Genomic DNA, 72,089 nt, shown 5'->3' with positions numbered 1-72,089 from the left:
CGGAGTCTGAGTTAGAGTGAAGGAAACAACTAACTCAAGACATTTGATTTAAATAGATCGCATACAACCCCGATAAAATCGACAAGTCTATGGCTTTTATCTGACTGAAAGGGAAACCATTCCGGGATCTGATGTGGAAGAACTGAACAGTGTCGTCGTGTCCAAAGAAAGCAACGTTTCCATCCAGAGCGACCCTCTGATGACGATGCCAGCATCAAGTTGTGGTAACTCACTGTCCTCCCGACACGTTACCCTCTGGGACGCCATGTAGCGTCTGTGTTTTCACCACGGCGACTCTGTTGTCGGCGTGTAGAGGACGAAACGAAGCTTCGAGGCCTCGGAATGAAATGTTAACAAACTTGAAGCAGCATTTCCAAGCAGAGAAAGAGAGAGAGAAAAAAGAGCTCACCACGTCTTTGTTCATATTTTATTGTTTTTCTGAGCAGGAGGGCGACTCTTTCATGTCGAAGCCGTTGCAAAAGCGGAACGGTGCGAGCCAGTCGGTCTGTGCGCATTGGGGGTGGGGGGCCCCTAAACAGGGCCCTTCTCTGAACGGATGCCCGCCGCCCTGCCTGTGGGCGGTAATGAAATGAACCTCAGTTCTCTCTCCTGCAGGTTAATTGTGCCGATTTGGATGAACACTGGAGGATTCTTTTTTTTTATTCCTTAAAAATTTTTTTTACAGCACCCTGAGAACTCGCAGCATTTATGACTATATTTTCCAGGACGATGACAGTGTGGATTTTCTTTTCTGCGGTATAACACGAGAGCGGGGAGGCTATGGCGTACAGGGCCGTGTGAAAGTCATTTGCTAATGAGAGCTCGTAAATAAAAAGCTGCTTTGTGAGGGACGCGGTTACGTTTACGTGCGCCGCTCTTTGTCCTGCCAGGGTTTCCTCCACACCCCTTCGATTTCGTTTAGACGCTTCCAGCTCCATGTGCGTTCCTATTATTTTTAATATTATTATTATTTCTGGAGGTTCGATTTCATCGTGTTCTGTGGCGGTAACCTTCCAGCGTTTTCCCCAGCGCGCCCAGCTACTCCTTGGGCAAACGTATTTACAGTATGAACGTGTGATTTATTTCCACACAGATAATAACGTGTGTAACATGGTGCGAATTAAACTGCAGAGGAGTTGTGTTCCTCTTGTTTCCAGGGGACGCCTGTGAAGGGCAGACCAGACTCTCTCCAGTATCTGTCATGTTGAATTTATGCGCCGCTGCAATGAAAAGAAGCTGTGAAAACATTTACTATCCAACAGCATGTGACTTCTTTAGGCCTTTTAAAAACCACTTCACAAATCTTCCCAAATCCACTTTCAGACGGGTTCTCGTCTCCGTTAATGTTCTACAGCGCGACTCAGATTCTGTGCTGCGGTATTTCTCATCTTAGAGGTTTCTATATTATTCTTAAATAATACAAAATAATGTTATCAAATTGTGGTTTTCTATATATAAAAGGAATAAATTATCCAAAATAATGTGCGTGAAAAAGTGACCCTATAACCTTTTTTGTTTTAATCGATTTGATTAGCCACTCTAAGTATTGACTCCTGCCAGGAATCACTGAAGTAGAACCTGAAGTAGGCTGAAAGATCTAAAACAGCAACATGCTTGAGCTGTTGCTGGACTGTCTCGGTTCTGTCTCTGTACTCGGTTTTGAGTGGACACCAAAATTGCAACAATTGCTACATTTTCAGCTGATGCGCTTCGTTTTCACGCTGCTCTGTGTCAAACCAACCAAACCCTTTGAAAAAGCTGTTCCCCTCCTTGCCTGTGGTGGCGCTGCACCAAGAACTGATAAAGAAAACAACATAAAAACCTCTGAAGAAGACATTGAGCGCAACAAAAATCGAGTGGCGTCAGATTTTAATGGTCGTATGATTTTCTCTTTTGTCGTTGGTGAAAGATAAGGAGTCATTTCTCCCGCTAGCGCTAGACCTGTGTGTTTGTTTTATTACATTTACCCAGAATGCCACGCGCTTTCATTCACTTCCTGCTTTTAGAGTGGTGTTGGGTCCATTTGGCATTCACATATGCACTCCAAGAGAGTAAAGATGAGTCATCCCAGACCAACACGTTGAGCTCTGCAGGCTTCACTTGCTTCAGTAAAGGTCAGTGTTCAAGAAGCAACAATAAGAAAGAAACTGAGCAACAGAAGACTACATGAAAAGTTAAAACCACTAAAATGGACACAAAGGCATGTCTCAGATATGCCAAATATTATTTTTCGTGGCTTCATAGAGTTATTGGGAATATAAGAAGGAAAAAAATGTTTAGCTTTTTGTAAGGTTTGTGTTCTGTTCAGCATTTCTGAAAACTAACACTGAACTGACAGTAAAACATGGTAACGACAGTTTGACCTACACTTCATATCAGAATGAATGATAAATTCATGATTTGCAATATTAAAGATCTATTGCCAATGTTTGTAAACACTTCATAGCAAATGTCGCCACTTAGGTTGAGAGAACCATTTATTTGGGTTAAGTAAGAAATTACTTGTGTTCTTTTGAGTATCTTTTTCTCTAGACAAGTGAAAAAACTACTTTTTCTATTTACTTGGGTTATATTTCTCTGAAATGTGGCATTTGTTTAAAAATGTGTTGATTGATGTGAAGCTTGCAAGTACGACAAAGAAATCTTCGAGGGCCAAGTACTTTTCCCACATCGCTGCCTTCGAGATGCGCCGATGTCTTTAGTATTCACGAGGAAACTTTTCTTGATGCATAATTGCTGTGCACCTTGAGAGCTGGCCTGTTGGGAGATGCGGGGCCCCACCTGCATGGGTCGTGTTGCATTTGGCATGCAGGCAGGCTTTCAAAGTGGCAATAGCTGCATGGGTAAAATCCCGCAGGAGGTAATTAACACACATATAGTACTGGAAACTTTTATTGGCAACCCTGGTTAAGATCTGTAGAAAGCTTTAAAATAAATGTGCTTTTTTATTGCAGCACCATATATTCTCACATTGAAACTGCAAGTAAAACAGAATGCTTAATTTGAGTACATTTACTCATGGGAGGAAAAATAATCCACTTTAAGGAATGCCTGTTTTTGCACAGTTGTTGGTAGTGCTGATCTGAATACGCCCTCCTTTGGTAATATAACAGCACTTAGTCTCTTTCTACACAATATCACAAGGTTGGAGCATGCAGTGGAAAATACTGTATTTTCTTTACACACTCTCTCTAGAGTCCTGGGTCTTCTCTTATGAGCTTTTCTCTTCAGCTCACCACATAGTTTTTCTATATGATTTATGTCTGGGGCCCTGGAAGGTTATTTTTGTATCTTGTGTGTCTGTGTTTTTTTCCAATGTCTTGGTATTTCACAGGGTTCATGATGCCATGCACCCTAATAGGGTTCCCAGGGCCTTTTGGAGAAGAAACAGGCCTGCAGCGTTACGGATTCTCCACCGTTCACAACAACAGGCATGAAGTGCTTTTCCACAGATTAATCCTCCGTTTCATGCTAAATCTGCCAAATGCGTCAATGGGCTGAAACTTGGATAAATTTCACTGCAACAGGATTCAATGAACTGTGTGCCAAACATTCCTCGAGTCAAGCCACTCGTGAGCCAGAGACAACGTCCGATGCGTCTTACCTGAACTCAGTAGAGAAAAAGAACGGGACGTTTGCTCAGTGGTTTAAAAGTAAAGTTTCAGGAAGGAAGAGGAGAAAGAGTGGAAGCCATGATGCTTGAAGTCTGAGATGAGTTTCCACAATCCGTGATGGAGCCATGTTATCTGCCGGTGTTGGTCTTCGGGATTTTCTGCAGTCCACAGTCCACGGAGTCGTCTACCAGGACATTTGAGAGAGCTTCATGCTTTGGTTTGCTGACCAGCTTTAAGGAGACGTTTTCATTTTCCAACAGGTCGTGGCACCTGGCCTCACTTACAAGGTACCAAAAGCTGGCCATGGTGTTCCTGTGTGAAGTTGACCCGCAAACTAGTCTGACCTTTCACCCCAGAGAGACTCCATGGACTGTCAAGAGGAAGATGAGAGACACCAGATGCAATAATGAAGACATCTTGAAAGCTGCAACCAATGCAACGTGGGCTTCCTGAACACCTCAATGCCACATTGCCAGTACTTTATGCAAATTTATTCATCAACTTTATGTAATATTTAAATTTTTAGAGACATTAACTTTTGCATTTTCATTATTCATAAGTCACAATTATCCAAATTACAGAAATATGTGTTATAAATCCATGCAATCCATGGCAAAAATATTGAACTTTTTCCACAATATTCTAATTTTTAGATGTACCTATACAATAGCACAGGAAGATAGATGGGTAAAAAGTCTATCAAACCTGTCTAAAGAAGGTCATGGAGTCACTGACTTTGCCAGTAATCCTTTATCATGAATGATCAAGTGACGACGACGCTGCATTGATTCAGTCTAAGTCAACTGAAACAACCTTTACTCCTGGTTTCTTGTCTGGAATAATTACAATTTAGATCCTTTTGGAAACCACCATCCTCTTGGGATTGGTGATCAGGTTTAACCTCTTTGTAAACTCCTGAGCTTCTCATGAACAGACAGCTTTTTCAATCTCAGCACAATGCCTACAAAGGAATACACAGACTAGGTTTGTGAATGTCTTCTCCGTTGTTTAACCAATCATATCCACATAGGATTGGAACTGCTCCTATCTCTATGTGAAAGGAGAGAGACTATTGAACCTCAACTGTTGTAAGAAAATGATTAATGTCATTGTTGAAAATGCAACTGCGCCCTTTCTTGTTTGACCCGCTTTGTGTCAGGGTCAAGACTTGAGATAGGCCGAACAATGCGTGAGGAAATACATCATGTCTCGCTCATAGATAACGTTGATCTGATGAAGGCGCATAACCTTGTAAAGGTGACGTTTTGTACATCCGGCCAGGAAAATATTAGCGGCACGCGTGAACTTCACATTTACAGCTGACTGTCGGACTCTTATCTGTCCCTTCTATGAGGCTGTAACCCAGTTCTCCCTGAGACGTGTTTAAAATTCAGCGAAAAGTCAAAGCCATAAAATTCCAAATTACCAGGACACGTACCTGGCCGAGTCACGTGTTGGACACCGATGGGTCGGTTCTGCCTTTAAGTGACAGAGGATTTGGGTTTCCGGGGGCGGCGGTGGTGGGGGGTGGATCTGCCATTGGTCGTGGTGCAATAACCAGGCGAGGCGGTAGCTTATTATCTACACCCAGACAGTGTTTCTCCCTGCTGGTTGCCCCCATTGACCACGGCTGTTTGTGTGTCACCCATGCTGGCCGCCTCATATCTCGTCTGCTCAGCCGCCTCGATGAAATGAACCCCTCCACCCTCCACCCAAAAACAGCCCCCACCACCACCTCTCTCTACCTCGTCTGGTTGCTTCGCTGAGCGCCTTCGGGGAGAGGTCAGCGAGGAAAGCTCGCCGTCCCAGCGAGCCGTATCACACTTTAAGTGGCATTTCGGCGCGATACTCGATCAGCTAAATATCATTATGAGCTTTTCATCTCATCCATAATTCACCTGCGGCTAAGAATAGTCTGCTTTCAGCGCTAATGGCAGCAGAGAGGAGAGAGGGATGACACGACGAGGATGTGTGCCGCATGGGCGCTGTGGTGCCTCGCATTGTTGCCGCATGCCGGTCCGATTTCCCCTCCCGCTTTTTAAATAGCAAGTCGATGCGTGCTGATTTGAACTCTCTTTTCCTACCTCATTGTGTCATCCCTCGGCTGAATCACTCAGGAAACAAACGATTAGACAGACGTGGACGGTCGAAAGCGCGGTGTGTGTCTCCGCATTGTTCTGCCTTTCCCCTCGCGTCGCTCGGCGTCGCTCGGCCCCCCTCAGCCCCCTCAGCCCAACTCCTATCTCGGCCTCACATGTGTCTGGAGGATGTGACTTTCCTGAACTCTGGACTACTCTGAGGGAATGTTTGTCTACCTAAAAGACTTCATCAGCAGCCAAGTCTGGACACAAGAGGGGACACGTGCTGGAAGGACGAGACTGAGACAGACAGCTCCATCCCCGAAGGGTTGTTTCTGCTTTTGTCCACTTTGCAGAGTGACCATAGGGACGTACTTCACCATTAATATGTTTGGACAACATGTCAGTCTTAGCATGACAAAGCGCTTCACTTCAGGTCTGCTTGGAGCTCTTAGACTTGCCGGTGGGAGACCACGGAAGCGTATTCCCAGAAGTCTTTGGCTGTTTTTTTCCCCGTTGCTTTCAAAGCAACAACAGCTCTCTCTTTTTTCCACTTTGAGTTGCATGCTCTACTCCGAGAACGAACAAAAAGCTGACATTTGACCTGAGTGGAAAAAAAGAAATGCATATCTGCAGAGTCGGCTGAAGAGTCACTCTGACTACGAAATCAACCCCCACCCCTCAACTCGCAATGCTTGAATCAGCAGCGAAAGGCCATGGACTAACCGCACTCGTCTCCCAGAGCAATTCTCACATTCCAGAAGCAGCTCGGAGAAAGTGTCAGATTGTTCCCCATGCAAATAGGACAGGAAGAGGAGCAGAAAGTCAGTGAATGGGGCCCGTCTCTCCCTCCTGGTGGAAAATAAATAATAAAAAGAAAGGAGAAGGATTTTTTGGGGGGGATGGAGGGGGAGTCAGACAGGAAGGGTTGAGAGTCATCCAGCCACTGCTTAATTCATGCATACTGGGGACATAATGTGACAGTAATGCAATTTGTTCTGGGCCAAAAGCCCAGTCGCACTTATCTAGCGGTTACAGGCTTGATTTGTCTCCTTAGCCCTCCTCCCAGGCCACTGTGGATTAAAGGGGTCGGGTTTTTTTTTTCCTTTCTTGTTCCTCACCAGGTTGGAGGATGGTCACCCTTATTAGATGTGACTGCATGATAATGAAACTGCATAGTGCAATGTCAAAGCAGTTGACACAACACAAAAGGCTAAGGCTGGTGAAATTCCTAATCAGCTCAAAATGTCACGAGGTTCACCTTGGGTTTAAATCACAGCCTGTGGACAGATTAGTCCTCTATCTTGATGTCAGCCTCAGCGTGTCTGTCCAACTCTTGTCTTGTTCTCCACTCTCCTGTCTTTTTATATTTTATATTAAATTCACATAGAGTTCGTTGTAGTTCAGAATAGACTTAAAAATGCTTTTATCAGCTTTAGGGACTATATTGAGAACAAATCTTGGTGAACCATAAATTGTCCGAGAAATTATTGCGATAAATGATAATATTGTTGTTTTGAGACCATCTTTAACCAATACAATGACTGAGACATTACAGAGCAAGTACACCCTTAACAGTACTCTACTTAACACTGGAACTGGAAGACATTTTAGATCCAAAATGATTAAACAAAACACACAAAACAATAAATAAAATGTACTGTGCAGTCTCAACTAAACTGCTGAAATGTGCTATACTAATGAACTTGACTTGATCATATGAGCTGGTAATAAAATGTTGGGGTCACAAAAGGAACGTTTTTAATCCTGTTGAGATGTGAACATTTTAACAGCAAACTCCACTTTGTTTAATAAATGGTGCTGCGGGGCAGATATCAGTCAAGATGATGTTGCTGGTTTGGACATTAGAGCACCAGGTTTTTTTATGATATACTTTGAAATAACTGTCTAGTTGCTGAATGTGTGCAATTTAAGAAAAACCCTTCCACGAATAAATGCTACTGTAGATATGCAAGCTAATATTTACATCTTATTGCTTCCAAAGCTGGAAACATCGAGACTAAAGTCAGTATTCTTGAAGTTCTGAAAGAGCTTTTTATCTATTGTGAGGTTGGGTATTTCCCAGAGGAAACATTTTTTTGTGAAAGATGTAAGCACTTTCTAATAACTCAATATCACCTCAGGTTTTCTACACTTATATCTCTTTTTGTCAAACAGCGTTTGCCTTGGAGATTTAACTCACTTACCCCAAGGTCCTAACTTTAGAGCAGCCGAAGATAAAAAAATATATATATTTTAATTTCATTTCACACCTTTGACACCAACAGGCTAAAAGTAATAACCAATAGAAGAAGCCATTCAACTCTTCACAGCCTCAAGGTAACAGGAGTGAAGCTTGGCTGGTTCCTTTCAGCTCACCAGCAGACCCAGTTCATGTCCAGCACTGAGCTGCATCACAGCTCATTAGTCACCGACTCTGGATCTGCTGGTTTGTTTGGCTGCAGTCAGCCTGGACCCAACAGAGCCTGAAGCAATCCCCCCGAGAGTCTTAAAGTCCTGCAAGACAAAAGCCGTCTTAGTGGCGAACAAAGGAATTAAATATCCATTTAATACGGGATGTGGAGTCGGACGGTTTGATTTCCTTTATTAGCGTGATCAGTGCTGTCGTAAAAATACAGTAATATGAAACAATTAGGACACTTTGATCAATATAGAGTTCTTTATTGTGTTCAAATATATGCATGTAAAAGCTCAAGAGATTTAAATGTACTTAAAATAACGCAATGGTTTATCTGTTCAATGGAATATCTGAATAAAAAGTGTTTTTAGCTTAAAGTTAAATCATTTCTTGCAGACATCTACCAGTCTGTGACATTGGAAACAGACGGGTACTACGTTTTACTTTTAACTGGGATGGTTTTGAAAGGTTTCCTGTAGGTACATTCTGTTCTAAGCCACCGCAGTGAGATCAAGGGCTGACCTTTGACCTGGCCCAGGACTTGATTTCTTTACTGGCATGTTTTGTAACTGTGTCTTTAAAGAATGTTACTGTTTTCCTTTGATTCACAGTAAAACTCATGGTGGTTTCTGTGATGCTCCACCCAAACCGTGTACTCTATGTAAGGGTGAAAGGATTTGAGGTTTCAGACAAATCAGAAATTAAATGTAAAAAAAAAAAAAAAGATTAAGGAAAAATTCTCATCTTCTCTGAATTAATGCAGCCCTTGTATTAAAGGTTGAATAGATTGCCTTTACTTTTTTGGTATTGTGACTCCCAGACTGATCTTTAATTGTTTTAAAATCGACTTGTAATTTCTGTGATTCTTGTTTCAAAGAAGAATGTAATGTATATCCCGAAAAAATAACCAAACCGAGCGAATATTGACAAGAGTTGGTTATAAATTACTATGAATTAGTACAGCTGTTATGTGTATTGTTTTGTTTTTTTTGGGGTTTTTTTTAGGGAGAGCATTCTTGAGTTCTGGTCACCATTATGGGGTCGCGGTATCCGTGACTTTTGAACTCCACGAACCAAATTTTCACTGTTTATCCTCGAAGGGAACATTTAAAGGTGGAAATGTTCTGAGTTACAACATGAGAGACAGAAAGAGAGAAAGAGAGAGAGCTGGTGAACTGCAAGCGCGAGGCCACTGAGCATGGCAGATGGCAGCAAGAAGCATAAATATTTTCAACAGCTTTGGACGTGGACGACTTTTAACCCTTGAGGAGAAGACGCGACCCCAGGGGCTCTGGTTTTCCCCTAAGAACTGAGGCGATGTTTACAGGCCTCTCCTGTTTGCAGTGGCACCACGTTGTGAATGATGTCACGTGACCGAAACAGTCTCTTCATAAAATGGTCAAGAAAAAGCAGAACAAGGTGATATATTGTGGGTTTTTCTTGGTTATTTAGCATTTGTAATCTTCCATAAACGTAAATGGAAGATTTATTTGAGAGAGAAGAAGAAAACAAGTACACCTACTCGGATGTGAACAGCATGACATGCAAGCCAAAGGTCAGAGATGGAGAAAGACCTTAGATGGTCTTAAAGAGATATACGCACGTGTTCCAGTGCCAGGAAAGGAACAATAAAACCTGCACAGGATGCGATACAACTACTGTAGGTCAGACCCAGTTATGGTTCGGCTGAAACCTTTCGCCTGATACAAGTTTCTATTGACATGCGATAAATTAAAAAGCCGCGGCAACCTACGGTTAAATAGGCCGCAAATAAGAATGTAATTACAGCGCTCTTGTTTCGCTGATTAACAATACTGTGGCACAGTTTTCATGTGACCTCTTTGTGCTTACAGAAAATGGAAACTGTTTTGAAGTCTTAGGAGATTTTTTGGCATTTAAGCAGACATAAACATTGAAAATACCTAGAGAATTTACATGCAAGGCGACTCAGTCATGACCTAAAGGGCCCCTCGTTACAGGCTTTTCATAATGCGAACATTTTTAAGATGTGACACTAAAGATAAATGTGCTACAAATTGGTTGAAGTGACCTCAAGACAACAGGAAGAAAAAAAAAACAGGAGAGTTTTTAATAAAACACAACTTTCGCAGTAACTCTAGTAACCTCTAGTACAAACGTGCTAAAAGCTGAAAATAAATTTGTTTAAATTTTTAAAATTTCACCCATTAATCCAAATGCACAGAATGTCACATGTTGGATGTTTATATTTATTTTCAGAAATTATGGTTATGCTTTTTTTTTTTTTAAATGATCTAATAATAAACTACTGTATGTTACCCCAAAACATTTCAATCATCAGTACAACGGAGCTCCGTCTATTTATGGTTCAGTGTTAGTAAAACATAACTCCAACATTGTTTATGGCAAGCTTTGGGAAGTTGAAATGCTAACAGAGTGCTACCTGACATTGTATTAGCTGGCGTTTACAAAGCAGCCAATCCAGCAGTGGCATTCATTTTACTTTGTCCTGATTGGCTGTACTCTAAAGAGCAGAAATAGGGAAGACAGTGGCTGCCTAAACTGTAATGCAGAGGGTGACACTAAAAGCACAGATGTTAAAATTATATTTAATAGAGACATGTTAAATGAAATGGCACAAAATTTCACATCTAAACTACAAAGAAAAATGATAAGAAATCAACTTGAAAGTATGGCAAAAAGAAACATCCTATTTTTTGGGGGACAAATCACAACACAATATGGGGAAAATGCAAAATAGCACCAAAAAGAAATGCAAAATAGCCGCAGATATGATCAGCCACAAAGAAATTAAACTAAACGAGATGAAACAACTACAAAGAGCTTCAAGAGTTTGTAAAAACTACAAAGAGATGACTTCAAAGGAATTTGACATTTACAAAGCAATAAGAAAGCACAATAACAAAAAGGAAAATGACAGAACTACAAAGAAATGAGAAGAAAAGCAAGCAAAGATTTGAAATCAACTACAAATAATCAAAAGGACAGAACTACAAGGACATACATTTTAAGAAAGCAACGAGAGATTTGACTTCAAACGGCAAAATATCTTAACATACATGTGAAATAAAAACATATTTTATTAGTATTAGTACTTTTACTAATACAAAATAACAGCCAAAAGAAAATGCAAAAACAACTACATGTGTCAGCTAATGACTTTAATGGCGCATTAGGAGAGTTAAGACCACAGCACAAAGGATCAAGGAGGGAAAAAAACAGAGATTTAAAATGAAAAAAGGTGTGATGTACGCAGAGTAAAATTAAACAAATGAACTTCAAAAGTCACAGCTGAAAGCTAAGAGACGATGGGAACCGCGGAGCGCGCATTCCTCCAGCTTAACCTGCTCATTACTTAAAACTTTAATGGCAAAACAAATTTTTCAACACATCTGTTATGTAGTTTCGCAGAAAACAGGAAACCCTCCATCTCGCTCCGGCTCACCTCAGTCCTGTAGCAGTCCTGCTGCCAAAAGCTGATTATTTATGTCCAAGTCCTCCTTGTCAGCATGGCAAGAAGCCATCGCTTTTACAGCTTAATGAAGCAAATGTATTCCAAGTCTAAAATATAATAAAAACAAAGAAAGAGACGACCTTTAACGCAGCTCTGCAATCCCACCTGAACAGAACGGTGACGATCACAGGCCTGCAAACCTGCACACAAAACAGAAAAAGTCTCCTTTGTGCTAAAGAGTAAAACTGTGAGGCACATTTTCAGCAGCACTAAAATAGTTTCTAAAAATGCACTTTTTTTTTTCTTTTTTCTGGCAAACATTGTGTGGAAATCTTTCTGCAAAAACATGGCAGAGACACGGCCAGCAGAAGGGCTGGGACGTAATTGCTGCTCTGCAGCAGGGAAGCAGTGCAGGCGCCGCTGGCCTCGCAGCATTCAGCCTCCTCCTCTCCTCCTGATTGATGCTGCTATTGGAGCGGCCTGGTTAGCCTGTGGAAACCGCCATAAATTCCACTCCGCTCCTTATCGTTAAGCTTAGCAGCCTGGGAAATAAAACGGGCCGAGTCCAATTTTGGAAAGGGACGCATGACGCCGTATTTAACAATTTACAGGGTGCAGTAAATGAACAAAAGCGGAATTAGGAGGAGAGATACAACGCAACATATTTTATGTGAGCGAGTTGTTAGTGTAATTTTGTGTAGTTACTCTCTGACGTCACAGTTAAAGTCCCATCGAGGACATTTGCTTTTTGTTTTCAGTGCATGAAGCTGGAGGTTAACTGATTCATAAAGCTGCGCATTACTGGTGTAAAAGAAAATGTGACTTTGTTCAACTGTTTTAGACACAAAGGTCACGCAGGGGGTTGATTACATATTGAACACATCACATTTTTTATTAGTTTGGATATTTTTTACCAGGCTATTCACCTATAAATCCCACCACAATAACACAAGGTATACAAAGGAAACAATAATCTAAGCCTCCAAGTGACTTTTTTGGCAAAGTACTGGAATCAGTCAAGGACTAACTATTTACCACAGTTACAGACATTTACCACTCTTGGATTCCTGTGTAGAGAAACTCATCATGCATAGTGCCGGAGACATTTATGACCAAATATTCCACACAAACAGTCTCTAAATCTTCAAAAAGTCATTGTGTCTTTTCTTTGAACTCTAATCTTTAGTTCTTCCAGTAGATTATTAATTTTAGTTTCATACCAATCAATCACAGTTATGTGATTGATTTCCTTCACTGTACTATTTGGGACCATTGTACCCAAATTCACTCTGATTTCATCTTCACATTCTGGTACATTTCTCCTTCTACCATATGAAGTCGACCAGAACCATATGAGGTAGGAACAGCCATGTTCCCACTTGTAAACGTCACTGTTTGGCATGGTGATTTTAATGAACATAACCGTTTTTGTTTTTTTTCCTTCCAAACATCATTTATGCTAAGAGTTTAGCTTTAGCCTCTTGTTTACTGACATAGTATTTAACTGGCCTGTTCAAATCTTCTGAAGTAAACTTTAAACGAGCTTCAGCAGACCTCTTCAGCGGTGGAGCATAGAAGCCATCATGGTTGAGTTGTTTAAGCTGATGTTTTAATCAGCTTAAACATTAAAGTTTTAATGGGGAAACGTCTTTCCGTGAACGCTGTTTGGCTCTTTGAGAAATCTTTTGATTTCTATCAGAAACGTTACGAGAGCCACCTGACTCCAATAGTCCCAACCATTTCCATTGGTATGATATGCAAAAGTGGGACGTTTTTGTAAATGTTTCTTTGTTTTAACCTCTCTTATCACTCTGTTAAAAGTGTTAACAGAGGTGGTTAGCAAAGGTTTCTTTTTGGTAATGAGAATCCATCCATTAATACCAAACCATCTAATGTGGAGTTGAACATAGCAGCAGGAATGCTTTCTAAATATGGAGATATTTTTGCTGGTTCTTGGCTTTCACATCCTTTTCTTTGTGTGTCTAATTCTGTTCCCTGGTGCAATCCCAGTTTTCTACCTATACCTAAATCTGTACTTAATTTTAATTTGCTGTGGATTCTTTGTGTGTGTGGAATATTTGGGCTGTTACTGACACATGGTATGGACTTTTTTCCTCAATGGCCACATTAGAAATATTGAAAATGAAAAAAAAAAGTATATCCTGTACAATTCAAGTGCAGAACTTCTGGAAAGTTGAGGGCAAATGTTGCCAAGTCAGAACGTTGGGTTGCTGAATCCCTCCTACCAAAGAAGACTCAATGCTAAATCTAAACCCAAAAGACCTTCAACAAAGTACGAGTTTAAGAATGCGCACAGATATGCAACCAGATTATGACAGCATTTTTGTTTTCCACTTGAACTGTGCATGACATTTCTCACTTTATTTCGGGACTACAGATGCAAGTCACCCTCTGTGGGTAAACCTGACACGTGTGTATGATGGAGCGAAACACTCGTGATTGATTATGGCGCATCAGCCCAACGTCTAGACTTCTCAGAGCCACTGTACACAGCTGAGGCTCGCGGTCTGACGAGGGCAAAAATGGCTGCAGCTGCGGTACGGTGAGGAAGAAACTTTTTCTTAACGTCAAGCAAACATGCGACCATACTTTATCATCTCTGACTGATCCCTGTTGCGAAATCTCAAGCTGGGAGTCTCTGCTCCCTGATCTTCCTTTTGGTTTGAACTTGAATCCCGCTGAGCCGGGAGTAAAGCTCGGGCTAAAAACCAAAAAAAAAAAAAAAAAAACTGAAAAGAAAAAAGTGACATGCCTTACATCTCCCTGTTTAGGTATGTTTTCACAGAGCGTTCTCAGTATCCAAGCCAGTTTGTGTCCAAGTGTTGAGCTATGTCTGTCTCTTGGTAACGTCCTTCCACTCGGCAGCATATGTTTATGATCACAATCCTGCATTCCTCCTCCTCCTCCTCTCCCTCGCCCCAGTGCGGCTGTGGCTGCTGCTGCTGCTGCTGCAGCGTCGCATCCCATGCGCAGCTCCCAGCCACAGGGCGGTATGCCGAAGAACCGCAACACATGAGTGACCGACGGAGCCTCCCCTCGCCCTCGCTTTGTATGTCTATTTGTCTGTTGGAGGAAGCTCCATTGTTAACAGATGGCAATGTAATAACTTGACCTCCTGACCCCTGTGTATGGCGCGCAACCTCCACTTAATGCTGCGCGATATGTTAAGTGTATCCTAGACGGCTTGTCAACAAACACGCAGGGGAAGGCGGTAAACGACGCGTTGCGGTTGTTTTAACCCCGCCAGGGCAGAGCGCATTAATCACAGCACGAGGCGGAGATGATGATGAGGTGTTTGGTGGTCGGCTGGAAATAGCTGGTAATGGAGCTGCAGCGAGTCGAGGCGTCCTACGCCGGGCTTCGTTTAGGATGCCAGAACCGGTTCAACAACGGACGACTCGCTGACACTCCTTGACCTTTTCCACAAGTTAGTGCGTCCTCCTTGCATGAACTTGTGTTAGTGATACTTGGTTCTCAATTTACCCAATCATTTGTTGTTTCTGACCTGTTATTTTTGTGGAGTCGTGTGGTTGGTGCTGATGTCCAGCGGTAATCGAGCAAGAGACAAGAGACACATCCAGGGCAGATCACCAGTCTAACAGTGAAACTCACAGCACAAGCAACAGTAGCTGCGTTTTATCGACCATATAGCTGCACAATTTGACATTTCAAAAATAAATTCGCTCAATGGAAATACACCAATTCTGAAAAACATAAGTTTTGGCACAATTAGAGGACATGCCTTGGGTGTAACGTGCCTTCCTGTTTTTTTTTTTCAATCTTTTCTAGCCATTGTTTTTGTCCACACCAATTAATTTAGTTTGGCTTTTAAAACTGATCATGTTCAAAAGCAACGTCTGATTTCCATTTGGTAATTTTCAGTAAATTTTTTTGTGTCGTTACTTTTGTCAGTTACCTTCTTCTGAGTACCTGATACATTTGGAGATTGGATCGCGTTTTGGGAACATAATAAAAGAGTTTTGCTTGACTTTTGTCTTCAGCTTGTTCTGTGACCTTCTGTTTGCTGCTGTGTTTGACGTCTGAGGAATGAGCGCTGTGATTAGCTGGATGTGACTGCGCGACGCTGGGCTCTCATAAATGTCCCGAGATAAATGATTGTTATTTTTGCGACTTCCACAGACGAATGGACTTCTGTGGAACCAGCCGAGGCAAAAAAAAGTAAAATAAAATAAAAAAAATAACACAAAGGCAACTCTTCGGGTTTTCCTTTTTTTTTTTTTTTTTTGCAGACTTGCCTCTGAATGGGTTTAAATTTTTGCTTTCTTAAGTTATACTTTCAAATAAATATCAGAAAACCAGATTTTTGATAAAAATCTGAAGTCTGTGGCATGGGTTAGTATTATATTAATTTTGTAAAATGTAAATAAAACATATTTTTTCTCTTCTTATACTCCTATTACACTGTTTCACTATATAAAAAAAGAGATTCTTGTCTCATTTTCTGTGAAAACTTCTTGTTTGAATAAAATAATTTAAAATCCGAATCCGCCATTGGTATGAATTACTGCAAGTCTAATTCTACCCCCTAAACTGCAGCAGACAAACAGAGGTTGCACAAAACATTAATTCATGAGGGCTGAACGCAAATAATTTGCCTCATTTTGCAGAATTTTACTCGTAAAAAAGTGAGAAAAATGCCAATCTTTCACTTTCTACATCACAGCTACACATTACTCCGTGTTGATCTGACAAAATTCAAATAAAGCAAACAGGTTTCTGTTTGAAATGCAACAAAATGTGAACATTTCAAGGAGTGACATTTAGATAATCTATGCTCTATTTTGGCTGACTTTTTAACACCATTACTACATAGATGAATGTAAGTTATAAGGGATGAGCACAATCCAGGCATCAACTTTTTTTCTTAATTCATCTGGTTCAAAAATTGACTGACAAAAAAATCTGAAAATTTCAAATCTAGATAAGTCTGGAATTTTGGCATCAATGTCAAATGTATCTGTCACATCAGTTGACCGAAGAGCCGCACAATTACACCAACCATCATAACATAAAACAAAGATAAAAACAACAGGAATAGAGATGAGTAGAATAAAAGTGTAAAGAAACCCCAGATATCGGTGCCTCACCAACGATAATTTTGCCAGTTCTTTTTATCTGAACTGCTGCTACGTTGATGATGCTGTGCTTTTATAGATCTGTTGGATTTCTCTCAAAAGATCCAAGTTTGAAAATGAAGCAGTGTGTGTTTCACTACAATCCACACACAGACAGAGAGATGTTGTACATGTTGTATCTCCCAACCCGCCTGGTTTCTCTGTCTGTATTTATTCCTGTCTGAAAAGAAGAAAAAAAAAAAACTTCAAGTGTTATTGTTCCATTTCATCACTCGGCATAAATACTCTCGTGTTTTTTTTTTCTTTGCTCTGGCAGAATAGAAGAATACTTATACTTGACAGAAGAGCAGCTCTTACAGTTCATTCAGTTCAATTGGTCTTTCAGGAGAACAATCATTTTGAGATCAGCTGTTACCGCGGCGACCGCAGCTGTGATGCAAATGAGCTGATTGAGATCCAGGGACTGTCACCATATTTAATATTTACCCGGTACCAAATTGATAAACTGTGGCACAGAGTTCAACGGCAGGGATGACGGGAGGGACCAACAAAAAAAAAAAAAATAAAATGAAAGACTGCAGTATTTTTCTTTTCTTTTCTTCTTCTTCTTCTTCTTCTTCTTCTTCTACCCCACACCGGCTGCTTCATTTGGCATTCCAGTCGCGGGTCAGGATGCCTTACAGAGGCAGAGCGGGTCCTCCGCAAGGTCGGCACACATGGACGATCGGTTTCACGGTGAATACCAAATGTAACGGCGCATCCGAAGCCTGGAGAGGCGAGACAGGACATTAAAAGTGGAGTCCCCCTCCCTCAGCGCCCCCCCTGGGCCCCCAGAGAGCAGAGGAAGGGCCAGACTGCAGGGAGGACAGAAAACAGGTGGCAGGCCTTCACAGAGGAAGGCTTTATAAATTATAGGAGGTTGCTGACTTCTACTGGGGGTCCCAGCAGTGTTCTGTATCACTCTTTTGTTTTTTTAAACACCGTAATAAATAACACGGATTTCCATGCTACCTGAAGAGCTACGGCCCCGTCTTCTTCCTGGAATGTATTTATTTGTTTATTTTTTATTTTTTCCTGCAATGATCTCAGTTCATGTGCCATCATTTCTCAGATAATGAAATCATTTCCTCTTTTCGGCAGACGGAATGAAGTGACCGGCAGCCAAAGCAAATTAAGCGACTCATCTCTCACAAAAGAAATATAATGCTGTCCTTGCCCACGTAATTCAATTGCAATATCTATCCATTAAAGCCACTCGGAGGCATAATCATTTTTCCTGGATAGTCTATTATTATCGTTATTATCATTGCGGATGATTCTGGAGGACGTTTTTTTTTTTTTTTTTTTTTTTTTTTTAAAGGTTTAAAGAGAACGAAGCTCAGAATGCCAGAAAGATGACAAAGGGTTAGACTATATTACATGAAGAGAGGGTAATACATATATAAAAAAATAAAATCAATAATCTTTCATGTATTACTGACACATGACACAGTCTGAGGCTGTGATTGGTCGCGTCCAGCGTCTCATTTGTCAGGGGAGCCTTCGAACGGAGACCCTGCAGTAAAAGGGGAGGAAAAATGATTCTGTCCACTGCTGCACGTTGGGGAAACAAATCAGGAAGAATGTTGAATGATTCATTTGGCCTGTTACTTAATGAGGTAATTTATGGTTAATTTGTACCTTAATTGGTTTGGATTAATTTGCTTTAATTGAGTGTTATCACCTTTGACTCTGCTCATTGGGGGCATGGCGCTACATGAATACTTACTGGAACATTAATAAACGGAGATCGCCCTTCATCGTCCCGGTAAAGTTTCACTTTTTATTTGACTCATTTTAAGACTACGCTTTCACTTGTCACGCATCATCACCAATGTATTTGCTTGATGTAATACACAATTATGAAGCCTAGGCATTGTGAAAACATCACATTACATTAGCTGTATTTCCACTGACTGTACAATTTCGCAATTTGACATTTTGAAAATAATTCTGCTCAGTGGAAACGCTGCAATGTTGAAAAAAGCTTGTTTTCTTTATCAAAGTTTGTGATGTTAGGATCGGTTTATTTCACAAAGACATGCAAACGCAGCTTATGTCAGGTTGAGTTTGTTGGTTTGAACCTACAACGATCAGCACTTGCATCACATGATCCACAGAAAGTAGCATTTGGCTAATATTTTTTTGTCCTTAATGCAGATGAACCCTAAAAACCTTAACTAGCATATGAAATTCATACAACAGGAAGAATCAAGCCGGAACTCTATTATAAAGTTCTTCTGGTTTCAAAGATGTCCGACTTGGTTGAGACAGGACTATGTACAGTAACACACTACTTCATTGCATTAGCTTGACTGGTGCTACCTCTGAAGGGGATTTTTAGTCAGTTTGAAAACTTTGAAACGACTGCTATATCAATCACTTCACTGATATATGATTTTTACCCAGAGAGATCAAAATTTTCCCTAAAGTAATAATAATCTCTTATGTTAAATGATTTTATTGTACTCTTCTTTCTCATATATCATTGGTGTTCTCAGTATTTACTTTCAGACATAAAGATCGGAGCCAAGTTTGAACATTTTCCAAGACTTCTTCACGTGTCAATTATACAACTGTGTCATCTGCAAACGGCGTAATTTCAGAATCCTATTATAAAATCTTACACATACATCCTGAAAAGCAGTGGTCCTGGAAATGATCGTTGTGTCTTACTCATAATGCAGGCTCCATCTGAATACATTTCACTATTTACTTTAGGCCACCAAATAAAATTTTACAAGCAGCTTTGCAGCCATTGTAATACCCCGTGTCTTAGATTAAACTTTAAAGGCTTTGTAAATGTAACTGGCTGCATCAAAGGTCTCTGAACAAAATGTAACGTTAAGACAGAACAAGTTTATCTAGAGAGAATCTCTATAAACCAAGCTGCACAGAGTGCAATCATGTTTCTTTTTTAGAAAATAATTCTCTCCAGAAGTTGCGTCAACTGCTTGCTCATCAATTCTTGTGCAACTTTTATACAACAGGAAGAATACGTGGTTGTTTGCTTCCTTTGTGTACTGAAAGCAGCTGTTTCAGGATTTATGGAAGTAAACTCCATATTGATTTATTTACATGTAACAGAAAGAGCCAAGTTGCTCTAATATATGTTGCTGAGCGAAATCCTATTTACCTCAAACCATCGATTTGTTTAAAGTCTACCACTCTGTAGTTATTAGATATTTTTCTTACATTGCCCTTTTCACCATATTATAACTCCCATCATGCTCATTCTGTAATTTATTAAAGTACAAGCTTTAACTTTACCTTCATGAATGAGCCATGCTTTATATTTACAGTTCCACGCTCATTTCTGATGCCCTACCATGAGGTTACAACAAATAACAGCCATTAAATATTTATAGAGGTTAGCGAGCTATTACTTCCAATTAGGCTGAAGACAAAACTGATGGTCTTTTGCTTTTATTTCTTACGGGCTTGCATAATTTGCTTCCACCTCTGCTCACAGCCCGGTGATTGCTAATGATAATGAGAATCAAGCATGATTAATGATAATAAGAAGCAATGTTGCATATTTTCAGCTTGGTATTTTTCCTCCTGGATAATCTGGTGCTGCATCCCTTCAGTGACTGCATGCGAGCGCCGCCGTGTTCTCGTCATGTATTGGGTTTATAATGACTGCGTGCACCGCCAGCTCCAACATAAACCTCCTTTCTTCTTCTGTCTGATCCGAGGAGACGCGTCTTTTATCCTCCGCCGCTTCGCCATTGCTTCCAGGAATAACGATCAAAATAGCAATAAGGAAACGCCGGTGTAAATAACGTCGCCTTTTATTTCAGTTTCTTCGTTGTTCTTGAGGACTTCGTGGTTGTTATTTGGGCAAGTTTTATTTTAGTTCACTCAATTAAGATTTACCTGAAATGTTTTGGACGTTTGTCAATGGCAATTTTCTACATGCAGACACATAACTTTATTTTTTTTCTTCTTTTTATTAAACTTGCCCCACCTTTTCACCCAACTAATACTTTCTCTGATTGGATTTCATGCAGTTTCTAACATGGTAAATGGACTGAACCTGTACAGTATTTCACATTTCTTACTAATGGAGGCATCACGATTGTGTTCTTTCACCATTAGCAGATTAGCAACAAAGCTTATTGGAAAGGCAGCTACAGAGACCAATCAGAGAGCTCCTATGCCGCAGTACTACGGCCACATTGACCGGGTCACACCAGTAAACATGCATACATTCATAAGCAGGCTGGCAGGCCACTCAGACAAAGCGCCCTGCCCAAAGGCACATTAATATGTGCCAGGAGAGGAAGCTGGGATTTAACTTTACCACTGAGAACCAGTCATCGTTTTCTCTACAATAACGTAGCAATTTTTTAAATCGTAGTACTATATGTTTCTTAGGAAAAAATGAAAAAGGGTTCCTGACAAAATCCTGACTGAAACATTTTTTGTTGACAAAAGTGCCACAAATTGTCTGTCTGGTTTGAGACCTGAGGAGATCCATGGCAAAGTCAACACAATGAGACCATTTCTGAATCGCTGCTGACTTCTGGCAGGTTGCATTAAGTTGCAGAAAAAAGGCCAGAGCCACAAGAGAAAACTGTTTTTATCAACGGGTGACCACAGTGTGGAACAACGCTCAGGTTGGTGACATGTGTCTGGATATACTAGATGGCTGGACCAGAGTATTTCCAGCAGAAAATAACCCCGACCATCACACTGTCACTGTCAGCTTTTTCTTCTTCCCATAAAGTGTTCTGGTGCTAGAAATCCGACCACCCATGTCCTGTAAAAGAAAATCCAGTACCTGTGATCCCCTTTGTCCACATGATTATTGTTGCTCAGACACAAGCATCTGGGCAACCTGGCATCCAACCAACCACAGAGTTCCTTTAAATCAAGGCTAAAAACCCATTTGTTTACAGCATCATTCAATGAATAACAACTGAACCATCATAAGGCGTAGTCTGTGTCGTTTTCCCTCACTTTACCTCTGCAATGTAATATTTTTTACAAGTTTGTTGCTTTATTTAACTTCTAATCATAAAAGCACTTTGAATTACAGCTGGTTCTTCTTTCCTTTTGGGTCAATAGTTGTTGTATGTATTGAAGTTCAGGCTTGTAGCCGTTCAGGTTCCACACTGTGGAAACTGAAACTGCCACCAAGTCTTGATGCAGTGGACTTTTAACTATCTGCTGCTTTCCACTTTCTGCCACCAGATGGCGTAACCAACGTTGATTTAAGGTTGAACTTGTAAACTTTACTTCCGGCTCTATCTTCAGGAACTTTCAGTTGTTTGGTCTCCTTTTCTGCTTACTTCTGCAAGGCAGTTACCTCGTCTCTTAAATTTCTGAACATATTTGTAAAATACAATGAAACCTTATTAGGAACATTTCTGGTATCTGAGGTTTTCCATGTCAAGCACACAGTGTGACTAATGAAAACCTCCACCCCTTGCAGCAAATGTGCCAGAGTCAACAACTAATTTGCAAATACTTGCCCTTATGAAGAGCTCTACTTAGGAAGTTGAATAATGAGAGATGCAGTTAGTGGAAGTGGATTTAGTGTTGAATATGAAAGTACACCAAGTTTGCAGTGGATGGGTCAACATTGTAGGTGCAACTGTGTATATCTATTCAACAGATGTCAGGACAAATCACTATAAAGCTCAAATGTTGATCCACTGGTGGTGTGAGACGAAGAGTCATGAGGTCAAACAAGTCATTGGGTTACATTCACTTGGAACCAGGAGCTCAATTCATCAAACCTTTGTATAGACATACCACAAAGAACAAAAAAAAAAAAAAAAGTTTTGGAGACCTGAAACGTCATGCTGAATTTCCCACCAGTCAAATCAGTACGATGTTGGTCAGATGGCCAGTGCCAAAGAAAATGTGTCACTAAGTTTCCTATTCCAAGAACCGTGGATGTCAAAGTCAACTCTAATGGACGTATCAAGTAGCTGCCAAGACATTTTGCTTGAATACTGGAGTGAAGTCAACCTCTTGATGGCTCAACGGGAAAAAGTAAACTGGGCTCAGGAGAGGAAAGTGGCTTCAATCTGGGATGTACTTAAACATTCACATTACAATTCAAACCAGTCTGTCCAACATTTGCGTGCAGACACCCGAGCCGCCCAGTAAAACGCCAACTGTGGTAGAAAGTTTTCTGTTTTTTACTTGACACGGTAGAAGAATAATCAAGATTTTGGATTTTTTCTCAGTTTTTTTTGTTGTTGTTCTTGTTGGAAGAAAGTTGGAACTCGGTTACATCCTAAACTTTCTTTATGCCAGATACTCAGTGAAATTCAATGGTGTCCTGTTCTGGGCTTTGACAACATGTTGGCTGTCGTTCTCTGAACCCCTTCCAGAGCTCATTTGGCAATCTGAAAATGTGTGGCTGTCTGTGATATTTGCAATTTTGTTGAAGGGAAAAAAAAAAACTGTTCATTTGCTTCCAATTATAATTCCCAACCTCTTTACATGTCTTCCGGTCCCTTCTGTTGAAAAAGCCCCCTCACAGCATGACACTGCCACCTCTGTGCTTCTCTGCGGGGGGGGGGCAATTAGTGGAGTAATGAGCTGTGCTCATTTTCCGCCTGACACAGAGAGAATTGTTTTATGGCTTGGAGTTTAGATTTTCATATCAGCATAACAGACTCTACTACTCAGCTGCTGTTTTGCATCTGAGTCGGGGGAAGGTTTCACTCCAAAGATTTAGACTCTTTTTCAGTTTTCCAAAACCATCTTCACTGGCAGCCTTGAAACTCCACATTTGCAGACAGTTTTAGGAATATTTAGGCTACATATTGTCAGTTTTCAAACGGGTTCAGAATCTATGTAGCTGTGTTGTTTTGGTTTTTCCAACATTTTTTCCTTTTCTTTTAATATTGACAGGTTGTTATGTCAACTTAACTTTTTCCCTTGTATATTTTGGGTATTTCAAGTGGCACACCAATACAAAGTTGTCCATAATTGTGAAATGAATGGAAAAGCTCAAGTCAAAATAGATAGAGAGCATCTGTGGGCATCAGTTTCATCATGTCACAAAACCTCAGTTTGAATTTTGGCTGGTTGATTCTAACATATAAATATTTTGCACTTTGTTATAACTCTTACAAAACGTTCTGAGCTGTACAGGGCATAGCAACAACATGTCCTGTCCACAGTCTCTTTTCAGTATGCTAATCTTAGCTTTTAAGTCCAAGTTAGCTAAAAAGCTAATGTTAGCTTAAATTTTATTATCATGATGACTTATTCTGGCATGATAGCTAACAATGATTTCATCCACTCAGAAGGCTGATTATAGCTTTTAAATCCAAGTTAGTGAAAAAGCTAATGTTAGCTTAAATTTATCATCCTGTTGGCTAACAATGACGTAATCGTAAATGATTTTAGTTTTACTGCCAAAATAACCTAAAAAGCTAATGATAGCTTAAATTTTGGCTGACTCTGGTGGAATGGCTGACGATGACTTGTTAGCCATCATGTCAGAAAACTGACTTTGGTTTTCAAGTCAGAATAATCTAAAAGACTGATGTTAGCTAAAACTTTAATGATCATCATGTTTGTGCTTAGCCTATCACGATAGCCATCAATGACTTAATCCATTCATAAAACTGATTTTGGTTTTCAAGTCAACATAAGCTAGGAAGAAAAAGCTAATGCTAGCTTAAATGTTACAATTTCTGTTTGGCTAATTCTGTGAAAAGCCTTTTTTTTTATATAGTTTTTAAATCCTAATAAAACCTGGGGAAAAAATAAAAATGATCAATGAGTAAAAATACTCTGCAAGCACTCTGCACGCCTTGAGCTCAGTCACTTTTGTCATTTACTGGTCTTATAATTTCTTAGGGTTTCATCATGGAATTATATCTTAATATTGTTTATGTGGTCATAAAGGAAGAGGTTTGTCATACAACTTTGGCATACTGCTGCTTTAATTTCCGGCCTCAAGCCACAAAACGGTTTTAAAAAGGATGTTGTGTTTTTATTGGCAGGCTCTAGATCACCACACCTCTGAGCAAGAAGTCAGAACCGGCTTATTTCTAGCTATTCTGGGCCATCAGTTAAACCCTGTGCTCCCATTTAAAACACAAAAGTCACAAGTGAAGGATTCATCCTGCATAAATACTAGTGAGGACTAAACTCCCAGGAAAGATGCTGATCTAAAGTCTTCACAGATGATAATGGCGATGCAGTTAAAACTAAGTCAATTTGAATTTTAAATACTAGTTTTAGGGACTGGCTGTAGTTTCGCTGCAGAAATGGGAAAACTGTATGAAAAGCCTTACGTGTGCTTTTCTCACAGTTGTTTCTTTCCTTTTTCACCTCAGTTGAGTGACCTGAAGCGTGCACTTCCTTTCAGGCCCCAGGACTGAAGAGAATTTAAATTAATTACAAAACCCAGAAGACCAGAACACTGTGAAGACCACCAGTAGACAAGTGCATACGGTGCCTAATGTGTCTGCATGCGTGTGCGTGTGTGAGGGAGAGAGGCGGGGGACATTTTCAAAGCAGCCTTTGACTACTCAAGTATACTTTTTAGCTGTATGAGAAAGTGTGTATGTGTGTGCTTGTAATGCTCTGACCGTCAAGCGAGCCCTGCCAGGTGTGATTTCATTCTCCCAGCAGTCACAGGTCTGCCAGATCGTTTTAGACTCTGTTTTTACCACCCGCTGGCAGACATTGGTGCTCTATTTCCTCCCAAGCTGGATCTGGTGTCAATGTAGTCCGTAGCATCTGTGTGGACTAGTTTGTTGTATTTTGCTTTCTTATTTGTGTTTTCCGTTCTGTTCGTTCTGCAGGTAGGAGCTTAAGAGTGGCTCTCAAAAGTCTAACCACCACTGGTAAAGTGCAAGGTTGTTGTTTAAAACAAATACAGTCAGAGAGGAAGAGATCTAAGAAACGACTGAGGAGTTTGATGTTGACTTACAAATCTTGTTGACTACATTTGAATAGTAAGGATATAAGCTGAACTCTGGTTCATTTCCCTGGAAAGTCGGGTCCATTTGGGGACCGAAGACGATTCCAAAAGCAGGAAGCAGACTATGGCGCAGGGCAAACACGTGTGTAGCGCTACCAGGAGAAATTGCTTGTGGTCTTTTACCAATGACAAAAGAGAAATCCTACAACCATAACAATCTCGTGCCCTCCATTTTTGTTTGCATTTTATAAAGAAGAACGTTGCACTCAGTGTCTTTGTGTCCGTTCCTTCAGTGGTTCTTGGTGCAGCGCCACCACGGGAGAGGAGGGGAACAGGTTTTCTAAAGGCTTTGGTTTATTTGGTTCAGTGCCGTGTTAAAGTGAACAACACCAGCTGAAAATGTAACAAATGTTTCCATTTTGTTCCCCAATCAAACCAAGTCTATCAGACTATCAGGTGTGAAACAACAGTCTTAGTCTCCATTGGTACTCAGCAAATGTCAGCTATTGTGAATCAGAATAACTAGAATAAAGTTCAGCATTTCTTGACATTTCTTCAGCTGCATCATTTCGCAAAAGCCAATATTTGTAGATAGTTTATAAAAGATCAAAATGTCCTCATTGTACAAGTATGTCCGTCAGGAGAAAGGTACCAAAAAAAAAAGTCCACATTACTATATGATTCATGTAGGCATAGATGGTACACACACACATAACCCATAGTATAATAAGTGTGTCCGCATAAACACAGCCGTTAATAGTTGGAGTCGGCCTGGCTGTATGTTTCGGGTTATGGTCATGCTGAATGACCTGTCCACGACAAAAGACGTGGTTGCCCAAAACCTGACGATACATGGCCCCATCCATCCATCCAGGGTTGAAAGACCGAAGCCTGTTTGCCAAGTAAAACATCTAATTCTGACCAAACTTAAACTTTTGCCCTCAAGTCCAATTTTGTGAATAGGGGAAGAAATGATGAATGTTTCAGTCACGACTTCCAAACAGCAGTCAGTTTTGACCCAAAAACGCCAGGTGTCTGCGCGAAAGCCCAAGGCAGACATGGACTTTATTTTTCATGGTCCAGCCGTACATCGGCCAACAGAATCACTTCACCAGAACAAAATCTGAGTTTTGGAAGGGAATAGTCCAGAACCTTATCCAACAAATAAGAACACAGCTCAGTGAATTAGAGAGTATAAGGTCTGATGAGGCTTGTTTGACAGATTAAGTGTACTTTCTGAAAGTAACAACCAAGGTATTAAACATTTTTCATGAAGCCCAAAAATGTATTGATTTCCATTGGTCTGATGTAATATTCTAATCTTAAATGTGCTCCATTTGTTGCACGCTCAAAATCCTCATAATTAACAGAAGAGAAGGATTTAAGACATCAGTCTTTCTGTCATTTACATAATTAGTTTCACGTTGTGATGGACTTACTGAAATAAATGAACTTTTAGAAAATATTAAGATTTATTTAGTTGCACCTGTACTTTAGATATACCTTTACACACACATGAATTTCAAAGATATCCCCCTTAAAGTATGAAGGCTTTAACATGCTGCTGACCCACACTTTGCAACTATAACAGGTTCAATTCCTCTGTAAATGCTTTTTATGAAGCTTATGAGAGTATTTATGGATTTTTTTTTGTCAAGAACGTAATTTGTGAGGTCAGACATTGATGTTGGACGAGATGGCTCACTGTCTTCTCTCTGTATTTCATTCCCAAGGGTGTTCTACAGATTAAGGTAAATGATACGTATAACTTTATGTAACTTATGACAAGTTATTGAAACATTAATGATTTGGAGGGTTGAGCCAGTGATTTTACAAATATAGTCTATCCATAGAGCTTTTACCAGGCAGCGCTCAGTATGTGTGGTACTAGTAGATTCCTGTCAAAGACAGTGTTAAAATTGAATCAAACGGTGGTTCAACAAGTGTGCACACTTCTGCAACCAGGTTTGTTTGTTTTTTTTTGCTTTATCCAACAGTTTTGTTGTTTAGTTGAATTCTACACGATTCATGCCACACTAAAGGTGGAAACTGTTTTGACATGTTTTACTCACGTCCCATATTGCCATGTCACGAAATCCTGGCATTTTAACAGGGATTTGCAGACCTTTATGAGCCACTGAACGTGTGATATGTGGCCAAAGACTGCATACCGGCGGCCATATACAAGGATGAAAGGGTTTCTGAACGTGCGTGACTGTCTATCAGAAGGGCCCAGAGGGTTATAAGGAGGGAGGCCCTGAGGGTTTTATGAGGTCAGCTTCCTGCCACGCAGAACGCTTCGAAGGAGATAGTAACAGTCGGGTCAAGATTCAATTATTTGCCTAAGGATTAACCTTGCGGGGTATTTTAGGAGGGTCAGAAGGCAGTGAGGGGGCTTCAGGCTCCTGAAACAGAAGCGACTTACAAAGCGCCTGTATTATCGTTAAGTCTGTCTGATCGTAAAGATCTGGTAGCTGAGACAGGCAGAGTCGGAGGGCTGGCGGCTAAACGTCAAAGTTTGTTTGTTACTTTTGAGCTGTGAAGCAACACAGGTTGTTGTAAAACCCGTGTTTTTGTGTGGGACTTCTCATCGTTTCTGTCTCAAATAGCCCTTTATGGGTTATTTGCATGACAGCTAAATGTGAAAACATGAACGCTTGAAACATGAGACGTCAACAAAGGTCAGCTCCGACCGTACACCGACCCAGCGTGTAGCAGGAAAGGAAAACAACCGGTGACGATTAACTTTATGATCATGTACTGAGATAAACTTTCATGCTGTAAATTCTGGTAAATATTGTTGGTATAGAGACTAAAAATGATCTATCTTGACCAAAAGTCTGATAACAAAAGCTTGACTTTTGTTTTCAGAAGACTGCATGTTGATACCGCAACTAAATAAAGAACCTTGTTCTTTTCCCCACTGTTGGCAGTGATGGGTGGCCTCCATTCAGCCATCCGTTTTCTGGGTTCAATCTGTACTCAGGCTGGGGCAGCAGGCTAACCAATGTTGGTTTTGAAAAGTTTCCAGCAACCCCTAAAGAGATCTCAGAAAGAAATGTCTTCCTAAACCCAGTGCATAAGAAAATGCAACAAAACACACTTTAGAGCAGGGGTCCCCAAGCTACGGCCCGCGGGCCGGATCTGGCCCGCCTCCTCATTTGGTCCGGTCCCCTGAACAATACCAGAGAGCATTCAGTGTTTTTTTTCATATACATGTGGATTTTTCTTCAACCACCAGGGGGGCTCTTGAACAGATATGAAACTTAGTTTCCCTCAATGAAATATATACTAGTCAGTACCAGTCACCGTTTCGCTCACGGTTTTTTTCCATTTGCATTCTGGGTAAAAATCTATCTACAAACGCGAATATGTCGTCGGCAGTAATCCAGCCCCCCCCGGTCCACAGTTTCACTCCCCCCCCCCTCAACAAAAGTTTTCTAAGGTTTCTTTCTCGAAAAACTAAGACCGGCCCCCGACCAGAAAAGGGAACAGTTATGTGGCCCTCGCAGGAAAAAGTTTGGGGACCCCTGCTTTAAAGGAATAATCATAACACCGTGAAGCAGTAACATTTTCACCAAAGGCTATACAGTCATGACTTCATACGGGTCCAGACAGAGCTGGGGTTCGAACCGGCAACCTACCGGTTACAGGTAGCCGCACTCCAACGCCTCCGCTTCATTTAACGAATAATGTTCAGACTGTAAGCACGAGTTAGGCAGATACGTAACGTGGATTTGCCAGCTGAGGCACCGCCGACAGCACAGGCGAACACACACATTATCACACACACCTTTAGAGCTCAGGGCTTCTGTGATGAAAGATGAGACGGAAATCTGAACTTCGCGAAAGACCCTCTGACCATCTGATGAGAGTGAGTGAATCATCTGCGAGCCGCGAACCGAACAGCTCGTGCGATCGCGCCGGCGTGTGTGAAGCGAGGGCGTGTGTGTGTGTCCCAGATATTTACAGGGTAAAATCCAGCACCGCAGGCACTTCCCCTACCTGCCCGTCAGCCCTGCAGTCATCGTCTCTCTTTTTCTCTCTCTCTGTTTCTGCCTCCCTCTTGTCTGTCTCGGCCTCCTTGGCTTTCTTGCTCAGTCAATACGGTCTTGGCTGAGAGCGCGCGAGAGATGAAAAGAAAACAAAATGCCTTTTGATCCAGCGGCCTTATGTCAGAGAGCATTACTCTGATAACCCCACCGAAAACACCCACCGCGGGTTGGCCGTGCCAAGGTCTCCCACCTTTTAACGCAGCGCTGTTAATGCACTCTCGTGAAATGTGTGGATATTTGGTGAACAGGATATAGCATTTCTTTAAATTGCCTATTTCATTTCACGTCCACGCCGCCATTCTTTTCATGTTTCCTGCAGCCGGCGCTACGAGAGTTCAGCCAGCTGCATTTTCAGGCACTTTTCAGTCTGATCGAATAACTGTGAACTGCATGCAATGTTGCTTTTTTTTCTTTTTTTCTTTTTGGGAAGAGCAGTGTTTCATGTTTGACATACTCACCGCAAAGGGAAGGCAATATTACCCATCTGTTATGCGGCAAACGGAGGAGAATAACGCAGGGACCTTTGAAACTGCCAGGAAGATGAATTTAGTTTGCTCCCATGAGACATGAGCGTTCTACATAACCTTGCTGGAGACTGTGAGACATTTGAATTTTTTATTTTTTTTCCCCTGTCTCCGAGCAAGCCTCCAAAACCTTTTTCATCATCGCTGGCACAAATAAAAGAGAGAAACTACAGTTTAAGGAGGCCGGATTATGCTTTTTGTTCTTTTATTTAAAAAAAAAAAAGAAAAAGAAAAAAACCTCTTTAGACCATTCTTTAGGTGTTATTGAAACACTCCTAATTTTCGTCTACTTCTGATCAGTGCCACCATCTGATATTATTTTACTGTCCTCAGAATTCTTTGTCACTTTCATTATTTCTTTGCTAGACTTTTAACCATAAACAGCAAAAAAAGTAAAATAAAAAAAAATCACCAAATAATCTAATTTTGGCTCTAAAAGCAAACAAATTATTGTGATTTCAAGCAGCCATCTAAATCCTTAGCGTTAGCTTTCCAGTGTGGCTAATCACGGGAGCCAGGTAGGGTTTTCTTCAGCGCAACAAATGAAATTCAAATCTTATAGGCAGCGGTGTACTTTTACTTGAGTACTGCACTTACGTATCTTTCCTTCACTTGAGCATTTATTTTGGGGGGAACTTTCACTCCACTACATTTCAAAAGAAATATCATACTATCAACTAGGCGCAAAACTTTGTGCTATTCCGCTAATGTTGAAAAAACACAATTTTCCAATTGTGTTATTTCCATGAAATAAGAAACAGAGTTAAGATCACATCAATAGGTTTGTTCACACAATAGGTCATGAAAAAACATGCTGCACCCATACATGACTTGTGTGAAGTGAAAAAAGTTTTTCTGTTGAAATACGATACTTTCTAAGTGGGTGAAAAACCACTTCTTTCTAGCACAAAATCGTTTTATGAAAAATGTGATTTTTTTTTTTCAAAATTGACATGTTTTTATTACGCAAATTTATTTTCATAATTCCAATTTATGCGATTTTCCTGACCAAAAACAGTCAATCAGAGGCAGGAGGCGGGTCTTAGTGCTGTCAATCAACAATGTGTACCTAATGTTCAATATGTTTATGGTGAAGAAACAACTGACTGCTACAGATAAACTTGGGGGAAGGTGGGGGGGTTTTGGCGTCATTGGTCTCCATGCTAACTAACATTAGCATTCATGGTAATGCTACTTCCTCCTATGAGGACGAAGCATAGCAGAGGGTGACTGACAACCAATCCCAGCTCTGATTGGTTGTTTCTAGATGGCACTGGGATTTAGCAGAGTAATTAATTCTTTTCACAGTTTAATCTGTCTCCTACTACTTCACCAACTATGTAAATAAAAGATTTTTTGATAAAAGTTATATTGTGCAGCTTTAAGTATTTGTTAAAGTAAACACTTCAGTACGTTATCTTGAGTAAACGTTTGACAGAGTAGCTTTTACTTGAAGTTCAGTAAGATTTGACCATCGGTACTAGAGTTGAGTACTTTGGAGGTCACAAGCACATCCCTGTTTTAGCTGGGTCACTTGGCCTGTTCAGAGCTAATCAGGCTTTTTGTGTTGGTTGCTTGCCTGAAAAGTGCTCTCTCAACTTCTGTTGATTTACTTTTCAAACACCACAAAACAAATCTGTCCTGACGGTATGCTTGAATAGAGTTAAAACCCTCCAAATTTGCATTATTCAGCATGACCTTATTAAGTCACAAGCGGCTGTCCGTCAACACGCCATCGCTGAAGGCGTAAGTGTTGTCTTTGTATTTCCTCATAAGTGCGCTCACTATTCATGCACGGAAAGTTTTTTCGGTTTTTTTTTCTCTTCTTCTTTTATCTCCGGCCGTTCAAACACTGCTTCTCCGTTGCCTTTCATACCTATCCATCACTAGAATTGGTCGTGTTCCACAAAAGCTTGTTTGTGGAGATAAATGCGGCGTGAAAAGAAAAATAAAATACAGCAATTATTTGGGACAACACTTTATCAGAGACCACACTTTTGCAGCACTCGAATGAATGAACCGATGAGATGTTTTACAAAGCAGTCAACAGAGAGAGAGCAAAGAGTCAAGCAGCCTCAGGGAGGGAAAAAATAAAAAACACACTGGGCTGGAACGAGTTGGAGAGTTTCAGACGGTGCTGCACTAGGAGGGAGTCTGACTGTGGAGCCAATAAAACACAATGTGTTTTTTTCTCTCTTTGTTTACCCACTGCTGACATTTTTGAGTGGGCAACAAAGGAAGACATTTTGTGATTTTGGGTGGGGGCGGGGGTAGGGAGACCCCCAGATGGTATTTTAAAGTCCAGACACTTTGAAAGGGTCAGAGGGTTGTCAAACATGTCATATTTACAGTTATAATCGACACAAGCTGTTCGGAGACGGGAATAAAATGACCTTAAAAAACAGTTTTGGATGCTGGAAAGTCGTCTGTTAAAATAATTTAGGTAATTAATATCCAACCTTATGTAGAAAATCCTCTTATCTTCTTAATTCGATATAAAATATTAAGCTAACAGCTTGTTTGCGAGAAGCCAGCAGTATCTAAAAAACACCGTCTCATGCAGATTACACACAAGTGATTATAAGTTTTCACAGGAAATGGTGGTCAGAAGCAGCGCATCACCAATTATCTTCCTGAATGAAACGTGCTGACAATGCAAAATGTTATTGAACACTCCAACAGTGGTGTTTTGGTGAACAAAAGTTATGTATATTTTTAATCCTTACTTGTATATTAAGCAAGTGAATCTGATGGGAAGCTCTATGTATATACTTTGAGTATGTGTTTCAGTCAGGAAGATCCTTGGTGGCGCGCTGTCTCCAAACTCAGCTTCCCTTGTAAATAATCAGTGGTGTCTATGTAAATAACTGTGGAATGGAAATGTGATGACTATTTAAAGGCTAATAAAACAAAATTACTGTCTTCTTCTTTTAATTCATTTTATTTTATAAGCCTGCTTTGGTCTTAGTCCTTCTTGGATTTATAGCTAATAAAGAGACCAAAATAGTTTTCTACTGCTGCTAAGTTACTATTATTATCTTTCAACAGAACCTTTTCAACAATTCTGAACAAGTAAAAATCCGACTTAAGTGGTATTTACCGCTACTGTATCTCACCTAAACCTTGAAGTTGCCTATAATCAAGGTCACAACGCTTAAGGCGCTTTTGTTGCCTAAACAACATCGCTATGTTTTTACAGGTCTCTAGGACACACTGGGCATCCAAAAACATTTCATGAGTTTCAAAAGTCTTAACACTTCTTCACATTAGTTGTCTGCTGTGAATCGAGAGCCAATATTTACAGAGCCGACCCTCATAACCTCTTCATAACCTCTGCAATTCCCCCTGACGTGCTGGATGTGCCCTCCTGAGCCAAACCGTTTATGACGGCGACCTGCTCTCTTCTTATTGAGGCTTGGAGCTGATCACAACTGGCTTTGGCTTCTCTTTTTAAGATCTGACCACAGGTTCTCATAAAGACTGCGATCTGGAGAGTTTAGTGCCCGCAGATGCAGCTGCAGGAATTTAGGAAAAGCCTTAACAGCAGCTCAGAACTCATTGAGTGAGTGTTTGGGAAACGCTATCATTATCACTTTGTGGACCGTCGTGGGGAAACTGCCTGTAGGTGATATGGCGTGCAGATTTTTGGAGATTTGCTTAACAAGCCATAAAGAAGACCCTAAGAAGCAGCTTAGGAACATCTTAAATGACTTCCGCCAGATGACATGATGGGAAAACGCGAGTACAGGGAATGTGTGGGCCAACCATACGAGCAGTCTTTTCTTTCACATAACTGAGAGCTTAGAGGGCCAGTACGATGTATTATCCAGGAACATAGTGCCATTTTACAGCACAATTAAGCAACAATTTTTTCTTCAGGTGTTACAAAAATGCTATATAAATCAACTATGACTTAAAAGAAATTTGACTTCCGCATTTAACACCTTGAAACTGGGCGTCTGTCTCTTTAAAAATTCTTGCTCTTTCTTGACACTCCCCCTTCAGGAAGCCATCATTACAGAGCTCCTTTATTAACCCTTTAGTGATGTTTTCACCAGTGAGCTCAGATGCACAGTTCCATAGCTAATTACTGCTGGCTAGTCTGAAGGAGCAGAGTAGGGAAACAAAGCAGAATGGTTGCCATGGGAGATTACAGGATTTCTCAAACATGCATGAAAGAATCAAAGCAACACTCCAGGTATGTTTATGATAACACTATAATATGATGAAAAGCGCAAAAAAAAAGTTAATTTTACACGATACTGTCCCTTTAACGATATGAGGACAGCTCATAACTTACGTCACAAAATCTGAAAAGTTAGCTATGTTTGCCTGGTAGACACAGCTAAAGATATTTTAAAATATTACCCCACTTTACTTTGAGCTGCTTGCTGTTTGTTCTCTATGAAACCCAATATTTTGCTATTTTTGACACTATATTTGCTTTTATTCACCGAAACAAGAGAGAGAATATTTGGTTTTGCTTTAGTTACGCAGATCTGCACACGAGGCAGCAAATTTCTCCATCTTAGGGTTTCTGTCTGACAGTAAATATTACACAAACAAGCCAAAGCCAGCCTGTGATTGATACAGTTCGACAGTTGGAAGGTCAGACCTGACAGTGCTGATAAGCCTCCGCTCTGAAGGTGGAGTTGTGCAGAACAACCACAGTTTACGACAACAGAGTATTTCTGGAGGTTCACTGCGGGGTTTCCTGCGGTACTTCCCAGCCTCACTCAGACCTCCAAGTCAAGTCAAGTTAATTTGTCTGGCACCTTTCAGGTCAAAGTGCTTTTTCATGACAAAAAACTTCACATAATTAATCTAAACAAAAAAAAGAAAAGAAAGAAAGAAACATTGCATTACAGTGGTAAATGAAAGAGAAGTAAAGAGAAAAGTCATGAAAAGTTGTAATCCAGACCGGAATATTTTCCCATTGCACCTACAGCAAATTCAAGGAAACTTTTTCCCCAATCAACACCCAAAAATACCATCGGTTTCCAAGCAACACTCTTGTGTAAACAAAGCCATAGAAATGGAAAAGGTGTAGGAACCCTGGGCAATGTATGACTGAACCAAATATCCAACGACCAATCAGAGCACTGATCTATGAGAAGTTGAAAAGTTTTACTAGCAGTTAAACAAATAAAGTGTTTTTCATGTGATTTAGCTTCTGGTTGACACCTGTAGCAGTCGACTAGCTGGTTAGGGACAAACAGCTGCAAATGAGCTCATTAATAAATTCTCTTTCTTTGAGAAGGCAACAGAAGTACGGAAGCTAAGAATGGACACTTTCTGCATAAACCTTTTCCTGATGGTTGTCTCCAGATAACATATTAATCTACCAGTGGTTTTTCTGCCGATGATGAGTTAATCCTGAAGGACGAACTCATTATCACCAGAAAACCACTGGAAACAATTATTACCGGAAGTTAACTCGTTCTCTCAAGAAAACCATTTTTAAAAAAGCTGAAAACAGAAAATTAATTAATCTTGAGAAAACCACTGGCAAACAAGTACATGTGGAATACTGGAAGTTATCTCATTATCTCGATTAAACTATCAGAAATAAAGTATATGCGGAAAATGTCCGCTCTGGGCTTCCGTACAGAAGGTCTGCTCTTAGCTTTTGTTACTATTTCCTTTTAAAATAACCTGCTCTTGTTGTTGTCGTCTCCTCCTTATACATCAGTTTAAAAAAAAAAATGTATTTAAGGAAATGAGTTCTGAAAACCTCAGTATTAACCGAAAACATGAAAACAGCGAAGGTGAGCGGTTCTGTTCGGTTGGGAAAGCCTGGTGGCAAAATATCCGACAAGCAAAAACACACAGCCGGCCCAAACTGCCACATTCTGTAAACGTCAATCAGACCACTGCACAATCTCCTACTGTGCCTGTTATTGGTGCCATATAATTCAATCCTTAAACTTTTTTTTTTTTTTTCCACAGAGTTCGAGTTTTCTCAGCCACTCCAGGGTCATGCCACGGGAAGTGTTGAAATAGCGCTGCGAGCAGAGATGTCATTACTGGCTCTTTGCTGCTGTTCTCATTATAGCAGATCAAGTGAAACAGCAGCCGCTTTGCTGCCTCTAGAAAGCTGTGATAGTAATTGTGTGTACACTCTCCGTGTGCGTGCGTGTGTGTGTGTGTGTAAGTTTTCTGTGGGAGGATTAGTGTGTGGACGTGAGAAAAAAAGAAAAGAAACCCATAAAAGCATTGTTTCACTCTTGTTTCACGCCACTGCCAGTTTGCATCGTTTTCCGCGGTTCCTCCAACATACCTACGGACTGATCCCGGATCAGCCGGAGGTCAACGGGGGCTTTCGCCGTCGACCGGTACAGTCTGGGTTCAGTTTAATAAAGTCTTCGTATCACGCTGAGTTAGCCTCGACTTGGCCTTTCCTCCCTGCAAGAGAGCGCGTGATGAGAGACCACACTGAAAGACGAAGTCCGATGAAGTCAGACTTTCCTGTACACACCGAGCGTTACAAACTTTACATAAACAACCCATTATCTCCACCCAGATAAGTTTTCCTCCGGTTGGGTACGCCGAACGGATCAGAACTCACCGCAGCCCCCTTTTAACCTCCTCTACTGATCTCTAAACAAACATTAAGGAAAATGAAGAAATACTGATTTCTTCTTCTTCTCCACACAGATTGAGTTTGAATCCCTTTCAATCCGTTTTTGGACTGTGTGAAAATAAACCATTTCCCTTTCATGTTACGGTTCAGTTTCCATGAAGGCCCTCTTGTAGGAAAATGACAGCCTGTGCGTACTCGAGACTTGAGTTTTTAATAAAAACACAAAGAAAAAAAAAATGCAGGTTTCAGTTTTGGCTGAAACTGTTTGCGACTCAGACGCCGTGTTTCCGCGCGACGCCAGCTGCTCATTCGCCAGCATTCCCACTCCGCGCTCGGAGCGCGCCGGGGCTAAATTGGAGCTTTGACAGGGTGGAGCGCCATCGTTTAGCTTTAATTTGAGGTTCCTCTCTCAGCTGAGGTCAGAAGGAGTCGGATTGGAAAGCCAGGGGCCTGATTTGGCAAGTTAAGAATATTCCTCTGTGTTACATACGGGATCATTAGTTTTATTACGTCTGAACCAGCTTCAAGCCCCGGTAATGGGGCCGAGAACCTCAGACAGCTTTAAAGTCGGGCGTTTGGTGCTCACACCTCACAGCCATTCATTCTAGTGCCAACAAGAGGAGTGTAAAAAGTCAAAGCAGTTTAAAGAAAACATCAAGTTTGTCACAACTGGTGCTGGGATTAGAGGTTTTCTTCCACTAAGCTTTATAGAGGTGTAACGGTTCATCCTGCTTGGCTGATAAGACGACATATGGTGCTTTGTTCAAGAGAACAAGATTAAATTAATTAAAATTTTAGCAAAAGTTTTGGTTTTCTTTCTTGGATTACTAGGTTTTTGAGGAATCTTTAAAGGGGCGGTATTATGTGTTTTCCAGGCACAATCAAATAACTATATTACCTTCAGTTGTTATAAAAGTGCCGCATATATCAAATATAACTTCAAAAAATTACTTTGAATTTAAGGCCTTGAAATTAGGCCTCTAACTCTTTAAGAAACTCCTGCTCTTTCTGAAATTAGCAACTTTCAGGAAGTCATCACAACATCTCTCCTCTATAAACCCTTTAACAATGTTTCTACTGCGGTTTCAATGAGAAGTAGCTCCTATAATGAGCTCAGCTGATGCGCAGTTCCACCAGGTGTTTGCTAATTGCTGCTGGCTAGTCTGAAGGAACTGAGTCTTGGGGGAAGAGGGCTGCTCTGTTAGGTGGAAGCTTGGAAACTGCAGCTCTGAGTTCTGCCTTCGCTGTTGAAGCCCCAGCTAGCATTTTGCTCACATGAATGGTTGAGATTAAAGGATTTCTCAAAAATGCATAAAAGTAAGGCAATGTGAATTTTTCACACAGCGCTAATCGCTATAACAATTTGTTGTGATCATGATGTTTCCAACCCTCCAAATCTGACTTTATGTTCATGAGTGGCACTTCTGATGAGCTACATTTCCCTGGTTGTTTCCATTAAAGTGTAAAAAAACAAAAAGCGAACAAACAAACAACAAAAAAACCTTAAAAATTAGATTTATTGCCTTTGTTTAGTTTCGGACACTAACAACTGTGGCTCATTTCATGTAAATGTACTGAGCTTCAGCAGGCAACCGGACTTTTACTGTTGGAGCTAAATCTGTTCATGGCTGATAAGTTATTTAGAGCTAGAAAACCAACATGTTAAATCAAAGCTTAAATTGTGGCTAATATGCAACAACCTGAAAACAAATCTTAGCCCAAACTGGTGCTCTCTGTGTTCTTAGCACAACAATATCCTACTTTTACTATTCTATTTAAAACTAATGGTAAGAAAATATCTTGTTAGGAAGACTTTTTGGATTCACTGTGCGGTACGGGTTCCATAAAGACGAGCATTTTGGACGAAACCTGACCGTTTTATGTCTTTTTACGCCTGTTTGTGCCTGCTGCTGCTAGCTTGTTAAGAAGCTCACTCGAGCTTGTTGCTACGTTTCGAGGCAGTTTATGATGTTCATCCGTTTTATTTCCCCTTCAGGACTCGACTTCGTTCTTCTTTTATTTATTTTCCGCAGTCACCAGAAAGACAATTAGTTCTTGTAAATCTCTAAGCTAAAATATTTTATAGAATCACAGTTTTCTCTCTCTTTTTGAATCATCTGCGAGTTAGCGGTTTGACAGAGACGGCCTCTGGGAGGAGCAGATGGTGTTGCATCGTTAACCTTTAGCAGAAATGTGTTCCGGATTGAGGAATGCATCTGGAATATTTTCTAAGAAACAAAATTAAGGCCACACTGTTATAAGAGCTGACTTTTATGTCTCAATCTGTGTTTCTTATGAGAAAAGACGTAAAGAGGAGAAGAGTTTCAAATGTGGAAAATAAGGTAAGAATTAAACAAAAAAAATGCCCAGCGTGAATAGATATAAAAATTATGTTTTCTGTTTTTAATTGGCTTTGCAAAAAAAGAGCAATGTTTCTCATTGATATTAGACAATATGGTGGTTACGATGTCTCGTTTCTAATTAGCTTTTGTTCATGTTCCCGTAAAAACGAGCTGTTAAAAGAAAGAAAAACACCAACATGTCGGCGGAAAAGCAGCGGGTTATAAAAACAGAAACTTTTTAACAATATACAGGAAGAACATGAAACAGTTTGGATTCATTTTAGTCAGGCAAATAGGTTAGAAAGACAAGACGTGCTAAAACTTTTAATACTCAAGAGTTATTTTGCATGCAAAAAAACATGGAAACAAGTTTTAATCAAATATATTCCAATGCACAAACTGCAACAGCAGGACTTTAAAATCCAACATTTCTCGTTTAACATGTTGTAAAAAGCACATAACAGAAATTAATCCAGTTAATATAATAATTAAAGGTAACACTAGACTGCTATAAAATGTCACCATGAGGCGGGGAAATATGCAACACTGCCCCTTTAAAAAACAGCAATACGTGTTTTCGTTTAATTGGGCATTTATGTGTTTGTTCTTTTTAGTTTTTTAGCAGTGTTTTCTCTGTTTTTCTCCTTTGTAACTGCCAGAATAGTTCTGGCAAAGTGAGAAAAATGTGATTGGAACTAAATGACGTTTGCCACAGTTCATTAGGATCATCCAGCCACGTTCATTGTATTGGTTTCATCATCAGAAGCCTTTAATGTCACATTGCTTAAAAAGAAAGAAAAAAAAAATCTGACCCACTGTGTGCATGTCTATTTTTCTCAGTGCAGTGATTATGACTTAATGCGCTGGCAGCACGGTGCTCCAAAAGCAGAATTTTCTCGGGGCGCCGAGGGACCAGATCTCACTTCGTGTGTCTGACTTTTTGCGGCGGAGCCCTCGCTGACGAAGGGCTCCGTCCATACAGAGCGATGCAGAAACAAATAGGCCAGGCCAACGTTGGACCGTCTGCCAATTGATTTTCAGCGGGGCGATCCTCGGATCATCCCTGGCTCTGATATCCTATCTGTCTCTCCCCCACCGATCTGAGATGAAAAAGCCAGACGCGGTGCCGTGTAGTAGAGCTTTGAACCGGGGGCAGTGGGGCTTTTCAATCACACCTCCAGATGGAATGAGAGACTTTACACTTTGTAAAAGAAAAAAAAACCCTGAAAACATAAGCATTATTTATCTGCACAATGTTTCATGCCTTTTGGAATTGAAAAATAAGTGGGCTTGATCTTTTTAGTGTTTCTTTAATATGAAATCTCTCTACTGCTGCTGTGTGTCGCAAGATTAGAGCTTATCAAGTAAGCTTGGGATACTATTTTATTCTTGCTTTTTATATATACCAGCAAAAAAAGAGAAAAAAGTCCTCTTTTGTGGGGAAGGAAATTTGATTTATCCTTGCTCACAATGCACCCAAGACACTGTGTAACTTATTTACAGTAAATTGGAGAAGGTAAAGATTGAATTTAAGCTAACCTACATCAGTATGCATTCACGGCCAATAAAAAGGCTTCCCTGCTGTCTGACGGAGAGGCTTCTGTTCGAAATGAAAGCACTGGATCAAGGAAAGAGCAAATCATTAAAGTCTTTCCTGCGCATGTATCTCTATTGGCCATGATAACTACATAGTTTGGGTATAACAGCCCGTCTTTGCTTCGTTGCCCTCTGTTGCTTTGAAGTCTGTTCAGCAATGCAATTGTTGCCCTCATGTTTCAGCCGGATAGTTGAGGGAAATATGTGTGTTCGCTTCCAGAGACATGTTGGAATCAACCGCTAGTCTAATGTGAAGCCATGCGGGCTGATTTTATTGAAAATCTTTGAGATGGTGAAAAAACCCCAAAAAGAAATAAATAAAAATGTTCAGTGAAACAGCAGGGTTTAGTTTTTGTTTTTTTTTTTACCCTGAGAGAGGGGAAAACAGGGGCAGGGCGGAGGAGAACGGGGGTCTAGGAAGTTGCGCTCCGGTTCACAGAGATGTAATGATGGGCTGGGATGAGCTGGGGTTTGCCGGAGGATTACCGTCTGTCTTCGAAGCTAGCGTGGCTCTCCGAGGCCGCCGTTTCTGCCCCCACGGAGTGGACTCGCTGCCAGGGCCAATATGAAAAGAGAAGGGCGGCATGTGCACTAAAAAAATAACCCTTTAGCTTGTTGGGTTGTGTGCACACAGCAAAATCTACTGGATATAGAGAAAAAAAATAACAAACTACAGGCTTTTTTAAGACAATGGGGTGGAGCAGAAGCTTTGAAGCTGTGACTTCCAACATTGGATGTTGAATTAAACTTAGGCACTTTTTTTTAATTATTATTACAAAAATAAAAAGGCGAAGTACCTAGCGACCCAATTTAAAAACCTGCATCCTAGCCTAAGGGTGTGAGAAATCTCTGAATAACCAATTAAAAAAATGCTCACTTCTACCTTGTTTTTTTTTGCCATGAACGGTATCTGATTAAAAAATGTGTTATGCAGTTCAAAATGTTAGGAAATGAAGATTTTAAGGAACATCAAGTCATGCCATATCTTTCTGAGTCGTGCATGTATGTCGGGATTAAAGGAATTCCATTACAAATGTGCGCAAAACTTTGTCACATGTTGGGGAAAAAAAAACACAATTTCGCAATTCCGGTGTTTCCACTAAATAAGAAATGCAATTAAAATCACATATGAGTAAATTTGCTCACTTGGTAAGTCATCAAAAAACACCATCCTCCAGCTACTTCCTGTCCTCGTCTTCTTCATGGTTTGCGCCAGTGGCAACATCATGTGACCTGTGTGTCATCGTTCCATTGTTTCCGTTGTAGTTTTGCGAAATAAACCAATTCTACACAGCCAAAAAAAAAACTCATCCTAGCATCAAAACCTTTTACCAAAAAACAAAAGCATATTTTCCCCTGAAATTGCAGCGTTTTGATTAAGTAAATTCATTTTCTAAATGTCAAATGAAACTAATGTTCACTTTAACTGTGATGTTACCATCTTATTTTATTTTATTTGATGTTTTTCAAAAGATCTTTCTGGAGCAGTGAAAAGATTCATAGCCATTACTTTCTACTTTTAGTTTCTAGCATTTCTTATGCCGACATGAGTGAATCTTCATCAGTTTACACATCATAATGAAGAGTGAAACGAGGCTACAGTGTTATTGGATCGTTGTTGTGATGCATACATGGAGGAGATTGTCATTAACAGAAGAGTACAAACAATGGTCACTATGGTCACTGAATCAACTTGAAACTGACAAAAGTAATCAGACATTGCTTTTGAAATGTGGTTCAACATAATCAGATAAAAAAAAACCTCTAGATACCTCCATAAAAGATTGAAAATAAACAGACAGGGGCATGTTAAACCAAGGCGTGTCCTCTAATTAGCATTACAGGTGTCTTCAAGCTTGTAATCAGTAATGTCTGGATATTTAAAAAGAGACACACTGAACATGGACCACAGGAAGTAAAGTAGAGATCTGTCCCAGGAGATCAGAAAGAAAATTACAGACAAGTGTACCCGGTGGACTTCAGGGTTAAGCATGACTTTGTGTGTGGCGGTCAGACAACCCACGGCTCACCAGGACTGCATTCGGAGGCGTTCTCCGTTTATCCAACCTGACAATCAGGAAATATAAGCACATGGCATGTGCCACAAATCTACGACCCACGCTATACAAAATATTAGTCATATGCCGTATATTGTGGTCATAACAAAATCAAGCAATTAGCGCCTTAAAATGCTACGTTGTTGTAATAATGACAAGTGGAAGTATTCAAAGACCTTTCATTCATGCAGAAAAGGAAAATAAACATTTGAACAATAGGGATAAAAACAGAGGCAGTGGATTGTAAAACTCGCCTTTTTCTTGTGGAACAAATAAAACAGGGAAGAAGAAGAAGATGAAGAAGACAACTTGATATTTATAGGAGTCCTGGAGGACGCCGGACAAAAGAAGAAGAAAGTGTGGCAGAGTTGGAGAATCAAGTCCCCAATAATAAAGACACAGAGGAACAGTTGGATATGAACAAATTCAATAAATAAACACATTTGGTGTAGTTCTACAAATATTAATATTAAATCTTACACACGCATATTAAAAGCCATACGACCATCTTATGACTACAGTTGCACATATTATTCAAAAGCTTAAGGATTACGTAGCCAACCTCCCTGAAAACCAATGACAAATCAAAGAGAAGGACGGATAACACCAACGGTAACCAAGGAGCAGAGAGCTAAAGGTGAACGCCAAGGACAAACAAAAGGTATAACAGTGTCAGACTGCACCATTGTTTGAGCCAAAGTTGACATCATGGAAGACAACCAAGAAGGAAGGCAAGACATGAAAAAACAAGACTGGAATTTGCCATAATACACATTGAGAAGCCACAAAGCTTCTGGGAGAATGTCCTTTGGTGGCAGTTGTTAAATGTCAGGCAAGGACAGTTTTCTTAGTCTTTGATCGTCCTTGAGTTGCATTCCAACATTATTTACTCACATTTTGTCCCACCTCAAACTGGTAATTAATGCTAAAAAAGCAGCAGGTATGTTGTTCACAAGCAAAATAAAACTCCTGAAAGTTCTCCCTGTAAACGTGTCCACAAAAGGCACCCGATTGATTTTGTGTCTTGTAAAAAACCTGGCATTTTACTTGATTAAACCGTTTCCTTTAAGTCCCATATTAAAATGTTTTAAAGAACTCCAATTAAAGCTGTGGTTGTTAATGGCAGTCTCCTTTTTGCCTCACATTGTACACAGTCCATTTTTTTTGTATGAACCATCCTGTGGTCTGTTCTAACAGGTCTTTATTGCATGCTGTTGGAATAATATAAATAAATGTAAAATAATTAAGAATTACAGAAGCTTCATCCCCATGTTTTATTTTGGGGATGCAGGTATCATCAGACTAACTTTTCAACTTTTGAAGCATACTCATTTTGCCACCTCTATTAAACCCCAACGTGCCGATAGAATTGATCAAATCGTTTTGATTTATTGCAGCTTCATTACAACTCTTTTCATCATTTTGGTTATCGTTTCTATCACTAACTCCATGATGCTATCTTTAAAAAATGACCCTGAGAGATTCTTGGCTAACTCTGACATGATTTTGGAAACTTTTTAAACCTCTCCAGGCTGTACTCTGCTTCTTGGACAATGGCCACTGGAGTTATGCTGAGCTGACCCTGAGTTATATAAAACAACATAAAACGGTATAAAGTTTTTAAAATGAGTAGTCTTTAGCTGCCTTTATTGTATGCTTTCATGCTTGAAATTGTGTGTGAAATTGTTTCTGCTGCTGCTGCCTTGGTCAGGAACCTAATGTAAAAGAGATGTTTAACTTTAGTGCTTCCTGAGTAAATAAATATGAAATACAAATAGTTACAATTCTGGTAAAAAAATAAATAAATAAATAAATAAAATAAAAATACTTTAGCCTGGGTGACATTCTTTAAGAGTACAGGCAGCAGACCAATATATGGAAAAAAAATTAAGGGTTTTAAGTGCACATATTAGTCTGAAATTGTCATGTTACAGATGGTACACTTACCAAATACAAATACAGATTAAAGTAATGAGGTTTATGCATATTAGCAAATGTTAGCATTTCTGTTTAAAATAAGATTATTAGTCTCTACAGCATTTAAATGTATCTGATTTCCTCTACAAGCTGCACAAACTGAAAGGCAGCTCGTTTTCTATCCAAGGAGAAAACCCATGCAAATTCAGACAAGAAAAAACACATTTATGGTTGTCATGTACATAACATGTACAAAACCAGTACTGAGAAATATTATATTCAGTTGTTGCGCAACACTCTAACTTCCACCAATGAGTTGTTGATGAATGCTAACTGCTACTAGCACAACATAGAGTGATCAGGCATTTTCTGTTCCCCGGACATGTCCATGTTTTCATCAGTTTTCGAGGGACCCACAATGCATGGAATAGAACAGCCTTTTTTTTTTTTTGTCCGTCCCGTCCCAGGGTTACTGCCTAGTGGCTGGCTCTGAAGGAACTCTGGTGAAGTTCGCAGCAGGTGTGGAGCGGAGACACATGCAGACAGACGGAAGACAGTGAACTGTGCTAACCATCAGCTGCATGCTCAATGTAAGTGTAGCTTTGCGGACGAACCGGAAAATAAATGTCATACCTCACCTCATCATGTGTGTTTCTGTGTGTGACAAAGGTGCCAAAGATTCTGCCCTTCACATGAACACAAAAGCTACAAATGGCTGCGCAAAATTGAAGCTAATCTATTAAATCAACGGAAAATGAATACGAAAACTAAAAACTGGAGCACACACTTTTTCAAAGTATTGTCAGCCTGCCGCTTTCCTATTTTTATTAACACATTGAATATGATTTCATATTTTTTGTGTATTTGAGGTATTTTTGTTACAGGTATATTTTCTAAGCTACAGAAAAGTAAATGTTAGGGATGAACACAAATATTTGGGATGATATTGACATCCAATAATTCTCCTGTTATGGCCGAATTTACCAAAACTGTGTTTTGGTAAATACGATGCATTGCTTGTACAGATCTGTGGAAGTTCAGTTAGAAAAACAGAAACCTAACCTTTAAGACACTTTAAGGTGAAGTGACCCTTACAGCCCGACTGAATCCCAACACAGGCAGTGCAACAGGTCGTCTGTTTATTACAGCGTTTAGACGGTCCTCACCGTGTCTGAACCTCTGACCACCATCTGGTCTCAGCAGGCCGCGGAGACGAGATGAAAAGGTTGTCAGTCTTCCTTACAACAACTGCAAACTTCTTCACCTTTCCCCCAGAGCCTCCTCCCTCCTCCACCCCACCTCACGCCTCCTTTGCAATCTGGAAGCTATCAGCGCTCCTTCATATCTTCCTCTGGCGAGATATGAAGTGAGCTCACATTATAAATATCTCCATTCTGTTTCATTGCCCTCCAAATAAGTCATGCTGTTCAAACAAGTGCAGAGCACCGCTCGGCCGCCTCCCATTGTCTGGCTTTGAGCTTTTGACGCTGCAGCTGACGATTTATTATAGGCACCTTTCCCCCGGTGACCGATAAGCTCCGTGATGGATGCATGATTTTACTGTGCCAAAACGGCTTTATCTCCCACACTCCGAGCTACTATCTCAAGTGGCCTGATGAGCTTATATGTTTCTCCTCTGAATGTCTGACTCGCTCTCTCTCTCTTTTTTTTTTTCCTCTCTTCCCTGAGATTGAGACCACCGAGTCATTTTCCAAAGAGTCCATTTCACCAGCAACAAATGTGTTATGTTACTAACAGATTTTCTCCTCTCCGCTCTTTGCGGCATTCTTTCTCCTTCCTTTCTGTGGAGCAGCTTGCGTGTGTCCACTCGCTCCAAAGCGTCGAGCGGAGCATCAGAACCAGAACTGTGTTTTTCGGAGCTTCGGGCGAAATATTTGACTGTCTGCAAACCGTACTATCAATCACATCAATTAGTGCCGGAAAACTCGACTTGCAGCTCATTTTCTCTCTATTAGCAGCACTCAAGTGGACTGGAAGGGAGAGAGGCAGAAATTAAAACGGGCAAGTCTTTGGTGTGTTCGCTGAACAACACAGTATGATAGTAGAAAGCAAAGTTACCAGAAACTTAGAGCAACGTAACTATTTTTGAAATAACTGAACTATACGTAAAAGAAAATACGTCTCAACTTTGAAATCGTAGTGACGTTTCCACCAGCGTAAAAACATGCCAATTAAAAAAAACAAACTAGTTTTCTGATAAAAAGTTTTAAGATGAGGCGGTTTTTAAGTTTTTAAAATGTTCTTTTAGGAGTATTTTTATACTATGCTTGTACTTGTTCCTTTTTTTGCTTAGGTAATTTTATTCTGAAGTATCTCTACTCTGACCTTAGTAAAATGTCTGGATCCTCTACGCACCAAATGAAGAACAAACATGTTTTAACCAAAACTTTTACCAGACACAGACACACAGCTGCAGTTTTCATTAAAGCTTCATAAGTTTTATATTGAAAGAAACTGATTTGGAAAACAATTTTTTTTGCCTGATTTTCTTTTTATTCATGTTACTTATATGAAATATTGTCTTTTGGTCATTAAAATACCACATTTTCCATTTAACTTTACATTTTAGTCTGTAATTTGTAAATATTAAATGATAATTTGCTGAGTTACTCAATACTTGAATAGACTTTCTACCAAATACTTTTTTACTCTTGAGTAAAATCTTGGATGGGTACGTTTACTTCTATTTGAGTAAAAATATGTTGAAATAATGCGACCCTTACTTGAGTTTGATTTTTGGCCATTCTACCCGCCTCACTCGCTCACACCAAAAAGACATGAACGAGTGAGTTTGGAGTAACTTCAATGGTCTGAATGGTCAGAACAGACACTGCAAGCCAGACTGTCTCATCCAGCATCGCTGCCTGACCTCATGGATGACCCTCTGGAAAAACCAAACCTTCCCAGAAAGGTTGCCATGATCACCAGGATAAGGGAATGACGTTTCCTTCCAGAATCCTGACCAAAAGCACTTCCTAACAAAAGTTTGTATTTAACTTCCTCCAACAGCTTCCTGCACTAATCCACCAACTTCTGGTTGAAGTGTCTCTTTACGCCTGGAAGCGCACTGCATTTACCATTGTGTTCATTTGCATTTGGCACCAAACAACCCGGCTCTGCAGCATCACTCATCTTCGCCTCCCCAGTACCAGTCAGTGGCGTCACACCTGACTTCGACGTTCTTCCTGTGCCAGATCCAGCTGCCTCACCCCGCAGCTCCCATTTCCGATCAAGCGGAAAAGTTGGCACATGGAGCCGGAGGAAAACTCTGCGTGATTGGACGAATCTCAGCGATGTCAGCGTGGCACATCAACGTCGGCAATCATTCTCGAAAACAACAACAACAAAAAGGGAAAAAAAAAAGAAAAAGCGCCAGCGTCGGCCCGGCGAGGACGATAAATTTCTTAATTAAAGGAATGCGGCCGAAATACACAACGCCCGCATTAGTTACAGCTGTAGATTAGGGTTGTATATCTACATTTCTGTTCACACTTTCTAATTTCCAGCCGTCATCCATCAGTCACAGAGGGAAGTCAGGCCTGACGCAGCGTTTTCCTGACACAACGCCGGAGTCCCTCCGCCCCTTGGAAACCGTGATGCATTTACCGCCGCCGCTAATCAAGACGAGCGAAGCGAAAAATGTGTGTGTAATTCACGACGTTGTTGAATCTGAGCGTTCGTCTGCACCTCAGGTACATTTGATCCAAGCAGAACCGCAGTTTCAACCATGGGAACCAGACTTGGTGTGATGATGAGGGTGATTAAGGGAAGTTAGTCCACATATTATTCCTGTTTCTTCTCCCGCCGGGTGTTTATGTACCTTGGAGGATGAATGCGGGCGGAAAGGCTCCCTCTGGCTCGGGGGGCTCGGCTCTTCTTACTGGGGGGGGTTCTGAAGACGCTGGGCTCTCTAAACACAAGCAGAGAGAGACAAGAAAGAGAGAGCAAGATTTTGAAATCCTCCTCATGTGGGCAAAACTCTTCTGGTATCTGGCTGAGCAACTTTGCGTCGTCGTCCCTTTGCCAGGAATGATTACAGTAATCCGTGTTCGAATGGAAGCGCACGCCCCATTAAAAATGACTAAATCAATATTTCAAACACGCTGCTTTTTCCAACTGATGGGACGTCTCATTGCATTAGTGAGCGCGCAATTACACCTCACCCAGCGCCGCTGGATTCCACTAGACGGGATTTGTCAGTGAAAATGAAATCGCGATGGATCCTTTGTCGGGTTTTTTCCATTTACAGTCACAAATATGCGTCAAATCTGATGTCAGTTTTGGAAATCAGAGCCATTTAGACACCGAGCTGTTCAAAGGAAGTTTCAGTGATGGACTCATTGAGCAGCAAACCCTCTGAGCCGTTTTAGATAAACTAACTTGTTGTGAACCATAATCATCTCTTCCCCAACAGCATGAATATGTTAACAACACAAGAAATGGAGTTAGGTTAATAATGCATTGAGGTTCTCTGAGGGGAGGAATTAGTGGGATGACATTTCAGGATATTAAGACGATAAAAATAATTCTTCTTCAACTGCAAAGCGCCACCCAGTTGTCAACATGTTTGTGCTCTGTTATTATTAGTCTGAAATATGAATATGAGCTCTATAAACACATGGGCAGCAAATACAGTGGTGTCAGTATTCACTGGCTTTTATAGTTTTCCTTGGCTTTGGTTTTTAATTACACTTGTGTCAGATCATCAAATTAACTTTAATATCAGACAATAAGTACAAAAGAAGCAAATTTCAAATAATATTTTCATCAATTGTGAGCTATCCAAAATAACTTGTTCCTATGTTAAAACATTTTCTTAAAAAAGCAATTACCCTCAATTACTGTGGCAACAACTGTCACGAAGCAATTGTGATAAGAAGGGATGAATCTTTACAGTTGATTGGTGACGTTGAGTCTATCAAAGAGTTTGGATTTCATAGTCAAGCGTCCCGACTGCCTACATTTCTCGTGGCAAATTCCTTTATTTCCCACAATTCAATGGATACTATCAAGTTTGATGAGCTAGCCGAGAGCCTAGCTCTTCTCTAAAATGGCCGACTACAATTTCCCCAAAGCGCTCCCAGTGGGCGGGGCTTAACGAATGAGTAAGACGCCGACGCCTCCTCTGATGGATGATAGATGACGAGCGCTGAATTATGGATGTATGTCATGTACATGTTCACAAGCGTCACTGCTGTGACTTTTAATAACTTAAGTTATTCACGTGTGATTTCAGTTTCATTATTTAAAGGAAACGCCGCAATTGTGAAACTTCAAAAAACAAATTGTGAAACTGTATTTTTTGAACATTAGCGGAATGTAGACAAATATTTGCGCACATTTGTAACGCAGACCCAGCTAGAGTCTGTGACAGAAAAAAAAGCCCCATAAAATAAAGTTGAAGTTTGCTGCTGGGAAAGAAAGCTGCTGCAAAGCAAAACACTAAAAGCAGGAGAAAAAAAACAACTAAACATGCGTTTCCTAATGGTGCTTAAGACACTGCAGACTGCTTCTTTGAACTTTGTTTTAATATCCATCTAAGAGTTTTGGTATGCACCCATATATCTGCGTGTGTGTGTGCGTGTGTGTACCTTGTGACTCAGATAAACAGGACATGCTCCAAGGAGCGGGACGACGGCCAGTGGACACAGCTGAGGAGGCAGCTGTGAGGAGGAGGTGGAAGGAGTGCATGAGGAAGACGAGGAGAAGGAGGAAGAGGAGGAGAGCAGCGCAGTGTGACAGCCAAAGGAGTCTCAGAGTGGGACCTCTCCAGGCCTGACAGATGGACAGACAGGGCTATGCCCCGCTGGCAGACTCTGGCGTCTGATGGCGGCACACATCCATCAAACATCCACGGCGTGTGAGATCGGGCTGACACAAACATCCCCACCGACGACCACGACGACGGATACGATCAGCGGAACGCAAAGACGCAGCGTGCCGACCAAACGTCAGACCAACCGGCCGGAGTTCTAACCTGAACGTTCTGTGGTTGAGCCAGTATGGATCTTTGTCTTTATTAACAATGTTCTATCTGAAATTGTGAATTCAAATGTCTCTACAATGAAATGATTGCCATAGAAAAACTAACAGTTTTTGCATTATTCAAAAATCAATTTTTAGTAGGTTTCTAAGAATATGAGGCGCTTTTACTTATTTCTGCTTTTACACTTATATTTATTTTGTTCTTTGTTGGTTTATGTACTTTTCTGTCTTTCATTAATATTTTTATTCTCCTTAGGAGGCATTGTTTATACTTCATTCTAGCCATAAAATGTAGAATAAGCATCAGTTATTCTACATTTCTTGGTATTTTCCATTTATTGATTTATGCATCTCTTTTTGTCCATTTTCCTTTTTCTTCCTGACGGTATGTAAATATTAAAAATCTAAAAATGAAGTCGGTTAAGAAAAAAATACCTTCTGGAAGTAAATCATACTTTTCATAAAGCCCATGCTTCTGATTTTAATAGCTTTTTTAAAAATTGATCTGATGTCACATTCTAATTTTAAATGTTGTGTTTTCATTAGCTGGAAGCGGAAAATCAAAATAACAGAACCACAGGGTTGGAGTCATTCAGTTAGTGATAAAGTTTCTGAAATAAATAGATTTGTTAATAATACTTTTATTCATTGAATTCTTCTTTAGGTTACAATCTTTTTGTCATGAAGCCTGGAGGCGGGACAGAGCCAAAGCGCAGAGAGACGCTAAGATGACGCATTCAAAAGATTTTTACTGATGGGAAAAAAAAATGCAAGTCTGGAATGAACAAAAACAAAACGACGCATTGGTGGCAGAAACGGAAAGTCTGTAGAATCCAGCTGGAAATGAATGACAGGAACAGGGATGTTAAAGTGCCGTAAGGTGGAGTGAATGAAGCTGATGAGCAGAGAGAGAAACTGGCAGGTGGAGCAGAGAGGAGTGGAAGCGTGGAAACATGAGCTTAGTGCAGAAAAGCAGAAAGACATGAGAAACTGAAACCAGAAAAAAAAACTGAGAATAATCTAATTACAGGAAACAAAGCACAAGAATAAACCAAGAAACTAAACACAAAGAAATTAACTAATGTGGCAAAGCCTAAACAATAATAATGAGCTAAATATGGAGAGAACATGGGAACATAAATAAACCACAAACAACAATCCAAACACACCTCAGGGTTGTGACACGTTCACTTTATCTCACAGACGTTGCTGTACATTTAAAACCTAATTAAAAGTAATTACACCATATTTACTTCACTGCATTACAACACAGTTTATGCCGCGTTCTAGTTACCTCGGAAGTCAGAGCGCATTTAAACGTAACACCGCGATCTCAACATGCCGACGCCCACGGACATCGTTTGCATTACAAACATCATTTTAAGATTTTACTTTCTATAAGAAAATGCCATTTTTTAAAGTGTTCAGTTTAGAGTTGCAAGTAAAACATGTGGCGTTAATTTTAGTAAAATAAACATGTTCACGCCACAGGAGCGGCCATATTGAAACAGGAAGTTAGCCTTACAAGTCGTGACCCGGGGTAGACGGAGCTGTGTCCAGTTTTCTGGTGGGAAATCCGACTTCAGAAAGGCGTCACAGTTTGTTTTTTTTTTTTTTTCTCAGTTACGACTACAACTGATACACTTGTAACCGTAAGCGTTATAGCTAACATGCTATAGCTAACGTTGCTTACAGTCGTCAAAGGGTGGCCTGCAAAATTCCACAAGATATTCATTCACTGGTGTCAAACCTAACATCAGAAGGTAAAAAAAAACCTCTTAGTTCCTGCTTTGTATTAGGTTTTTAAATCATATCAATGTCTTGTAATGACAAAGGATACTTTAGAAACTTTTACAGTAGACTTAAAACTGTCTTAGTCATTGATATGATCTTAAGTCACTGTAACGATACTTTTAGTCTGTACCTGACTCCGTTTTTTGTGTTTACAGTAGACTGTGCCAATACCAGGCTGTGATTGGTTCCTCTTTGGGCTCACCTTCTCAGCTGCTTCACGCCGCCTGTTGCTGCTGATGAGCCGTCTGTGCCAGCCCCCGTGAACCAATCAGCTCTGCCGTCTGTTCAGCCGGTTGATCGTCTGCAGCTAAAAACACAGGCAAGATATCGATCTGCATGGCTATGGGAAGAACTCGCCTCTGTGCCTCTGCTGAAATGATGTGTGTTAATGAATAAATAAAATGTTCTTGCTTTATCTTTTGAAATGGAGAACACCAGGTTAGTTTTAGCTTCCTCAAGTTAAGCATGTTTTATTTTTTTGATCTGTTTACAGGATCCACAGAGGCCCTGAGGTTCCTCTTCTGCTTAGTGTCTGATAAAACCTTGTTTATCATAATTAAACAGTTAAGTTGTTTGAGTCATACTATTTGTTTACTGCTTATGTATCCAGGTTGTAACAAGCATCTTATGTTAGCGTTGTTGACATAATTAGCGCTGTTAGCATTACTAATATTTTGCGTGTTTGTTCCCTGTAGAGTGAGGAGACCCTGCTTTGTATTAGGCTTTGCAAACATTTTCTCATTCATTATGTTTTTAATAGATGGAGTCTTTCAATGAGTAAAACGAAGCAACTTAGCAGTTAAAAGCAGCCGCCTGAATGAGTGGCTGTAGACGTGTTTATCCTGGGTTTGACCCAGCCGCCTGCAGCGAGTCCAAAGGTCCAGACATCGGAGCACGGAGGTGGGGGAGTAATGATAAGGATCGGCATACAAAAGATGCTGCCAGAGTGACATTTATAGACCACTGATGTGAGTGAATCAACAAAAGCCCAGACCCTGTTCCGTAGAGGCTGGTCAGAATAATGACGACCCCAAGCACAGAGGCAACAGAAAGAAAGATTCACTGCCAACACAAATCCAATGGAACAGAGGTGTGAACAAAAAGAGATAAGTGATGGCGTCTGTAGCATTACGTTATGCATTCTGGGTTAGCATTGTTCTCTCGCAGCAAGAGGCTTCAGAGCTGAAGGCCCAGTTCTGACTAGAGTTAGCCATTTCCCCCCAGGGTGCCTGGAGAACATGGTCTGGTCTGGAACTGGGAGGAGCAAAACGGATCCGCCTCAACACCCTGGCAAAGAAATTCTGTCTGTGGATTTTCGGTCCGTCTGGAATGACTTTGACATCAACACAGTTGAAAGTTTAGGGAGCAGTGGTAAATGGTAAATGGTCTCTCTCTTCACCACGATAGACCGGTACTTCACTCCGCCGATCAATCTCTCTCTTAATTTTCACTAATTCCTGAACAAAACCCCAAGATACGTAAACTCCTCCACTTGTGGCAAGACATCTTTTCCAAGGACAAGCTTCTGTAGCTTCATTTATCAGAATATTGGTGGAGGACTTTGTGTGTGTTTGACCCTGTGTATATATTTGTATTTAAAAATGATTAAATACATTATTTGTGTTATCTAATGATAGCAATGCGGCTACTCCAGCAGCTTTGAATGGGTTTCCATTACACAGACGTGTTTTGTATCTTGATCTTGAAAACTATGGGAAGTCTTGTTTTTTTGTTTTTTTTTGTTTGTTTTTTTAAATAAACTTTTACCAAAGAAAAAAGGAGGGGGGTGAATCAAGTCAAAACATTCAGCTTTTTCGATTTAGGATGATGCCCAAAAACCACAGGGAGCTACTGGACGATCCTGCCTGTTGATCAGCAAGCCTTTTTATTTCCTACCCACACAAAGGACAGCGTGGCCAAGATGAGAGACGTGGACTGAAGCTTGTGAGAGCAGGGAGGAGACGGGAGCAGAATTCAATCAGAGTTGACCATCTGCCAGATCAGTCGTAACGCCGAAGGTGTTATTCCTCTGTGCTGCGAATCTGGACTGAAAGATTGAGGCACAAATGAAAAGAAGCGCGCAAAGCTTAACTTCAGCTGTCCTCCGGCAAATACTCATCGACTGTGTAGCAATAATAATCCAACATTTTTAGACTTTGGTTTTGGTGAAAGTAAAATTTATTTGAAAGCGTTAAAAAAACAACAAAAAGCTAAACTTAAAACTTGAGATTCTGTAATTCCATCATAACATTCACTGTGTACATTTTGAGTTGAGATCACATCTAAAGGTTTAGCTACAGCTCAAAACTCTAAAATGTCATCAAAAGGGTCTTGCTAGTGTAGATATGAAATGCCTGCCGGTGCAAACAGAAAGAGACTCGTCAGGTTTAACTTTAATGGAAAGCTTGTCATCAGGAAACCTTTTGTCTCTAAGAAACACATAAAGGTTTGCTTAAGAGATTGTAGTCTGAGATCAGGATGTCTTAAATGATGTTTGTGGACAGATCGCCCTAAAACGGGATGTTTTGAACCCCGACATGTTTGGGGCAAACCAAATCCTGGGTGAAATAATTATCATACCAACTGTAAAGCGTGGAGGTGAACCTTGGACCAGTCTTGGTTTGATAATGGTTTGCTGCAAAATGATCCACCTTTAATTAGTGTGTCAGAAGTGTCATGTCAACATGTCGATGACCCAAATAAATCCAACTAGGATTGGTTGGGAATTATGAGTCAAAGCTCAAATCCTGATACAAACCTGAAACAAACAGAATGAGCAAGAAACCCCCAAATATCTCACAACTGAAAGTGAGGAGTGGGTTAAAGTTTATCACTGAAGTTATTTCAACCAAAGGAGAAACACTATATTTGAGAGAGCAGGGTGTCTTAACCTTTTCCTCACTTCTTGTTTATGTTTCTATCTTTTATACAAGAGCAAATCAAGGTTGATATTTTTGGTTGAAGTGCAATTAAATTACTTCCTCTTTAAGAGATAAATAAAAAATTAAGATTAGTCATGTACATTTTTGATGAAAACTAGAAAACTTAATAAGGTGACCTAGTTTTTTCATCAGTGTTTGAAGGACGCTCATGTTTTATACTTTCTTTTTTTTTTTTTTTTCAGGTGTATTCGTGCAAATATGTGCAGTGAACAGTCCAACTGGCAAAGCATTTCTCTGTCCTGCTCCTTGAATTCTCACATATATCTTTGTGGAGCACCTTGGATTGCTGCTCCATAAGCCCTGATTGTGTCACACTGGCAATCAGGAGTTGGCCAGGCTTCTGTTAGAAATAGATTTATCCATTAGACATTAGATGTGCATCAGATGTTGCACATGTACACCACACCTGTGTGCAACGACCACGAGATAAGATTTTTAAGTGAGATGTGCCTGAAGCCATCACAGTTCGTTGGGCTTCTTGATGAAACTATCAAGCCAGTGCACAGACAGACGGCTAGTTGGTTTCTCCAGCCATCAGTACAAGCTATAAATAACAGCTGATATAGAGAACTGATCCAATTACTAGCCTCAGATGAAATTTTTATTTAGAGGTCACTGCCCACAACAACTTGAACTATCCCACTCAAGTCTCAATATCCAGCTGCAGGTGAAAACAAGGCCAAACAAGCCTGGGATTGACGCAGGCAACAAACTAACACCAGGGCTCAAGGACGAGTTAGCAGATGCATGCATACAGTGTATTAAAAAAGTCTTCATACTTCCACACATGTTGCGATGTGACAACCACAAACATGAATGTAGCTTATTTTGACTTTCTGGATAAGATCAGTGCTGGATGGTAGAGGACCAGGAAGGTCCAGCCTTCGGTCTTTCTACATGCTAATCGGAGGTTCTCCTTGTGCATGCATGGGTTCTCTCTGGATACTTTGACTTCCTTAAATGTGACTGGTAGTTTCAGAGGCTTGAAGATAAGTGTGTGTGTGTGTGTGTGTTAGTGTGTGTGTGCATGGTTGTGTGCCCTGCCATCCTCCTACCACTTCCTGTAGTTTTCTTTGTTTTTCCCACCAGCAGTAACATCCGGTTGTTGATCACGTTCCATTGCAGCTTTGTGAAATACACTAATTTCAATATGGCTGAAAGACCAGAAGGAAGGCTGCCACACACCGGGGGACGGACAGACGGAGGGAGCGGGGGTCCAATTACAGGATGAACAATGATGTAGTTTACCCTACATGTCTTGTGTCTGTTATTCTACAAATGTGTCTGTTAAGTAGTTGCCCTCTTAGACTGTCTACAAGTGCTGTGGATCTTTGAAGATCTTCCAGATGTACCATGGATGTCCTGTGACTTGTGGGGTACCAACGTCTGCAAAGGCATTATTGAGCTCTGCTAAGTTACCACTGAAATGTAAGCTAAGCTTGCTGGAGAGTTCCGTCACTGCAGCACAAGGATTTGATGTAACATGGGACGAAAGGAGAGGAAGGTGTAGGAAGAGGGAGGACAGGAAGACGAGGCAGTCTGTTTAGTAGGAGGAGTGGCGTGAAACCATTTGAACTGACTGAATGACCCAGGGACCCGCCCGTCACACTAGACCCTTTTCTTGGCTGGCTTTACTGGGTACTCTGAGGACAGTGATGTTCGACCTCTTTCCGTTCTCTTATCTTCCACACTGTCAAAACCGTTCAGTTACTGTGGGCCTAAACACAGAGTCTGTGCTGCTTCTTTTTTTTTTTCTAGTCAAATCTCCATCTCTGTTCTTTTTATGTCCGTCTTTTACCCGTTCCCACCCTGGATCTCGTCTTTCCAGTGTGTATTCACTTCACTCTCCTGTTCCTACTTTTCCTCTTTCCTCTCCTTCACTCTCAGCTAATGATTTTTCCTCGGCATCTCACATCTCCTCTCCTCTGCCTCTTCTCCACGTCCCTCGGTATCTTTGTTCTTCGTCATCGCCAATAGCCCCCTCTCTTTTCCTGCCCCTGACTTGAGTGCCATTTGATGAGACCTGGATTGAGAGAGGCAGAGTATCGGCACCGTGCAGCAGTGCACTCAGGAGAGGATTTCAGGGAAACAGACAGGTCCTCTTCACATTAAATATCATCTGACACCTAATCGGCTGCACCTTCTGGTGGAGCGCTGAGAGGAGGAAGACGGAACGGCTCCCCGTGTTCAGAGAAGACTCGCACATCTTTATGCACTCTTGGTTTATGTTGGTGGAGGAAGAAGTGCCCCATAATTAATACTTGAAGACATAACATGTTTCTGCGCCTTCCTGTCTTTGGGAAGAAGAATGACAGAAAAAAAGGGGTGAAAAGTAACTATCTTCATTTATGGAGTGAATCAATTCAAGCTTATAATTAACGCAGAGACAAAAAACCAAAAGCTTCTGTCATGATGGCTAAATGACAGATAATGACTGTCAGGACAAGACGGGGTCATGTCCTGACAGTCGTTGTCAGTCATTGTAAAGAGTATTCTAGATGTTAGTCTTGATTTTTATTTTCTGTGTTGTGCGACACAAACTAATGCTTCCTTCTATTATGTGACATCACTGAAAGTTTGAATGAATCCACCAGTAAATCTGGATGCGAAGTACGGATCAAAAGTTTGGTTTATCCTTGATTACAACTTCCAGACACCTGAAGGTGTCCAAATAATTATATGCAGGCATGAACAACATCAGGAAGTCCAGCTGTTGCACATTTTAGGAAGTAGATAGAACCTGTGCCAAAGCAATGAACTTCTTTTGGTGAGGTGAACCAACCTTATAACAAAAGAAAAACACCTTGAAAACAAGCTGGGGGAGGCTGGTGCTTACTGAGTGAAATGAATCCTGTGCTTAACGGCCGACTGCAGAGGAAGAGGCCATTGTTCCAAAATCAACTTTACAAAAGCAGATAGAAGTTTTTTTTAAATGCCGTATCCAAGCAAAATGAAAATGACTTCAGCAGATAAAACAGAGGAAGCTCAGATCCCAAATGTGAATTAAGGTGGTGGCAGCATTTGCTACCAGAAGGAGAGGGGGACGTCAAAACATCGATGGCATCCTGAGGAAAGGACAGTCTGTGGAAACATTGAGGCAACCAGGAGGTAAAAGCTTGGGAACCAAATCAGTCCTCCAAATGGACGATGACTGCCAGCATGAAGCCAAATTAACTATGAAGTGTTTTAAGATGCTTTGTCTTAAGCTGTGATCTCAAGCCCAAAGAAAATTAGAAGGCAGAACAGAAACTTACCCACAAACCTGACTGGCTTCTCTGTGAGAAGTGGGACAAAATTTCACCAAGACACAAACTACTAAGACTCAAGTTTTGAGGATTAAAAAAGAAACAATGGCTTAAGGGGAAGAGTAGTGGTCTACCCAAAGTCTAAAAGTTGCAAGCTGCCTACTGACCTGTGTCTGACTGTGTGCCTTTCTAAGAATCGTGGCTCCACTGTAAAGGGCTTTGAGTGGCCAGTATGACTAGAAAAGGGTTATATAAATTCAATCCATTAAGCATTTAATGTAAAGACAGCGAGGGAGAAGTTTATGTCTTTTTATGGTCTATGTGATTTTCTGAATTTAATTCAGTTCAGAAACACTTTATTAATCCTTTGGGATCAATAAAGGAGCTGCTTTAAAGCCTTGGGCGAAAATCATGAAGGTTAACCACTTCATTTCCCTTTACTTGTAATGATCCTTAATGTGATGGCCAAATCCATGGCCACACTCTGAAGACAGAAGTCGGTAACTCTTTTATGTACAATTTAGTTTTCACAATAGTATTTAAATTTAATATTTTTGATTTTCATTTATTGGGTTTTTAGTTTAGCCAAACTTAACTGTACTGTTATTTGTTTTTGTGTTTGTAATTATATTCTGTTTAGTTATCCCTATTATGTCTTAATTGGTCTGATATAAACCCATGTGTGTCGTTTCTTTGTGAGGTCAGTTATGTTTGTTTGTGCAGCCAGTTTGTTTACATTTTTGCCTGAGTTCAGTTTTGTTTCTTTGACCTCTTTTATGAGCTCAGTTTATCCTTTTGTCATTTATAATCTTTGGGTTAAAATAAAAAAAACTATTTTTCTAATTAACAACTTGTGACTCCTCCTGTTTTTAACTCGGTCCATCACACTTCACACGTCCATTCAGGAGAAACTGAATGCAAGACTGCTTTTACTCAGTTCAATACTGAATACGCGATTAGGAATTAAGCTCTGCTAAACTATTTTTTTCAGCCTTCAGTAACGTTTTATGAGCCACTACTCTTTGCATTAACAACCCAATTCCAAATATAAAGCTAGAAACATCCAATGTCAGAGCAAAGAAAATAAAGTAAAACATCTCTGAAAGAAACCAGTTTCCAGTTGAGTTGAGGAGAAGCTAGCTGCATATCTATGGTGATACTATAACTTGTGAGAAAACTATTAGATTTGATTGTTCAATAAATATTTAACTTAAAGGAGCAGTAATATGCAAAATTGACTTTTTTTAGCTTTACATCATAAAGTCATAAAAAACATACCTGGAGTGTTGCTTTGATTATTTCATATGTGTTAGAGAAATCCTTTAATCTCCTATGGCAGGGGTGTCAAAGTCAAATGGACGGAGGGCCAAATAAAAAATTTAGCTACAAGCCGAGGGCCGGACTGATCGAATGTTCATTGAAATTTTTTTAAATGACTCATATAGTCTAGTGAACCTAATTGAACCTACTGAAAACCTAACAAATATATTCCAATATGATCAGATAAATAAAGCAATATTTTCTTATGGCTCTGTCAGTAATCTTTAATTTTCAACAGACACAACTGAAATATTTTTAAAATATAATTGGATTGAAATACAATAAAATAAAGTGCAAAAATCTATTAATCCACATATGTCAGAGTCAAGGCATTTAGATGTGTCGCCGGCGAATTACGGTACTGCAAATTTAGATGTGTCGCCGGCGACACATCTAAATTTGCAGTACCGTAATTCCGCCACACGTAGCGCTAAGTGGAAAAATTCCAACGGTTTCTGAAAGGGGAGACGTTGCACTTTCCAGCAAGTATCGGGTTAATACGGTAACTTCGCAGCTGCAGCTGCAGAGAATGTAATTAATCCGGGGGGCACTCGTTTAATAGACGGTATATTTCGGCAATAACTTGGTGGATATTGAAAGTTCCGGTTGTTATGGATACATGGGTAAGTACATAATCTCACAGAACATTTAAAGAACTGCTTACAGTTCAAATAAGGAAGATATTTTTTTTCAGACGGGGTGCCGGCTTGCTGCGGTCTGCGGGCCGGTTCTAATAATAAATCAAGATCATCCCAGGGGCCGCAAAAAACCTTCTCGCGGGCCGGATGTGGCCCGCGGGCCTTGACTCTGACATATGTGTCCTATGGCAACAACGCAGCTGTGTAAAAACACCTGGGTCGACCTAGCTCCGCCTTCAAGATGAAGCTCCGCCTCTATCACGACTCCCCCACTCAGCTGCTTCAGACTTGCAGGCTGGTAAAAACATTGTAAAAGGTTTAACAGAGGAGCGATGAGGTGATGACTTCCTGAAGGCGGAGTTTCAGAAAGACGCCCAAATTTAAGGCGCTAAATTAGGAACTCTAATTTTCAAGCTATATTATATAAATATAATTTCTATAGCATAGTTACTTGATTGTGCTATAAAATGTCACCATGTGTCTTAAAAACACATAATACTGCTTATTAAAAAAAATAAGATCTACTCCACTTTAGAAGTACTCTTTAAAACTCAGGCAGTATTTTATGTTTCAGATTAAATCAGCTTTATTGATGAGTGATATTGATTTTGATAACGGGTGACACCGGCTCAAGCTATGGAGGATAATCTGACTTTAACATGCCTGTCGTGACTGTTGAAGGCATTATGTTGTCCATCACTATGTTGCCACACTTCCAGTTCATATCAATGCATCACATGGTTGATTTGGCAGGGCGAGCTCCGGTTTGCAGTTGGGATTCAGGGCAGTGGCCAAGAAAACAGCCTGTTTCTGATTCCACAAAGGGCTGCGGCCCGGCACCGCCGCTGTTGTAAATTGAAAAATGAATGAGAACTGACAAGTCTCCCTGGGAAATCAATCCAATGCAATGGGTCTCTGATATGGAAATGCTAGAGAGATGATCACTTGGAAGCAGTTGCAGTGCATTCCTGATTTTTCATTTTTGAAGAATAATACATTGTTTTGTTTTTTTATTCCTCTTTGTAGGGGGAAGCAATCTGGATCATTTGAAAGGAAAATTAACTGAAAACAGAATAAAATTCAATCAATGTAAACAATTTTTATTTTTCTCTGACTGATGGAGTTTAACCTGAATCCCATAAAAACTTCATTTTATTGATTTAAACTTAAACAGTACCCCAAAAAAAAATCAAGTGCCTTCAAATAAACCCGTTGCTGTTGAATACAAGCTAGAATGTTGTGAAAAAAATAAAATAAAATTGTTTCCATTGCAGTCTCAGCAGAAACACAAATTTACAGCTGAAAAACCTCATTCTAGCACAGAAACATTTTTATCAAAAATTTTGGATTTCTTTAAAATGGTCTAGTTTTCATTAAGCAAAATTATTTTTCTAATAATTTTTTGCTCAATGGGAACTGAACTTCACATTTTCTGCGTTCTCTGTGACCATAGAGCATCTTCTGACATCTGAGGGCTGCTTTATTAAGAAAATAAATACGCAATACGCAAGTATATGTTGTTTGAATGCTGCAATAAAAATCCCTGCAAAAGTTTAGAATTTTGTCAAGTCCATTACTGTAAAACACTGAAGGTGTAAAAACAAAAGAACAAGGCTGTACCTGCTTCAATTTACAGCCAATATGTTTTAAATAACCACTGGTTAGTAAAAGTATCCCAATGATAAAGTAAATCAAAGTGTTGTTGAGCCACCACACCAATCGATGCTGGTCAGAATTAGTGTCCAGCATCTACAGGGCTTTTTGAATTTGAACACCTGTTAAAAAAAAAAAGACTAATTTTCTTTTGTTGTTAGAAGCAAGAGCTCTTTTAAAATCCTTGGATAGGAAGCTGGTCTGTTAGGTCTCCCAATCAAAATGGAGACTTTGCTGTCTTTACTTTGTACTGCATTGATCCAAGCGTTACGGTCATCGCCTCTTCAGCAAATGTTGTCTGGCTGGTGTTTGGTTCTGCTCCTTTGTTTTCTACAAAAACATAAACTCAAGACTTTCTGAGGTTTGAACAGAATTAAATCGACTTGTAAATGTGATGATTTATCCCCATAGACCACATTTTCTGCACTGACAGACTGTGTAAACTTCTTTAACTGAGTTGTAATAAGCTAATCCATTTATAATGTGCATGACAGGAACTTGGCTGCCGAGTTCTGAAAGTATTACTAAAGAGATAGTAAACTAAGAAAAAAAAATGTAGCAGTACAGTTATGAGAGTTTATTTTAAAACATTAAAACGTGGAATGGTTCTTAAGTTGGATTTACTTTTTGTGGATTAGAGTCGTCAAAACCTACGGAACAAAAACTGGGACGACACAAATCAGCGTAACGCTGCGAGAAGGCCTGGGCTGAAAATGAGGGGGTTTGTGTTATTCTGACTTCTCCAGTGGTAGCAGTTACCACATCGATCATCAGATTTATCTGAGTGGCTTCTTTAGGAACCGTGCTTTAATGTCTGCTACTAATCAGGAATGTCAACTCCATGTTTGATTTGGAACTTAAGTTCGGCTCTAAGTGGTGCAATTTACCCCGACGGAGCGCTGCGCCTTTCGAGGCGTCTCGCTTTTATCAGATCGCGTTTCCAACCGGCACTCGCTCACTGGTTCTGACACACTGACCACATAATCGCTCCACGCTAACTTCTCCAACGAAGCGCAGACATCCGTAAGCCTTTCGGAAACTTCAGCTTTCCCTCCGGGTCGAGGGCTGGGAACGGGGCGAGGCTTGTTCTTGTTTTTTAAAAAAAATAAAATAAAAATGGCATCAACTTCCCGAGATCATAGTAGCAGCATGTGAGATGTCTGTTTTATATATATGAATTTTGACTTTTATATGAAAAACGAAAAAAATAAAAATGAAAAATTAAATCTCCCCCACAGCTGCTGCCAAGAAACGCTTTTGATTATACAGGGTTTGATTATGCGACCGACAGAGCCTGTACCGCTTCGTTGTCAGGAGGGTTTGATGTGACTCGACAGGCAGATTCGAGCCACAACCAGAACCGGGCCCTGAGGGGATGTAAGGGGCTGCCAATGGGCCGTCTTCCCGGTCTGCCAGGTCTCCCTGAACTCCCTCCAGAGGGAGAGCGACAACCTGAGAGGCATCGGTGTCTGGGACTTCCAAAGCTCTCTCAGCCATTTGTTTCTGCCACTTTGGCATTGAGAGAATAGCTCTCAATCTCTCCAAGCGAGCCTGGCAACCCCACAACCCATCCATCACGGGTCTTCTCTCTAGCTGACGGACCCCTTCCCCCCTGACTCCTCTCCGCTGCTTTCATCAGCTGCAGGATGCCGTTGTGCGGGCCGATCTTCCCCCGTTTGCCTGCCGCAATTACCCTCTGCTGTGGCGTACGTCGCCTGGGACACTGGAGAACTTTTTTCAGTTTTTTTGTTGCGGTTGTTCTGGCACTAGAGGAAGTCCCTCTGATGAGCAGCAGCTGGAGAAATGTGGAGAAATACTCAGTTTCTCCAGTGTTACTCCTCTGTGTGTTTTATGCCTAACTCAGCGTCCGTCGCCTTGTAAAAGTAATTAGATTTCTTTGCCTTTCTGTTCAACAATGACGTTTTCTTGCCACCCCTCCAACAACCTTACACCTAAGCCATGGGTGTCCAAGTGTGGTCCTTGAGGAGATTTTCATCGCCCCCCCAATCACAAGGCAAGAAGGGTAGTAAAAAGTTTGCTGACAAAATAGAAGGCAACAGATGAGCGCAAAAATGTGGAAAGTGTATGATGTGTGTGACCATGCTAAGCTCTAAAAGTTATCAGGATTTTGTAGGGGCAGTACTATGTGTTTTCTAGCAACATAATTTTATTTTACAGCATTTCAAATATGACTTAAAAGAAAATTGACTCTGTAATTTAACACCTTGAAATTGGCCCTCTGTCTCTTTAAGAAACTCTTGCTTCGTCTGAAACTCCTCCTTCAGGAAGTCATCACAACATGGCTCCTCTATGAACTATTTCACCTAGAAGCAGCTCGTTTAATGAGCTCAGCTGATCTGCAGTTAAACCAAGTATTTGCTAATTGCTGCTGGCTAGTCTGAAGGAGCAGAGAGGAGGCTGCTCTGTGAGGCTGAAACTTGGAAGCTTGGAAACTGCACTTGAACGGCACTCCTATGACGTTGGGCTACTGTTCTGTAACTCAACTCTGGCTGTAAAAGCCTCAGCAGTGCCATCCCTGACCCGTATTCTTTCATCTTCATGATGCTGAAGACGAAGTGAATATATATAAGTGAATATATATTCAAGTAATATATAAGTGAATATACCGAAGGGTTGTGAATACTTTTGTAAAACAATGTGTTTTCTTGGCTTTGACGGTGGCCGAAATTCACGCGCTGGAGTGAAGAGCATGTCTGAAAAGCTTGCAAAATGCCAGATCTGTGTAAACAGAAAAATGATGAAAAATGAGTCCCTTTCAAAGTGCCCAGCTTTCCCATTTCAGTCTCAATTTATCAAGAAACATCTTCCAGGCATGCTAAAATGCAAATAGCAATTGCAAATGTACCATATGATGAATGACGCAGTTAAAAAAGAAAAAACAAAAATCCCCAAACGCCCTGTGAATTCATCCCGGAGTAAATAACACACCGCTGGAATCCTTAACAGTGAACTGAGCGGTTTATAAAGATGTCATACATGTGCGGGAAATCGAACTGTGGCCCGTTCTCAGCTAACTACGGCTACTGGAGAGCTGCCAGTCTCACATGTTGCCTTCTTCTTTACAGTAAGAAGGCAACTCTTCTGTGGGGGGAAACCCCCCCACTCCCCATGCCCCCTGCAACAACAGTCTTATCAACAATAATGGGCTCTGTGGCCCGCCTCGACACCGTGACCCGCCTGCGGCGGGTGAGAAACAGCAAAGAGCTAAAGCCTTCCATTTTAGGCGGTGAAAGTATCTCCAAAAAGGCTTCTCTTCCACTCGCTCCGCGCACACGCACAGCTAAAGGTTAAACCCCTGCCCACAGTCACTCATTATAAAAGTGCCATGTGCGAAACAGCTAATACAGTATGTGTCTGTGGGTGTGAAGCAGAGTATAGAGGGAGAGGGAGTTCTTGGCCAGCGCCGAAAGTGGTTAAATCATCACACATAGGACCAAAGTGGCATTTATAGCACATAAAAGTCAGTTGGAAAGAGCTGGTCCTTTGTTGCTAGTGCAATAAGCATCAATATGCACTGTAAAAAATCATTTGGGAGGTTATTAGACATTACTCACCTAAATGTATTAACTTTAAACAAGAGTGTTATGTGGATGAATTATTTAATAATGGTTTGAATCCAACAGAATTAGTTGCTTTTTTATGACATATTTTGATTAGAACCCTCTAAGTAACTTGTACTTCTGCTGATTGTTTAGAGTGTTTAGTAATCAATAGGAAGGTTGTTAATTTAACCCTTAAAAACCCACTGAAATGAAAAACCTCGTTTTTAGTGGAGTCCTGGCCAAGAGACAGCAATAAAAACAACACACAAAAATAAAATAATAGCCCGCTGGGTTTTTTTAGAGTTGAGTTTTACACAGGAACGTTTTTTTTTTTTCTAAAACAGGAAAGTTTTTAAGTTCTTGTGTCCAACGTTCACATGGAAATGGAGTTCTAGAGAACCTGAAACGGTTTTTTTGTAAACAGGGTGAAAATTTCCCTCTCATATTCACGTGGTTTTTCCAACACAGGAACGATGTCATATGACATACAAAAATTTTATTTGTTTAGAAATCTTTTTTTGTTTGAGTTTGTTTTTATTTCTGTAGGATACTCCATCATAAAATTTTAATATTTTCAACAAAAAAAATTGTTTCGGGAGCTTTATTTTTTAGTGTTAAATCCTAACAGTGAGTTTTATCAGTGCATGTGGACGTGTGAGAAAAACACTTTTAAACAGAAACAGGTTTCAGTCGGGCAGCAGTAATTATAAAGGCGTAGACACAAATCCAAGGATTTCCACCCACCAACAGTGTTTCCTTGTCGTATTTTCTTTTTTTTTTTTTTACAAGTTCCATAAAGTGGAAAAAAAAAACTGTCTTTCAAGCCACTGAAAAAAAAATGACAGAACTTGTAATCTGTTTCCACTTGGCAGTGGCTTGAACTGTCTTTCAAGCCACTGAAAAAAAAATGACAGAACTTGTAATCTGTTTCCACTTTTTCCATAAAGTGGAAAAAAAAAACTGTCTTTCAAGCCACTGAAAAAAAAATGACAGAACTTGTAATCATTCATTTCAGCGGGAGCGAAGCTGTGCTCCCACCCGACGGCCTCGTCTCGCCGCGCCTTTCAGCGGGTTTTGAATCAGCGAGGGCAGCCGCTCACGCAGCACAAGCAGGTGATGATTAAAGGCTGACCTTACGCTTAATTAGTGGCAACTGGGAGATTTCATTGCCTGGCTATGAATCATGGGAAGCAGGGGGGTTGGGGGGGGGGGGTAGCCACCGCCACCAGGGAAATGTTACCTAAGTGATTAGGTGAGGGCTGTAAATCAATAGTGCCGTTGACCTGCGAATGGAGTGGCGGTGGAAAAAGAGTGGAGGGGGCAAATGAGATGAAAATGGAAAAATAAAAAATAAAAAAGAAATGAAAAGACATGATTAACATGAGCGACCCATTCCTGTCTCAGGGACGTAAACAGCAGCGATACTCTTGAAGTGAGGTGTTCGTTTTCTCCATTTTCCCATCTGCTAGGAAACATGGGAGACCGATAAATAGTGTTTTTGAAGCAGGTGCTGTGCCCAGTATTTTGTTATGGCGCGTTGCCTATAGTTAACTGGAAATGTTTGGGTTTTCAGCGTAGGAAGGACAATCTCTCAGGCAAGTTTAGACGCTCAGCCTTCCACTTTGGGTAAATTGGGGTCATCTCCAGCAACTCCCGCTGAGATAAAACAATTAATTTCAAACCGAGCGCTCCTCTGACGCTAAGAGAGGAGGCTCAAGCTGCTCATTGATGTCCGCCGCTTTAATTGGTTCTGTGGAGGCAGTTGTTGTTGCCTCGTTTCACTTCTCCTCTTTAATTTGGAGGACCGCCTCTTAGCTTGTACCCAAGGTCAGCAGAAGCATTAGATATTGAAGAAGGGGAAATCGATAGCCAAAGGAGTCCTTGACAACGTCCAGCCTGAGAATGGCTAAGCACAACCTATTAGGCTCCTCGTGTTGGGGGGGGGGGGGGTGCAGTGAAGCCTCTAACAACGCTCTGAACACAGACCCCGGCTGATGGTCCCTAGCTAACTAAATAACCACCATAGCTAGGTTTCATGTGCGCTAACAGAGTACCAGCTATCAAAAACAAGATCTGGGTATGGTGAACTCCTACTTGCTGGTCCAATCAGGTTCCCATTATGCAGTAGCGGTTTCTGATATAATATTCTCATTCAGAGCAGCATTAAATATGTATATACACGCAATGTTCAAGCTATGGCTGTAATAAATCTCACACTACTAAGGCAGCTGGACGGCAGTTGTATGTGGCGCACAAGGTGGCTGATCAGCAGCATAAGTTGCTAACTGCTGTTAGCCGTTAGCTGCTTAGGACGACATATTTGGCTTTCAGCAGAAAATGTTAGTTTTGAAGACTTAAATTCATCTAAAATTAAGCTACAATGTGGGAAAGTAATAAAATATTTACTAAAGCCACTGAAAATGTGATGTTGGTCTGTTTGATTGTTTCTTAGCTGTTAGCCGTTTGCTATGCCAGTATAACAGTCCCTTCATTTCATATGGTGAGACAGTTATGGTATCCTGCTGTAATTACTCTGCTACATTAGCAACAACTTTACAGCCTGTTCAACAGGCACTATGTGTCTGGAAAATGCATAACACTGCCCCTTTAATGTGTTGTCGGACACAAAGCCAGGAGGAAGTGATGCGTTTAGAGGATTTGCTGCTGTTGCCATGGGAGGTCGATGTCTGTTATCGTACTTTAGCATGTGAACAATTACAAGATTAATTCAGCTCCCTTGCAGCTACTTTGTATTAATATTGAATCGTTTATATATATACTTATATATCTACTCATAATAAACATGCTATTGAGAGGGAATATGATGAAAATAATTATTTTTCCAACATTAAATTTGTCTTTTCCATCTGTCTTGGTGATATTTTTCCACAGTGTTTTGTTGTGTAATGAGATCTTCTGGTCTTGTTCTAACATCAGGAGGCTTGGAGAGACTCCCTTCATTGTTTTGGTCTAACCGCTTCAAGCTCACCCTTATCTTTAGCTTTAGTCACTAATGAATTCCCTCTCTGCCTTTAAAACCTTGTCCAGAGCTGTTGAAGCGCACTTTAGATTGAACACGCAGCGAGTGTGGCTGAGGTAAATAATTGGTACTTACTGGCTAAAAAAGTATTTCCCTCACAGATGAAAAGGAGGACAAAAATGAGAAAGAGGTTTATTACTGTATAACCAGGAGAGCCACCACTGTCTTACTCAAACCTCCATACCTTCTAGATTGTTTATTATTCTCTTAGAAATATTTAGTTAAAACATTTGATTCTACCATTCTGAGCCTTTCTGACCTCATAAACAACGAGCATCAGACCCCCATGCCCTTACAGCCACAAACTTCAATGTGTGTTTTTGGAATTTATGTGATAGATCAACACAACATGGTGCTTAGAAATATCTAATTTACAAATATTTAAATTACAGAATTTGCATTCAGCCCCCGTTTGCAGAAATACAAAACTCCTGTTCAGAAACAACCAATCAGAGCAAGAAGGAGGGTCTTAGTGCTGTCAATCAGTCCGTGTATGTACCCCCTCCCTACATTATTGCCTAGGTACAAACTGCAATTGGAATATTTTCTTGCTTTTTTCCTCACAACACTTTCAAAAAGACAAGGGTACGGATAATAGTTTAGCTTTTTTTTTCTTCACTTTTTCTATTTTTTTTCTTTTTCCCAGAGTTAGGCCTCTGAGCTGAGTTTTGAGCTCATGTTCTCGTAGCCCGACTCTTCACATGTTTTGGTAGATCTTGGTTGTACTCTTTCCGTATTAAGATAACATGCATAATATGTATGTCAGAAAAACAATTTCAAAACCTTTTATCAAAAAACGAGACTTTTTTCGAAATTGGCATGTTTGCATTAAGCAGACTTATTTACCAAATGTCAAATTGTGAAATTATACGGTCAATGGAAACGCAGCTGCTGAGATGTGATAATGTCCTCTGATATACATCTGAGGCCTTCACAGAGCATCAAGATTTACACTCAAATTAAGATAAAAGATGACTTCTGAAGGCAAATTTCAAACCACTGGATGCTAAAGAGAGGTGGGCTAAATAGATATTTATCATCCCATTTCAGATTTTCATTTGCAATTAAAAGAAAACGTCTCTTCATACTTTGTGTCAATCACATAAAATCCCAATAAAACACATTAAGGTTTGTGGATGAAACAAAAACGTCACCTCCATTCAGAGCACCTACTTTATTAGAAGCATATTTAATACTGACTCATGCAAGACTTCAAAAGCCTGAAAAAGCTCATTTTGCTCTCCTTTCCACTAAATACAACACTCGTGAGTCAATTTAAATAAAATTCAATTTACTGAATCTGCTAGCAATTAAACACCAGTTCCTAATGCCCCATGAAAATGTGGCCTGGGCACTGGATGTGTGAGTCTGTCAATTCAGGTGGAGACAAGTCCCAGGTGGCTCATTTCACTCTCTCTCACACACATACACACACACACACACACCTACACGTCCAGTTTTAATTGACTCTATTGAGCAGGAACAGCATGCTTTCTCATTGCTCCAGCACTAATTGGGTTCTGCGCCCTTACTTTTTACATGAAACACGTTTTATGGAGCAATTTAAAGCACATACTGCTGTATAATTAGAAAGAAATGAGGGAAGGAGTGGGATCTGTTCCATGACAACAGAATGATGAAATGCCTTTTATACACTTTGGTCGCCAGCTAAAGGTGGGGAAAAAAAAAAAAAATCCAAAATACAGAAAAACCATTTGTCTGGAATAAGACCGAACGGCTTTTTGGATGAAAAAGTCAAGACACCTTCCAGTAAACGTACAAATTAGCAGGTTAGGACAAGCAAAAACTGGGAAATCTAAAGAGGATCCAAATGGAGTCATTCATAATTGATTTGGGGAGCAGGAGAAGGAAGGGGAACACATGAAGGTACATAACGATTAGCTCTTCAGAACATATGCTGTTACTTTCATAAAGTCATTTCAAATGACTTATTTGTCAGTTGTTGCTTTGACCTGTGTGTGCTGTGTAAATGTTCAAACACTGGGGTGAGGCCAGATGTTTGGCAGACATTAATAAGCTCACATACACACAGACAGATGCTCGCACAAACCTGCACGGCAACAGCTTTAACACACACACACGCACACGCACACGCACACACACACACACGCAAACAGGCGCAGTCTCTCTTGACATCCTATGGGAGTTACCTTGGAGGAGTCATTCTTCCTCTTCCCTGCTTGTTGATATTTGTTCAGTCGACTCTCTGAGTCGACTGTCGGCTCCTGAGCAAAACACTGCAGCCAGCGGTACAAATATTTAATGTCATGAGGTGGAAGGAAATGTTCTGACACCAACTCAGAATGAAGACATAGGTTCCAGCTATAACAACTCAGCTAGAAAGAAACTTTTGCCTCGTTTCCCCGGAGTGGTATGGTAGTTCGGAAAGCTATTTTATCTGTTTCCATTAGAAACGACCTGCACTGCGCCGTTCCTGGGCCTCCTTCAATTGTAGGTGTGTAGGTACAGTCAGGGCAGAGTGGCTGGCTGCGTTTACGTTGATCTTAAGATTACGAAAATTGGAATTACAAAAATAAATTCACTTAATGGAAATACATCAATTTTGAAAAAAAAAAAAAAAAACTCAAAAGTGTTTGTACTGGTATGAGGTGGTTTTCTGTCCATATCGAAATCACCGTATTTCACCAAACTGCACTAAAACCACTTGTCACAGAAAACCATGAAGACAACAGGAAGTGGTAGGTGGATGATGACGCAGCATTTTTCTTTTCAATGGCTTATCACATGAACGAAGTTATTCACATGATTTTAATTGTGTTTCCTATTCAATGGAAACCCAGCGATTTTTTTTCAATCAGTTGAATTACTGAGTTTGAAGAGTTGAACATTTGCTAGAAAGAAAAACTCAGAAATGTTAAAATTGATCTCAGAAATTTTCCAGGAAAACAAACATGGACATCTCTGAGTTTCAAAAGTCCGAAATGTTCGACTTTTGAAACTCAGAAATGTCCATGTTTTCTTTTCTAAAACATTTGTGAGATTAATCTCAAAATGTGTGAGTGCTCTGGTGGGAATGTTAGTCATTTTTGTTTTATTTCTACAATGACTCCAACATGCTATCATGATATTTTGTCAGTGTGGACTGGATTCTCTGGGGAGTATTTGTGAACCCTCGTAGATTCCTACAAAAAGACGTGCAGCAGTTT

This window comes from Poecilia mexicana, unplaced genomic scaffold (assembly GCF_051168715.1).
Source record: "Poecilia mexicana isolate PSO_F unplaced genomic scaffold, ASM5116871v1 scaffold_21, whole genome shotgun sequence".
Taxonomy (NCBI): domain Eukaryota; kingdom Metazoa; phylum Chordata; class Actinopteri; order Cyprinodontiformes; family Poeciliidae; genus Poecilia; species Poecilia mexicana.
This window is presented reverse-complemented; position numbering follows the sequence as displayed.